Genomic DNA, 51352 nt, shown 5'->3' on the forward strand with positions numbered 1-51352 from the left:
GCCTGAGCTGTTAAATTTATATCCAGATGTGAAATTCTGCCGAGCTTCCTGCAGCAGAGACGGAGGCCATTCCTGTGGCACGGATTTGAGGTTTCGATCTGTGCGTAATCTAAATTGAGTAGGGCTTCCTGAGGGTCGTGTTACTTCACTGGGAGTGTTCTGTTAAGCTTCTTGTTTAAAGTACCTGCCATGTGCTGGTTTAGAAGATGGATATTTCCTGAAAAGTGTCGCTTATTCTACTGTTGCCTGGGCTGAGTGGAATAATTTGCTCCACCTTACGTCCAAGGTGGGTGTTACACCCACTAGCAACCAAAGTTGGTAGCAACGTTCCTAGCGCTGTGCCCGGGGGGAAATGCTCCAGTCACAGAAATCCTCAGACCCTTCCTTTGCTTTTTAGTCTCTGCCTGCCCAACACCCTGCAGAGGTCCTGCCCTCCAAGCTCTGAGCCAGCAAACACATGGATTTTGGAGGTGCTCCAGGGAACGAGAATGGGAGTGCTCTGGAAGAGCAAGTGCAGCATCTTGCTAAGGAAAATGTAAGTATGAGAGTCTGCAGCCCTTCCCTGGTCGGTGAACCAGCACTCTGAGAGGGAATCGTCGTTTTGGGAGGAAGAGGGTAGCTGACAACCCCATCCACAATCTGTTAAAGCTGCGTAAAGTGGCATTTTCTCACTGGGTATGTTGTGCTCTTCCCTTTGGCGTTGTGATGGGAATATAGCAAGGGAAGGAGAGGAGATCTGTGCTTACTGGCACCAGCTGCTGGAGCTGTTCTGTGTTTCTAGGTGCAGTTGCAAGATAGGGGTGAGAGACTGTACGTGAAGCTTGGAGACATGCAGGAGAGGATGGGGAAGCTGGCTGGCTCCAAAACAGATTTGCCAACCAGACTGGTCTTCACTGAAGAGGAGAAACTGAAGGTAAGACCTTCAGCTAAACCTTGGGAGCTGGAGAGAACTGAGCTATGAAGCCTTTGGAGCCCAGTAGCTCTGCAGTGGAAAATCTGGTGAGAAATGACAGTGCTTCTCTCTGAAGGAGATGTGTTCCTTACAGCCAGGCTCTCTTCTTCGATCTCTATATTTTGGCTGCAATAATGTCAGCCTGGCAACTATCTCGACAGCTTCCCGCACTTCTTCCTTCTGAAATAGGCCAAGCCCCCAGGATTGTCTCTCTTTACTATTTCCTGATTGAGGAAAAACTTTTATTTCCTGCATCTGAGGGACAGCATATTGCCTTGTTGGAAGCTGTCCCTGACTCTCTGCTCTGTTTCTCTTTTGCTGTTGCTCAGGTGAAAGGTGCAGCTGGGGATTCATTCAGCACTCGAGTCTCTGGGTTTAAATTCCCTGGTGTGACCTGTTGAAGCAATATGTTGGCCTAAGAAGCAGCATATGGGCTTTATAATGTCCTTTCTCTCTTCTAGATTTCCAAAGAGCTCATTGATCTCCAGATTGAGACAAACAAAATGAGGGAACAATACGAGACAGAGAACTTTGAGCTAAAAAATATGGTATGTAAAAGCTGAGGTGCTCATCTCGTCTCTGCCGTGTACCTTCACTCAGCACAGTAGTTTACCTGCACATCCATCTTTACTTTGTTTATTACTTGTTGCTTGCAGTAATTTTGTAGCTCTAGCTAGAGTGGTGAGTTCCTCCATCGTCCCAGGGTCCATGAAACTCAAGTGAGGTTCATTTCTCTGAGTCTTCTTGAAGAGAAGGTGAAGAGGGGATCTGATCAATAAGTATAGATAGCTGAGGGGAGAATGTAAAGCAGATGGGGCTAGACTCTTCTTGGTGGTGGCTAGTGACAGGACAAGGGGTAATGCGCACAAATTAAAACCCAGGCAGTTCCATCTCCATGTGAGGAAGAACTTCTTTCCTGTGAGGGTGACAGAGCCCTGGCACAGGCTGCCCAGAGAGGCTGTGGAGTCTCCTTCTCTGGAGATATTCAAACCCACCTGGCTGCCACCCTGCGCCACATGCTCTGGGTGTCCCTGCTGGAGCAGGGGGTTGGACCGAATGATCTGTAGAGGTCCCTTCCAACCTCAACCATTCTGTGATTCTGGGAGTTGTCGTCTGCAAGAACCACTTTGACCAAATGAATGCCTAGCAATTGCTGCTGGTCCCTGTAACGTAACTGCCTCCCCGCTGCAGATCCTGGCCCTGGAGAATCGTGTGCTGGAGCTGGAGCTCTCCGGTGAGAAGGTCACCGGGGAGCGGGATGCCCTGCAGGAGCGTCTGCGCGCCCTGGAGTCCAGCCGGCAGGAGCTGGCAGACGAGTACATCATCTTGAAAAGCAATTACCTGGCACTAGGCAAAGAGCTTGACCGAGAGGTGAGATGGCACGTGGTGGCATCTTAGACACTACTTAGTTCTCTTTGGGTTCGTTACCCAGGGGATTTCATGCGGTGTGTGGCACTGGAGCAGGGCTCCAGGGGACAGTGCCAAGTCCATGCTCATAGGAAGGGCCAGGTCCACGCTGACTTGTGCGACAGGCTGCTCGTCAGTGTCTTGCTGTTTTCACGTTATCCCAGACCCCCATCACTGGCAGTAATGAGATGTTCCCTGCAGGTCTGTTGGGAGTGTGTGTATTTCAGGCCCTTCTGACTTACAGTGTGCTTTGTTTTCTTTTTTCTCTAGCGTTGTTTTCAAAGGCCGCCCGTGAATTGATTTGTAGTCGCTCATTTCATGTGGCAAAAAAGGGTTTAAAGTTTTGGAACTGACTAATTTACAGGACATAAGCAACTCACTGATTGTCCCTGAAAATACAGTGAATTTCCTGGTGACTGTTAATCTAGTGATTATTAACTAAGCTGTTTCAGATCTAAGTTTGTGTATTTCTTTGGCATGAATAGCTACTTTACTAGACTTTCCTCTCCTCCCTCCCTCCCCCACCTCCATTCCGAAGTGGATTTGAGGACGGACACGCTCCTCCCTCCTTTCCCTGGTGGATATTTCAGCTGTTCCAGCTTCACAGCCTTGTTTACTGTGCAGTCCCACAGCCTGCTGTGCTGGCCCTGGGCACAGCTGTGACACGAAGATGTGGGGCAGGGACCAGGCATGCTGGTTTAAGCAGTGTTGCCACCGAACGTCACGCCAGGGCTGACAAAGCCACACAGACTGAGTTTCTCCATGCCCCTTCTTGCCTCCCTGCTGTCTGTCCGTCTCTTTTTACAGTGAACATCCTTCTGCAGGGCTCAGGTAAAGAGATATGTGAGGCTGTGATCATCCAGTTGCAAACGAGTGAGTTAGTGACTCTTGCGAGGTTACCCCTCTTAGCACAGCCATGGCAGTGAGTGATGTACGTGCTCTTTGCCTGCTCCAGTTGCAAACTGAGCAGCCAGCTTGAGCTCATCTGTTACACCTTGCAGCTGGAATGCATGAAGAGCGCCCACACACCAACACAGTTGTCTCCTGTAAGCTGAGATGTATCGACCCTTACGAGGAGGCAATCTCAGCTGCTTGCAGGGTGGGAACCCCCCTCCAGGCCCTTCCATATCCTGCAGGAGCACGAGGAGAACTGAGTGAGCCGACTGTGAGCGGCTGAGGCCCAGAGCCGCCAGCCTCGCACGGGGATTTCATGGCCTTTAGTAAGTTTAGTTACTTCTGCTCCCCCAGGGGATGCAGTAGGTTAGTCAAAAATTGGATTTTCAGGTTGCTGACTTGTATAAATGATGGTTTTAAAAGGTGACTGTTAACAGTGTACCAATTTCATATGGGTCCTAGAATGTTTCAAAAAGTTAGGTATCAATGCCCTCATTTTATGCGAAGGAAAAGTGAAGCGCGTGGATTAAGTTATTTGCCTCGATAACATCTGAGAAAGTGGCAAAGCAGAGATCAGAAGCCAAAGCAGAAATCTTTGGCTGTAATTGCTGGGATCGGGGTTTTACCCCAGTTTCTTGGCTCCGACTACTGAATATCCCTGCCTGAAGCGAAAGAGCCTGCGACTTGGCAGGTTAGGACTTGTCGCAGTATGGGCCTCTTGCTCATTATTTTCCCAGTGTGGACTTTCCCAAAGGAAATGGCAGTAGGAGCCTGCGGTTCTGCCCCCTCCCCGTCCCCAGCGCTCTTCTTAGGAGACAATGAACCTTTTACACATTCCCAATTACAAGTGCTACTTGTGACCTTGCCAATATGTTGTCATGGCTGCTTGGCACAGAGGCAGCTCTGCAAACTCATTCATGGTCGCTTGTACGGGAACAGTTAGAGTCTCTGAATTGTTACAACCCCCATTGTACGTCCCGATTCACAAATCGCTCTGTGTCCATCCGAGGCAAATGAGACCGGCTGAGTTGGCCTTTCCTGTCCCTGGGGAAGTGCCTTGCATGAGATGCCAGTCAGTCACTTTGTGCCTGTTTTCTAACTTGCTGTAAATTCTTCCTTTTCAAGACTCTGACCTTTTCTCAACTCTCCATTTCCTCCTCCTCTTTTGTCCAGCCGGCTTACACAGTTTGTGTCGGTGATGCAAAGGGAGGCCGTCGGAGGGACCCGAATGACTATGAACTAGTTCCATGCCGGGGTTTTCCCTGGAGGAGGGCCAGGGTTTGGAGCACATGGGAGGCAGAGAAGCCCATCACAAACCTGGGACTGCTGCTTTTTTTTTGCTAGCCAAAAAAAGCTGGTACTTCTGCGCCTGTGTGACCCCCTCTGATCGAATTGTCAGGACTGACAGCTGCAGATGGATGGTTTTCGGTTGGGGAACAAGCAGCCGGTCTCTGCGTCGCTGTCAGTTTTCACAGCTGTATATCTCACCTCTTTGTCAGTCGCTTTTCTCCTGTTCTCGCTCCTTCAGCCCACCCTGTGCTATCTTTTGATAAGCTATTCTCTACAGGGATGACTCAGATGACCTCTGCCTCCCATCCTCCCGATTCACTGCCATGGTAACAATTACTCAAGCTTGTCCCCAGTCATAAACCCCATCAAAGCTTTGTTATCTACATAGAAACCCTCCCGTGAGACATGAATTCTCCCAGTGTTCTTTCCAGATCACCTGTAACAGAGCCTTTCTCGTTCAGATACTCTTTATCTTTTGGAAACGTGTCACTTCACACCAGCACTGCTTTGAATCTCACTGCCTACGCGTACTGTGGGCTCTCTGCTTCTGGAGGTGTGCATTCCAACAAAGCTGGAATGAGCTGGGTGGCATCAGCCTACGTGGATGGATATTTGGCCGTTCTCTGTTGCACTGTGTAGTCCAGCACTGTTCGAAGCCACTGTCCAGGAAAAGACATGCCCCAAAGTGCTGGAAAGCTGCGTGGGGAGTGCAGAAATAGAGTAATAAAGGAGACAGTAGGTTGGGACAGAGAGGTGTTGGCAGAGCTCTGCCCACAACTGGATTGGCACTGCGGTACCCTGGCACAAGGATCCTTATCTGAATGCAAGTGAGACAGGCCAAGGGAATAGGGTTACATATGAGTGAATGGTCCTGCATTCTACAGCTGATGCCTGGCAATGATACTTGCCCTGAATTTCCATAAGAATTAGAAAATCCACTGGTATCTTTGGACACACGAGAGAGGACTAAAAATAAAACTTGCTTTCAGGAGGGGACGTGAGTGCCAGCTTTGCGTACACACCAAGAGCAGCGGGTAGGTGCTGAACAAACAGCATGCGGGGCTGGAGGGGCAGCATTTCAGAAGCTCTTTCCTTCTGGTTTGACCTGGCAGGTGATGAAGAATGAAGAGCTCAGCCTAGAACTGCTCAACCTGCCCAATGCCAGGAACAGCCTTCCCCCTGCTCAGGACAACCGCAGCCACCCGCAAGCCCGGGGAGACGAAGCCTCTGCTGAGCTGGCAAGAGTGCGTGCAGTCGTGCCCCGTGTCTCCGCTCGGGAGGGAAAGGTAAGGAGCTCCCTGCCCCTGTCACCCGGCTGAGGCCCTTGGAGAATAGGGCTCTAATAGGTGTCGGCTTCGGTCTCTTATTTAAAACAGCCGGGAGATGTAGTTGCTCGGAACATGAGCAGCAAAAGCTGGAGAGAAATGTGAGTGTGTGGGATCTGCTGGATCCTTGGGGAGGCTGAGGAGGATGTTTATTCAGGATGTAGCAGGCTGTGCCTTTTACTAACTTGCATTTTGTGGAGGATCTGTTGCTTTGGTTTTCTAAGTTGTGTAGTGAAGCAAGGAGCCTAAAATAACTGCAGCTCTTGGGCAGCCAAGAGATCCCTCAGTCACTGCTGCTGGTGGGATAGAGGCAGGAGTTTAAAAGGAAGGAGGAGTTTAAAAACACGTCCATGTCTGCAAAGGGAAGGGCCATCTGAGCAAGAGGAGCGTCCTGTGGTGGTGCTCCGCACTGCTTGAAGACTTGTTTATTTTTGCTTCCTACAAGTTAGGAAAACCATAGGATCAGTGGAGATGTTGTCCGAAAGCCCTAATCCTGCAACAGAGATAGGGAAGAGGGCACCGAAAATAGGGAAAGTGAACAGAGCTGCAGTGTCAGGAGACTTCATGGCCAAATGTCTCGAGAGCGACTCCAGTCAGGTATTGGCCAGGGTGCTCCTCGCCGGTTCTTGGAGAGTGGTGCAGAGTGTTGGGAACGTGCCCAGGGAAAACTATGGTGGTGATAAAGCCCCCAAAAGTGAGCACAGAAGTGTTTCCTGCCTCGTTCCCATCGGCATTCTGTGTGATAGTGGCTTGGTTTCCTCTACTAGTTACTCACAGCTTCTCCTGGGAAGAAGTCTTCTTCCTAAGAAGAAGAGAAAATCTTTGAGAAAATCCGTGGTGTGGGAATCTCACTTATTGGAATGACACCTGTACTTCAGATCAAACACGGTGTGTTGATCATCCCAGTGAAACCTGCCTTTTCCCTTGTATTTCTTTTAGGAACTAGATTTTTGCTCAGCTGAAGGATCCTCTTAATTTTCAAGAATCCTTCTGTTTAATTTGGCCATCTATCTCATCTTTCTGTTCATTTGTATCTCAGTTGCTTGGAAACCAAGATCACATAAAAGTGGAGCTTGAAAAAATGAAGAAAACCTACGATTTGCAGCAGCAGAAGCTGGAGGAGAGAGTGTGAGTGTTTGAGAGCATGTCCTTCTGTTGTTTGTCCAGGCATTTATGGGGCTCATTACTGTAGAATCTGATCCCTATGAAAATTGGAGGAATCATCTCCTTTGTGGGTGGGTACAGGGTGGGAAATGACCGTTCATCCTTAGAAGTGAGGCTTGGAAGCAGTCTGATTTTTTCAAGAACCTTAAGAGAGTTAGGGATGTACTTCAAAGTCAGTACTGTTTAGGTACCTGCATGACCTATGCCCCTTTGGAAGATCCACCTTTAATGGCACACGTGGGAAACATGTCCCAGAGATCAGTCCTGCATCTCCCTAGAGCAGTTTGGGGATTTAACATAAACACCCCTTCTTCCCGAGGCTCGCGCTGGGGAAGGAGCTGCGGGAGGCGAAGAGAGCGATCCGCGACACCCAGCACAAACTGGCGGAGCAGTCAGCGGTAAGGGCAGCTGCCTCCCCATCCCCAGCTCCAGCCCAGGCTGCCCCTGCTCATCCGCTCCTCCTGTGGGTGAGACACAAGGGCAGTGCCTGTAATTCGCTGGAGGGAGCAGTGAGGTGGGTGTCTCCTCCTGGCTGTACCCAACAAGCCTCCCCCTCCGCAGGCCTGTCCTACCAAGCTGCTCCTCCCCGTGCAGGTTGCTTCTCCAGAGGCACGAGGTGCGCGGAGGGAAGGTCCTCCTTGCCACAGCTGTTGGGAGGAATTTTTTTTCACTGATGGTGAAAAGAAAGGCTTGGTTAAATCACCTAGGGTCTATTGCAAAGGATGGTATAGCAGAAGAATATGGACTGTAAGCATTTCAGGAAGGGTTCTGTGAAAATCCAGGCCCTTTCCAGCCTGTCTGCCCTGGTGGAATTGAATGCCTGGAAATGATGTCCCCTTCTGTTTCTTTCCGATGCTGTTGGTGAACATGTGCTGTGCCCAGGTGCTGCTCACCTCGCAGAGCCAGCTGCAGGAGGTGGAGGCAGAGAATTCCCGGCTGCAGCTCCGGCTGAAGGAGTTGACCGAGCAGTACCGCTCCCGGCTCGCGCGGTACCTCGGGGACTTGGCGGTGGGTACCCCAGCCCCACGGCCCTCCTTGCCTGGAGGGGCCTGTCCTGTTGGTGCTTGCTGCTGCTTCCCATCCTTTCTGGGCTGCAGAGCAGAGTGGGGCTTGGGAAGCCAGGCTTGCAGCTGGAAGGGGTCTTGGGCCGGCTCTGGGAGGCCTTGTTGTGCCATCAGCTGGGGGAAGAGATGCCAACCCCACTCCTAGCCCAGGTTTCTTGTATGGCCACACCAAACAGTGTGTGGATTTCTGCTGAGTCTTTCTTGGTCAAATTTCTTGAATTGGAAGATCCTCTTATTTACTGTGGCTGCCGTCCAGTTGGCTTCTAATCTGCATTGCCCTGACAACTTCTCTTGGCCGGCCAGGCGCTGCCACCACTGGCTTTGTTAGTGCCTCCGTGTCCTGGCTCCGTGGCGGCTCTGCTGCCGTCCCCAGAGGAGGCTGTGGTAGATTCCAGCGCTGTGCAACCGAGTGCCTGGGCCCCACCGCAGGAACAAGCACCTCTGACATAGAGTAGAGCCCACAGAGCCTGCTGAGGACTCAGCACAGTCAGAATTTCAGACCGGTTCAGGCCCTGATTATATTCAGCAATAACTGAAAAGAGGTGTCTCTCCATCCCCCTGCTCTAGGTAGCAGTTTGCAGGTTTTGGCAAAAGCTGCTGTGCAGTGAGGAGGACAGTACCAGAGAATGCAGCGTAGTGGTGGATCAGGAGACTAAGCAGGGGAATTTTTGCCAGTGAGAATAGCTCCGTTTCTAGCAGAGCAATGTTAAAGTATCCCCTAGCTAACAGAGAGAGAGCAGGGCACATGGGAAAGAGTGCAGGGCGAGAGATGGTAATTCCTAAGGCTGCCTTGTATTTCCCTAGACTAGTCACTGATGTAGCATAGCTGCCTTTTCTGCCTTGAAGGGGCACGATGGAAGTTAATTAGTCTTTCTTGCACTTAGAAAATTAAAGATATACCCTATTCTAAGTGCTGTTATCACAAGTATTCCTGGACCTTCCCTGTGGGAAATGGGTTAAATGTCTTAAGGAATAACTTGGTCATCTCCATTTCCTTCTCTTTATATTTAAAGGAATACGTGGACAGCAAATCCAGCAACCTGAAGGAGCCTAGCAAAGGCCGAGCTAACCATGCTCACATGAAACGCTTCGTGGACAGCATGCTGAAGGATATCAAGGCTTCATACAAGTCTCGGGAAGAGCAGCTAGCTGGAGCAGCACGTGGCTACAAGAAACGGATGAGAAACTTGGTCAAGAAGCATGAAAACCTGCTGATTGCTTACAGGTAGAGCTGAGCCAGGGCCCAGGCTCCCTCTTTCTCTCCAGCTATTGCTAAGGACCATCAGGAAGAGCTCTGCAGCACTTGTGCCCAATCCCAGTGCTGAGAGGGAGGCAGGCAGCCAACTTCCAGGTGGAGCAGCGGATTGGAAGTCTATACTCTTGAAAAGCTGGGAAGGCGATGTGTCTGCTGTGCATTTGTGTGCTCTGTGCACGTTTCTGCCTCATAAAATTTATGGGGAGAGAGTGTTTCCATGCTGGATGGTATGCAAATGGCAGCAATATCCCAGGTAACTCCTATCTCACAACCCTTCTCAGCCCTGCTCCACAGTTCTCTCATCAGCTTGTGCTGTGGGAATCAGCAGCAATGCTTGTGGCATAAAAGCCACAAGTATCTCTAGGACAAACTTCCCTCAGGAATATTCCCAGGAATGTTGTGCATGCTACTGGGCTCTCCCGCTTATCCTTTGCTGGCTCTTCCTGGCCAGAAGCCAGGAAATGCGAAGTGAATGGTAACTGCTGCAGCAGCAGCTCTTGATGCTGTTATTTAGACAAAGCTACTGGAGACTAACCCCTTTGGCGTGTTACAGGATGCAGCGGGAGCAGATCCAGGCCCTGGGCAGCAGTGATATGGACTCTGGCCCTGCTGAATTCCACTTTTCCATCACTGATCCGGAGCTGCTGACAAACACAACCCAAGAGTTAAACCGGCTGCGGGAAGATAAAGCGAAACTGGAGGTGCAATTGCATGAATTGCAAGAGAAGGTAGTGGCTGGTCTGCTGGCTTTACATGGCAATGAAACTGCAGCGGTGGTGGGGGAACATCTCCCAAGCAGATGGATTCAGTCTGATCTCCCCTCTTTCTTACTCGTTCCCTAAGCGTTTGCTGAGTCCCTGTGGCACACGTGGGTAGTTCTCACTTTTTAAGTCTTGGAAGGGCTAAATTGCTATCAGTGCTGCACCTCTGCCACACAGGGGTGAGTTAAAGTTAGATCCAGGAAGCTGGGCAGGCCCGTGGCATCCCTGAGCTCTGGGAGGGTTGAGGAGTAGCAGATGTTAAGGGAGAGCTGCCAAACCAGTAAACAAAGATATTAAAGACCAGGAGGATAGGGCAAGGCTTCTGGAAGGCTTTTGGCTTGGCAGGCATCAATAATTGGTGGGGAGACCACACTCAGAAATGTGTCAGTCACATCCATGATCTTCCACTGATTCTGCCCAGAGAGAGATGTGGTTTTTTGATTTGCACAAGATACATTTATTTAAAAACAAACAAGGTGAGAGACAATAAACCTTAAACTTGTCCTGCAGATCACTTCCTTGTCAGGAAACCAGTGACTATAGGAGTGCTAAGTTATTTTGTATTGCTCTCTTCAAAATGACAGGAACTATAGCAAGATTGCACTGTTTTGATGCTTATAGGAAATAATGTTTTCCCTTTACCTTCAGAAAAGACTGAGAGAAACCTCTGGCCTTGGGCTGTCCCCGGAGCAGTAAGTCCTTCCTGTTTCTTGGCATATTTGTAATTCTGAATGTTTCTTGCTCTGTGGATTGAGAAGTCTTCTACATTACTTGGAAAAGGTAATAACTAGGGCAACTAGGGCGAAGGAGAGCTGATATGAACTCATCGGAGAAGAAAAGCCAGCTGTCACCTCAATACAGCATTTCCTGGTGAAATGAGTTGGTCATTTGGGCCTTGATCCAAGAAAGCTCTTAGGCACATGTTTGATTTAATCATGTTTTTAGTCCTACTGATCCCCTTAGAAGCTGAAACTAAGCATATGCCTGAGTGCTTTGGTGGATCACGACCTGAGAAAGGCAAGTGAAACAACACTGAGTTGGGAAGGTCTTGTTTTTCCTCCCTCCCAATACAGAAGCTGGGGCTCTAACGCTTACATGACTCTGTACTGATACCTCCTTGATTTCCTGACATGCCATTTATTTGCTAATTTTGAGTAGTCCCTTCTGCCTCCTCCATTATTCTGTCGAAACTTTACCCACCACAGTTGTGGAGAGAGAGAACAAAGTATCAGAGAAATCTGAGCTGAGATCTTTCTGCCTTTTAAAATGTCATAACCTAGCAAAACAACCTGAGATATTTTGGTAACTGGATTCCAACTCTGAGGAGTTAAGTGCCTGAGCCACTGGGCTCTGGAGTATCTCAGAGAAAAGCTTGAGCTCTAACCAGCCCCTGCCACATTTCCATGTTAAACAATAATTGCAGTCTTTGAGCAGATGCATTAATTTTGATAGACCCACTACAGGAGCAAGGCAGAGAAGTATCAGAACATGGATTTTAGTGTTGTATCTTGTTATGGTTTTATAGCCGTCAGGAGACTCTACACACGTTTGTTTTCTGTATCCTGATGTTTTTTTACCCTTGCTGTTACTTTGTTGCTTTAACTGCAGAGATGAAGGCTGGTATTAACACAGTACTTCACCTGCAATGCCTGCTGTGTTTCTCTTTTTTATCAGATGTGTGCTTTTTATTGTTTATTGTAATTTTTAACCTCAGTTTCCATTAAGTTCCAGCCATGATTTTCCGGGTACTTGGCTTGGGTGATTGCAGCCACCAGAGGGAACTCTCGCAGTCCCAGCAAAGCTGTTCTCCAGTCTGTAAGCTGGGGTTTGAACACAATGCATTCCTCAGTTCATACAATCAAAATTCCCTGAACATCAGATGTGACCTGTATTTTGCTTATTCAAACTAGGACAGAATAGGAAGAACTTTCCCACGGTTGGACTGCACAGACAGCTCACCTATCACACTCTGCACTCAGAATGAGTGGGTTTGTGCTGAGAAACAGAAAAAAAAAATGCCAGTGCTTGGCATTGATCATACTCTGTTCTCTGTTTCCATAAAGTTCAGTCCTGCAGTGTCAGGTTAATGACACTTTCTGCATGGAGTCCTCTCTGATGTATGAATGTTGATGTGAACTTGGAATAAATCCAGCCATCACAGTGGGAATTCCAGGTTGGCAGAAGGGCTATGGCTCTCATTTCTGGGCATAGGGACAACACTGCGTGCCCTGAAGAAGTTTGGGGCATCAGGATAGAAAAGGCTCTGAGCTCTGAGCTTTATGGTCTGGTGGACAAGAGTGTGTCCGGCCCCCGTGCAGAGCGGCGTGACGTGCAGATGAGGTTGCTTTGAGTGGCTGTGCAAGATTAAAATCTCCTTTTCTGTCCTAGGAAGCTGGATGAAGAGAGCTGGGTGGAGGTCAAGAAGCAGCTCCAGGAGTTTGCACATACCACCCAGGTATGGTACAGAACTTCTTTTCCAGCTCATCTAAAACCAGCTTGACTTTTTTTTTTTTTCACATTTTGAAGATGTGCTGCCCCAGCCAGGTGCTCTGTGTCCAAAATGCTGCTCTAGGGGCTTTGGGGCTTTCCACAGTGTCTTGTTGTGACTTGGACTCAGTGCAGCAGGTGACTCTAGCAGGTCTATGGCCAGCGGTGTGTTGAGGCTGTAGTTTGACTGCTGCTGGAAGTAGACCAGCCATTTTAGCTGCTCAATCCTGGACTTTATTGCCTCCTTACTGATTTAGGCACAAGCATTAGGGGTCTGTGTAATGAACTAGATCTGTTTGAAACTTGGTTGAAACAGTAGAAGTCCAGTTTGAATCCAGATCTACTTCCCTGTCTGGTTTTCCCTAGGTGAAAGGATGTTTGCACTGCTGGTACATGCAGAGGTGTAGCTACAAGCAAGGCCAGATGTGCTAGCATCACACTTCCATGCCATGGCCTCCTGTGTCCACAGTGACTAGAGGAAAAGTTCTAATCTCTTCTGCTTGAATAAAGTTGAACACAGTTGGGATAAAGTCAAAAGCTGGGAGACAGTGTGGCTGAGTGGCAGGAGTGCTGCAGTGGGAACAAGTCCTACTTCTGGCTCGGTTGTGGCTCTTGGGGGTAACCTCTGCCAAGCTTCTCCACCTGCTCCTCAGATCATTAGTGAAACAGGGACTGTGCAATTAGGTAAGATGGTAATTTGCTGCCCAGAGACACTGTGTGAAAACGAAACAGTTTTTTATCTAAAGGAGAAGGTCACTTCCCTTTTGCAGCAAGCTGCTGGCTGAAAGGTGTGAAAGTTTTCTGTGTCCAAGTGCCAAATCTGCAGTGTCCAAGTGCCAAAACCAGTGCACTGATGGCTGCGAGGTCTCCAGGGGGATGAATAGCAGCTTGGCAGCCAGGGGTGACCGTGTGTCCTGGGGTGGCCTTAGGCCTCATGCCCACACTCTGGTCAGGGGGTGGTTACCTGCTCTGCTGGTAACGACGTGACCATTCCTACAAAAAGCTGGACTGTCACCAGCAGCCTTCCTTCTCTAAGCACATCAGTTTTCTGGCTGCTTCAGTAGCTTAATGCCAGGCAGTGTCAGGGCTGGGTGATGAGGTAGCCTCCTTTTGAGCGTCGCCTGGCAGGGGAGGAGCCACCCCATTCCCATTTCACAGAGCTCCTGTTTTCCTCACGTTTTTCTCACACCTCCAGGAGGATTTGGAGAGAGAGAGAAGCCAGCTGCTGACTCGGGCAATTGTGGCAGAGCAGCAGGTGTCGGAGCTGCAGGAATACATCGATAAGCATCTTGCAAGGTGAGACAGAAGGATCCCCATTCATAGATTCCCAGCTTTGTGCTCCAAGTTTATCTCTAGGGCTAATTGCCAGAGACACCACCGTGCCCACTGCTGTGCCAGCACCTGACGCTGCTGCTGCCTTCCCACAGCGCTGCCCAGCACAACTAGTGTCCCATAGTGCATCCAGCTGTGCGGGCAGCTGGTGCCATCCATCCTTCCGCGTGGCAGAGGGGGCGTCACCTGGCCTGCCGAGGGACACGTCTCCTTTGCCGTTAGCCCATCCTTTGAAGGAAGCTGAGGAGAGGGAGAGGTTGCCTAAAATCCCAAGCCTTCTAGCAGACCCTGATTTAAGGTCCTCTCTTGCTCGCGTATCCTGCCCACAGAGGGGATCAGCTGCAAGGGCCAGAAAGGGTGAGTGGCATCGGAGCCAGCCTGTCAAAGCAGGGGTTCAGCGCACTGCCTGGCATGACTCGGTAGTCACGGCAGCTGTACGTTTGGTCCAGAGTCCTGAGCACATTACTGATGCTGTTGCCTGGCAGAGTTTCTAAATACCTCTTCCTAGGAAAACCAGGGAGAAATCCAGCTTGTCCCAAAGTTTTTTGGTGTGTTTCCTTTTCTGCTGGGCACTGCGTGAACATTAGCGGGGGTTTTGTATCTGTCGGGACTCAGACCTCCATGTGGCTCAGTGCCTGTGTGTTGTCTGGTGTGCGTTAACTGACAGTCCCTGTGTTTCAGTTGATTGCATCTGTGAGTGAGTAGGGTCACAATGACACAGGGAATCATGTTGCTGCTTCCCTGTTGCAGGTACAAGCAGGAGATCCTTCGGCTGAGAAAAGTCGTTGGTAACGAGGCACCACGCGCGCTCAATGCTGACGCTGCTGACGCTCACTTACAACAGAGATCCCAAAGGACCATCAGCCAGGAACTATAGCTCTTCCCCCTGCCTCCAAGAAACATCAGAATCAGAAGAAAAAGCAGATTTTAAAGCTTTCTGTCTGTGGACTGGCTGAGGCAAGTATTCATCCCCTGACTAAGGGCTGAAACACAGAGAAGGGAACCACGTGGGTGTTCTCGGCTCAAATTAACAGTACTAAAATAGGATAAGACAAGTGTGTCTCGTCTGTGCTCTGACCCCTTAGCTGTAGGAATGGTTCTGGTGTTCCCTGAGCACATCACAACCGGGGACATGAGGTCAGTTTCCCAGGCAGCTTTTTACTGTGTGACTGCAGTGACAGGTCCCCACTCTTGCCTTCCGCTAGGACGGTGTGACAACATCTCTACCAGGTCAGACCCAGAGCAAAGTACTCTTGAGTCCAAGAGCTAACTCTGCTTCTGCTCCTTCTGAGCTTGTGAGGGATGAGGCCAGGGATGGTTCAGGCTATGCTTTGGCTCTAAGAGGTTAGACCAAGGGGATCAGTTGCTATTTTGTGGTGGGAAAACATTATTTCTCTGTGTTTGGTGGAGAGCTGGACACATGCCATACTGAGTCCTCTTCCAAAGGTCTTTGGAAGCAGGGGGCACACTGGCTCTGGAAGCACCTTGCAACTCAAAAGCAGAGCAAATATCTCAAAGAAAGAACCGTCCAAATATTTATTATGTAAAGCTTACCACAAATAAACTAACACACATACAGAGAGAGGCACTGAAGATTTAGCCCTTAAAGCCTGTGGTTACTCCAGGATTTCTAGATTTGATTCCCTCCTTCGTTTTCCCAAACTGTCCAGACTTTGGAAAACAAGGAGGGGCTGTGATCCTGTGAGTCTCCATGAGAGTCTGACAAAACATCGCTCTGCACCCCCACCATTCACTGCTATCCTGGACCACTGAGCTGAGACTGGTTAGGAGAGGTTGGAATGGTGACGCTGATCTCTACCCCTTCTTAGCTGGTGACCCTTAAAATCCACGCTCTGGAGGAGCTGCCTGTTAGACCGGGCTTCCCTGTGCGCCGCTCTGTGCTGCCTCCCGCACCTCCTTCATGTCGTAGGCCCAGGCTTGCTCCAGCCCCTGGCCAATGGTGCTGCTTGCGGTCCAGGATGGGAAGGGGAAGCGTCCAGCCACCACTCGGGCCTCATCCGGGAGTTCTGCAAGGAGCTTGGCAGCCAGGGGAGATTTCTGGGGAGACAGAGAGACAGCCAGAGCCAGAAGGTCTTAGAAAATAATCACATAGTTCTAGTGACTGCACAGCACTGCACCACATGCTCTGTCTTAGGCCGTTTAGCCACTACTGGGGATTAATTTGATACAGGAAAATGATTTTGGTGATGGGGTCAGCCTGAAACAGTGCTTGTAGTTCATTCAGAGATGGGCTCTCTCTGAACGGCAACGTGGGGCCAGCAGGGGATATGAAACAGCCTTTGTAGCCCCATCCCAGCATAGTTAGTGGGTCCCAAGCAGACAGCGTTCACTAAAACTTGTTCCAATATGCATGGCTGGTTCTAGCCCTACATGTAGTCGAAACTTGGAACAAATTCAAGTGATGCTGAGCCACTGAAGTGAAGTCCATGTGCATAGTGCTAGTTCTCAGCACTAGAGAAAACTCAGTCCTTTGCTTTGCTTGCATTTTGTGGCACCAAGAGTGATTTTGTAATCCTGGCTGTAACAGGCCCTCACAGTGATCAATGAGAGTGCCAGATAACGAGCACCGCAGGGGACGTGGGCACAGTGCTCCCACAAGGATCCCTCAGGAAGATGTGTGAAGGGGGGTCCTGGAACAGCATTATGTCCATTACGCTCAGTGAGAACAAACTGCATTTTTAAAAACACATCCCAGTTTGGCTTTTTGTTCCAATGTGTGTAATTCTGTGTTCTTCTTTACCTCTGGTTTCTTTATTTTTGGACTTATATGGAACACACGCAAACTCTCTTAAAATATACTGTCTTTTCTAAGAAAGAAAGATGTTTGTTCAGAACAAGACAGTAGCGTTCTCACTGTAAGCATCTCATAGCAGGCCCCACAGAGACCTACTTACCACGCTGGGAGCCAGGAACATGGTGACATTGTAGCAATCAGAAAGATTCACCTTAAAAGAGAAGAAAGGGGAATGAAAGGAGCAACAGACAGAGTGTGGGCTGGGCTAGTCCAGGGGCTAGTCCAAGGGACTCAGAGTCCCTTGAGCGTCCTATTTGACTGCGCAGACAATCTGCAGGTGATGTTTGAAACCTCAAAGGAATCAAAGATCTAAAGGACACCCGAGAAGGGCGTCTGTGCTGGTACACTCGGGTAGTAGACACAAAAGGAGTATGTCATTCAAAAAACTTGCATTCAACTTTGTCTCAAGATCCTAGAAACGCTTTTCCTGGCAGCACTTCATCAACTCCATTAATCTGATCTGAAGAAATTAGTTTTTTAACAGCCTATCTGTGGCAGTTCAGTGACCGTCAGCAGCAGGAGTCAATAATTAAGACATTTAGACATAAGACAACTAAGACTCTTCAAAGCTGCCCCTTGCTGCTCTGAGAGAGAGGAATGTGTGAGCTACCTGCACAAACCACAGCCCTGTGTGGCCATCTGAGGACGCCCTGTGTGACTTTTCCCTTTCTGCTGCTCTTGCAGCGGAGCCTGGAGGCTGCCGTGTGCCTCTGCCAGGAGCAGAAGAGGAGCCAGCAGCCTTCGGCTAATCCTGTTTGGAGCTGCAGCCCAAGCTCCTGGTGCTGCCCTAGGTAAAGCAGCAGCGCGTGCGCTCAGCGCGCTGGGACGGATCACAGAGCTGAGCTGAGTCCTGCCTTCAGCCCGGCAGCCTGTTACCTTCCACAGGTCTTGCTTCAGGAAGGAAACCTTCCCGTCATAGCCAGCCTTCCAGGCCCGGTATTTGGAGAGGCGCAGCAGCCAAGGGTTGAGCTCATAGCCCACAGCCGGTCTCAGGCCTTGCTTATAGGCCTCTATTACCTAGAGGAAGAGAGTTGCAGCTAGAATGAGCTTTCTTGTTCACTTGGGGATGCCGGGGCTGCTGGCCAGCTGCCGTGTGCTCCCTCACGCGCAGTGACTGCGCTGCCCATCCCACGGCAGCGTGGCGGGCTGGCAGGCGAGGACACAGCGGCCAGCGAGCTCAGGCCAGCATAGCTGGCTACCAGGCTCAGCGCAGAGCGCGGTTTGCCCAACTACGAGGCTGGGGAGGAGCAGGATTGCTCCTGATAGAGCAGAGGCCGGTGCCTCCCTGGTGGGTGCAGCTCTGTTGCACCCAGCTCTGCTGCTACAGGGCACAGCAGCGTTTGTGCAAGGATCCCCGGTGTCCCCGCGCGCTCAGCATCCTCACTTACGAGCCTGCCGTCGCCCGAGCCCAGGTCCACCATCTTCCCTGAGCGCCCCTTGAGCAGCGCCATCACGTTCGCAACCTGCTGGGCACTCGACGGTACGTATGGCACCTGGGGGGACGAGAGGGGTCCCCATCAGCATCAGGGTGCCGATAAGGACAGGGGATGGGGGTCCCTGTCAGTGCCCCGGGGATGAGGAGGACAGGGGAACGGGGTGCCCACAGGTACCGAGGGGACGAGGGGACAGGGGATGGGGATCTCCACCAGCACCTGTGGGGAGGGGTCCTGTCAGCACCTGGGGTATAAGGGGACCAGGGGATAGGGGCATTGAGTGACAGGGGATCTCCATCAGCACATGGGGGTCAGGAGCCGAGGCAGGGGACCAGGAGTCCCCATGAGCCCCCCGGGCCAAGAGGCTGAGGTGACAGCCCTGGCACTGCCAGCACCCAGGGCCTCATGTCCCATCCGCCCTGGGCAGGGGGCTGAGGAGTCTGGGAGAGGGGACAAGAGGGGGCCTGGAGGCCCCCGGGGAGAGGCGGGAACGGCAGGGGCCGGGCGGTACCTGCAGGTGCAGCGGCACCCGGCGGAAGCCGGGCATGAGCACGGCGGCCCACACGGCGTAGGCGGCGAGGCCGGTGCCGGCCGCGAGCTGCAGCAGCCCCCAGCCGCCCAGCGCGCGGCCCTGCAGCCGCTGCGCCAGCTCGTCCAGCTCCTCGGCGTCCATGGCGCCGCGCGGGGCGGGCCGGGCCGGGCGCTGCGCGCAGGGGGCGGCCCCGCGCCGGCCTGGCACCGGCCCAGGCCCCGGCACAGCCCGCGGCCTAGGCCCGAGCGGGACACGGGGCAGCCGCGCGGGGCGGCGGGAGGAGGCTGCGGCTGTGGGAAACGGGCGGGAGGGAGGGCGGCAGGAGGTCTGCCCTGGCGAGGGCGCATGCGGCCGCTGCCCGCCCGCAATTAAAACCGAGGCGAGGAGCTGCGGGAGGCGCGAACAATAATGGCTCAATTAGGGAGCGCGCACAAAGGCGCTGCACAGCGGCTCCCGCACCCGGCTCCCGCTCGCGCCTTTGTGTCCCTGCCTGCGCCGCGTCCCCGGCTCCCGGCCCCGCTCCGGGAGCCCTTGTGTCCTTGTCACATTCCCGGGCTCGGGGGAACCATGGTGGGACAAGAGCACCATGGTCCCCACGCGCCTGCGTGGATCCCGCCAGGGGTTGGCATCCACCAGCAGCCCCCGGCCTGGGAACTGCTGGGAAACCGGAGTCCAGGAAGGAGGATTTCCACCTCCTCCAGGCCGCCCCCGGCGCTCTTGGGATCGACTTTGGTGTTGGGAAGAGGCCGTCTGCAGCAAAGGATGAGCTGCCAAAGCCAAGCGTGTGTTTCTGCTCTGATCTTGCTCTCGCTGGTGGGAACTGAATACTCTGCCCTGTCCTGAGGGGGATGCGCACACCCACGCGGAAACCTAAAACCCGGGCGGCTTTCCAGGCCCCGACCCCTCAGCCGAGAAAGGGGCCGGAAAGAAAGGGATGTGGGAGCAGCGGGGCGAGCGGCCGCCGCCGCTCCTGGCTCTCCTGGCTGGATCTGCTCCTGCACCAAGCAGTTCCCGCCCTGGTGAGGTGGGCTGGGGGCAAATAGGAAAGGAAGGTAAAAAATAATAATAGGAAAGGGAGGTAAATAGGAAAGGCCGTGCGGAGGGAGCACGGCCTGGCTTTACCCTGCCAGCGGCCCGCACAGATGCCCACTCTGCCTGCTCCGGCTCCCAGCAGATCCCACTGCTCCATGCGGGCTTTGGAGCTGCAGGGAGACCGTGCACTCTCTGCGGGAGGAAGAGCCGCCCGCAAACACTGCCTGGCTACAGGGAACACCGGCTACGGATCTTCCTCCTCCCAGCGCCCGGCCGGCCCCATGGGAGCGCCCGGCCGAGCCAGGGGCCGTGGGCCCGGCTCCGATTTTCTGGTGCTCACTGGCAGGTGGAGCCAATTAGGCTGGGAGCGAGCAGAAAATCCAGGGAAATCGGAGCAGGGAGAGGGGGAAAGCGGTGGGGGAGGGCAGCGAGGGGGAAGGGCGAGCAGGGAGGGAGATGCTGAAGAGTGGGTGAGGAGGAGAAGGAGGAGGAAGAAAGCCAGGCCCGGCTGCAGGCACCGGGATGCTCCTGGGGAAAGCCCATTAATTAAGCGGTGATCCCCGCGGAGGCTGGAGCGTTGCGGGCCGGCAGCGCGCTGGGCACCGCAGGGTGCTGCGCCCCGGCCGCGCGTGGCAGGTGGCCACGCGAGGGGACCCCTTGGGAGCCCGGGCGCCTTTCATCTGCCTCCACAGGGCCGGCTCCTCCCTCGCGGCGGCTGCAAAGCAGCCCTGAATGTCAGGAATTTGTCGCTATGCGCTGGGAAATCTCGCTCCCCGCCAGCTGTCGGCGGCGCGAGCGGGGCCGCACGGGGGATGCCCGGCTCTGCGGTCCCCCCCGGTGGTGGCCGGGTCCCTCCGCGGCTCCCCAGCTCGGTGCTCAGGGCTGGGGGCAGCGCGAGGGCCGGGCATGGACGGCCGCCTTTGTGCCGGCCGCCTTTGTGCCCCGCTGTTCCCACATGGCTGCTTTTATCCAGCGGCGGAGGGGCCGGAGGAAGGAAGAGGGGGGCAGCAAGAGGGAAGAAAAGGGCTCGGGGGGAAGAGGAGGGGGGAATGGCGGGAAGCGGCTCCCGGTGGCCCTTTGTGCGCGGGGCACGCGGCCGGGACGCACGCGGTGCCCTCCAGCATCCGCACGCGGGGCTCTGCAGCCCGCGCGCCCGCTGCATCCGTCCTGGCCGCTGGCCGAGCGGGGAACATGAGCTGGCTCCCGCCTCGCGCTCAGCAAGGGAAACTGAGGCACGGCCCTGGGATGCCTCCATGGGCTCCTCTCCCTCAAGGGAGCCGGTTTTGGGGTGCTCGGCACAGCCAGGCCAATGCTTGGCTGTGCCAGGCCATGCGGCTTCATCCACAAGAAAAGGGCTCCATGGCAAAGGGCACTGGGCTCATTTATCCCAAACCAGCCCCTTCTCCGCTCTGCTCCCTGTGGATGCTGCACCCGTGGGCTCCGTCCCTGCGTCTCGCTCGCCCTGGTTCCTCGCGCTGGCTCCCGCGTGAAGGCGTTCGGCACCGCCACTGCCTTGGCCGTGTCCCAGCCGCCGGAGCAGGCGAGCGGACCGCGGGAAGCGGGGGCGGGAGACCAAATCTGACAAAGGGCAGAGGGCACCGAAAACAACACGAAAAAATCCGCGTCGGAGAAAGAGCAGAGTAACAGCCCTTTCCGCCGCGCCGCAATGATTTGATTTGACCAAATAAACATATTCGAAGAAAAACATTTTACTCTCCGCCTGGCCCCAAACCCACCGGATGTTCTGTGCATTAAATGCAATAACTTAGCCAAGAGGAATGCACGGGATTGAGGTGGGGTCAGCGAAACCATCATTTAGCTGCAGTTTAGCAGGGAGGTTGTGCGGGCGGTGTAATTCCCTTTGTGTGCGCCTCATTTATTGGCTTTCCCTTGTCATTTTGGCCCCCTCCCCGCTTTTCCCCATTCTTTCCCTTCTTTCTGCTTGGCTTGCTCTTTTTCCGCCCCCGAGGCTCCCAGCGCCGGCATCCCGCGCGTTCGCGCCAGCTCTCCGGGACGCTCCGGAGGCACCGCGGCCCCCGCGCGCCATCGCCTCGGCCCCGGCGCCGCAGAGCGCCCGCTCGCCGGCTCTCCCCGCGCTCCCTCGCGCCGACCCAAAATAAATATTGGCCCCGTGTCAGCGGTGCGTAAAACGAGCATGGAGCCGTTCTCAGGGAAAAAAACACGTGCCCTGGATAAAGCGCAGTGAGCAGGCTCGCTGCTGCAAGCCAACAGGCGTGATCTTATCTGAAACAGATAATTTTAGGCTTTTTTTTTAATCAAACCCCCAAACCAGCAGCTTGCTTTGCAAAATGAATGTCTTTACCAGGAGAAACAAATGATGGTCAGAGGGTGCATGAAGTACCTGGTCATCCAGGCTGATTAGGGCAATGCCCTTAGAAGTGCTTTAATAGCAGAAACATAGGAATACAGCAAAGAAAAAAACCTGCAACAGGCCAGCAGCTCTTGTGCAGAGCTCGAGGGGAGTCAGGGAACCCTGAATCTTCCCCCCCGCTTCATAGGATCGATGCCCTTTCCCATTTTCCGGGCAGCGTGTGGGTCACCCCCATCTGCTCGGTGACGGCCGCGATCCGCAGCCTGACCCGCTTCCCCAAACCGCTGCCTCTGCCGGGTGAAACGCGGGGCCCTTCCCCACTGGACTGTGAGGGTTCCCGACTCCGCAGCCGTTTCGGCCAAAGGGATCCCGCAGGGATGTTGGGCCGGAGAGAAAAGCAGGAATTCGTTAAATAAGAGTGGGGGGCTGAGGGATGGGAACCGGCCGCGCGCAGTGCCAAGGGCCGAGTGCCGGGCTGGGAAAATCGCCTTGAGCAGCCCGGCACAATGAGGCCTTGTGGCTCGCGGGTGGTGACGGGAATTAGGCCTGACAGCCCCTCCGATGGCAGCGTCACCCTCCACGGCGCTGCGGCCCCATCGCCGCGACCCCTCCGGGCTGCATCCAAGGAACATCGAACCCAGCGGGAACCCGGGGCACGAAGCGGGGACGCGGGGAGCACTAGACACACTGCTTTCCCATCTTGAATACGTCATTTCGACACCCTCAGAAGGCAAAGACAAGGGTTTCTTTTAACTCATGGAAAAAGGCCCCCGGCACCATGCAGAGGGCAGCAAGAGTTTGTGCCCGTCCCATGGGAATGGCCACGGGATGCACAAACGGCCCGCAGCCGGCAGCCGGGTCACGGGGCTGTGTAGCTCCCGAAAGCTCCTTTCCAGTAGTGTCTCATTTAGGTTCGGCTTATTTTCTTAAAAAATAGTGAAACACGTGCCTTACAAATACAGTTTAGTTTATATATATATAAAAAAAGCAAGTCACAAATTTGGTATCGTTATAACTTTAGTGCACATGTGATGCCCCCACGGTCAGCAACCCCCCCAGCCACCGACTGACACCCGCGGGCACAGCCACGACGTGCCGAGCTCTGCACGTGGCTGGTGGCCACCGCTCGCGCGTCCCCTTCCCCACGACGGGCACCCACCGTCCCCCCTCGCATCCCGGGCACCGCTGCTTCCCCACCGCCAGCCCCTCCGCACCTCGCGCTTCCCCTCTCGCTCCTTCGGCCTCGCTCCTCCTCCTCAGCCTGTCTGCCCCGCTCCTACTTCCCGGGCGGGCTCCTTCTCCGCTCTCTCCTCGTCCCCCTTCCACCGACATGGCCCGTCCTCCCCCGGCCCCGCCGCGCCGAGGCTGAGCCCTCTTCCCAGCCACCTTCCCAGCTTTCCCGCCGCAGACGCGCCGCCGGCCCCTTCCCTTCTCCGCTCCGCCGCGTCCCCCCTCCGCCCTGGGAAAACCCTCTCCCGCCAGACAAGGTTTTCGCAGGGCAGCCCCTGCGCCCCGCGGGCACCTTCCCGGCAGCGCTCCGGGGCGCCGGCTTTCCCGCCGGCCCCGCTCAGTCCGAGGGGAACTCGCAGGGGTTCTGGCGCGCGTGCCGGGCGCCCGCGTAGATGCGCTGGAAGTCCTTGTAGCGGGGCGCGCAGCTGAGCCAGGCCTCGCCGAAGTGCAGCCACCCCGTGAAGAGGAAGGTGCCGGGGCCTGGCTTGACGCCGCAGCGCAGCGGCGTGCGGATGCTGCCCGCCCAGCGGCCCGACTTGCCCAGCGGCTGGAACAGCGGGAACTTCTGCCGGTGGATGCGCGTGGCGCTCACGCTGATCACCGACTCCTGCAGCTCGGCGTCGTTGGAGACGCTGCGGATGCTGCCGTGCACCACTGCGGGCAAAGGGCTGCGGCTCAGCCACGGGGAGGGATGGGGGTGCCGCAACCCCAGCCTGGCAGCAGCTTTGGTGCCCCTGTTGTTCTGGCTGCTGGGGCCAGGGCAGCCGCCACTCCCCAATCCTCCCTGTGCCACTTGGTGATCGGGGCTAACGGAGCATGCAGGGACAACGGGCAACCACCCAACGGAACTCAGCCATATGCCTGGTTACACGGAGGGGCCGGGGCTCTGTTTGTCCCTTGTGGCATGGGGCAGGTGAGGGGCTGGGGATTGCTGCGATGGGCGCGAGCTCCGCTGGGCACCGCGGGTCTCCAGGGGGCCAGGGCATGAAGGAGGGTGCTCGGCCTCTCGGAGCGGCCAGGGAGGTGCCACCCTGGGGCACTGCAGCCCCCCGTGCTCTGAGCTCCCTGCCCTGCAGGCAAGGAGACAGGGGCTCCATCTCTCCCCACTGGAGCTGCTGGAGAGGGAAGAGGGAGAAAGGGCCTCCGAGGAAGCTGGACTCACCAAAGTCACTAGTGCAAATGGCCATCAGGATCTCGGTGTCGTTGCATGGCCGGCACGTCCCTGCAGAGGCCAAGCAGAGTGCGGTCACGGGCAGCCAGTCCCAAAGTGGAGCTGATCCCACTCCCATCACCTCCTCCAAGGGGCCCATTCCTCTCCCCCACTGCAGGGAACGGCCCAGAGGGGGAGACAGGGACCAAGGTGCCTCACCACTCCCATCTCTCCAGAAGAGAGGAAATTTAACCTCATGTTAGAGGTCGGCACCAAGGGTTTCTGGTTGGCCAGTTAAATTTAGGGGCCGAAGCTCCTGTGTCCCCAGGTGGCTTGTCCCTGGCCATCGCCCCCGCACTCACCTTCGCCGCTGGCGCTGCTGGCGGGCAGGGCGCCGCCGCGCAGCTCATAGCGGAAGGCGGCGATGCGGCGGCTGATGTCGCGGTGCGGGGTGGCCTGCAGGAAGAGGGCCACCTTCTCGCGGGGCAGCCAGCTGAAGCAGCGCGCGCGGGGCCGCGGTGGCGCGTCCGCCTCGGCCAGCAGCAGCTCCAGGACGCCGTCTCGCTCCAGGTAGACCTGCGCGCCCCGGAAGGAGCCGGCGGGCTTGATGCAGGCGGTGAGGCGCTTGGCGCTGTCCGGGCCGGTGGGCACCACGGGCAGCCGGGGCGAGAGGCTGAGGCGCAGTGCCCCGGTGGGGTAGAGCCATTCGAGCGAGCCCTCGGCGCAGCGCAGGGACAGCTGCTCCACACTGCCCGCCTCCTGCGACAGGCCGCTGCGGGGACAAGGAGGCCGCGTCAGCCCAGGATGCCCAGCAGGACACCAATCTCCCGGGTACCACACGGAGCAGATGACCAAGCCCAGACGCTGGCTCTGTGTCTGCTGCATGGATGCCAGTCCACCCGGGGACGGGGCCCATGCGTGGGGCCCCTGCATGGGCACCTTTCCCACAGGACTGCCCACGAGGGGTCCCCTCTGCTCCTCTCTCACGAATGCTGAGCACCTGCATTTCCTTGTGGTCACTGTGCCCCTAACTAGTGGGACCTTCACCTGCATGAGAGCTGGGACCCACCTGGCCACAACTCGGAGCCTCAGGGGTGCCCAAAAGAGGGAGAGGGAGACTCAGAGGAATGGGTCGCACTTGCGCAGCACTGCTCTGGGGGGGAGCAGCTTTGTGAGTCCAGGGACAATTCTCATGTCCAGAGCCAGGGCCCCTTCCAGGCACCTTCCCCAGCCAGGGGGCTGCCACCTTCCCTGCAGCCAGGGCACCCAGTGTGACTCTCACTCCCAGCCCCCTCCCTTTGACTGGCTGGAAAAGGGAACTGTGGAAGCAGATCCTGCTGGATGCAGGGAAGATGCGTGCGGTTGATGTCGATTGTGCTAAACACTCCCGTGGCCAGAGTCGGCCTTGGCCGGCTTCTTACTTGCATTGCAAGGGTATTGGCGAGGGGGAAGCACCGAGTTTGGGCCGCTCCGGCCCTTCCCTCCTCAGCACGGGCCAGCGGAGGCAGCGCGGCGGCTGCGCTACCTGTTGCGCGGGACGGAAGCGAGGCCCGGGGTGACCCGCCGTGCTCGGCCCGGCCGCTTTGTCCCGGGATGTCGTGGCCCGACCCGGGCCTGGCCAGGGCGCCCTCCCGACGGGCCCAGCTCTTTGTTCCGGGCGCTGCCGCGGGCGCGGGAGGGTCCGGGCCGCCCCCATCCCCGCCGAGCCCCCATCCCCGCCGCCTCGGGGCGGCCGCGCGGCGGCTCGGGACGCGCGGAGGACGATGCAGGAGGCGGCTCCGCAGAAGGGCGGCGGGCGACCCTAGCGGGGGAGCTCCAGGACCCCCGAAGCGAGGGCAGTTACCGGAGCAGGAGGCGCGGGCGCAGCCGCGGGAGGCGGCGGGCGCGGAGCGCGGCGCTGCTCGGGCACGCGGCGGCTCCGCGCGCACCGGGGGCGCCCGGCGGACGCCGAGCGGGAGCGGGGCCCGGCGAGGCGCACCTGCCGTCGGGCCGCGACGGGTCGGAGGGGAGCGGGGCCCCGGGCGCCTACCTGCCCCTCCAGCTGCACTGATCCGCGGAGTAGCTGCCGAGCGCCGCGCACAGCGCCGCCGCCGCGCTCAGCGCCCACAGCGCCCACATCCCGCCGCTCCGCTGCCTCCCGCCGCACCGGGCGCTCACGCGGCGGCGGCGCAGGGCGGGCCGGGCGCCCCGCGGAGGCGGCGGCGGCGGCGCCCGGGGGCGCGGGGGGCGGCGGCGGCCCCGGCCATCCCCGCAGCTCCGCGCACCGGTCCCGCGCCGCCGCCGCCGCCCCGGGGGGGCGGGACCGGCCCCGCCAATCCGCGCCGCGCCCCGAAACTTTCCGCCAATGGCGGCGGCGCGGGGCGGGACCGGCGGCGTCGCGGGGGCTGCGCGCGGCGCGGCCCCGGGGCCCCCCAGGGGACATGGGGGTCCTGGATGTGGGGCGAGGGCGCCGGGCACCCCAAGGCCGCGGACAATCCGAGGCCACGGGCACCCCTGGGCACGCGTGGGGCCGCATCCCGGTCCGAGCGCTGCCGTCGGCGGCGGGCGCGCTGGAGATCCCCAACCACCCGGGAAAGGCCGCCTTATGCGCCAGTAATGCAGCCTCCGACGGGCACCCAGCCGCGGATTAACCTCCGGGAACGGGCTGTCCTGGACCTGCCGCTCTCGAGTCCATCCCGGTCCATCCGCATCCCTGGAAAGGAGCAGGCGCGGAGCCTGTGCTTCCAGGGCGCGTTCGGAAGCAGCGCCAGCTCCCCTGGCCGATTTCTGCGGGCTGTCGGCAGTGTTTGTCCCATTGGCGCATCCCGGGTGTCCCGCGGGGGCGCTCGGTCTCGGGGATCACCCCAGAGCGCATCCACCTCTGCCCCGCAGCAGAGCTCCCCGCTGCCCCCTCCTTCCCGAGATGCTCCCAGTTATTTCATTTATTTTTTTTCCCCGCAGACACCATTGGGCACGGACCACAGACCCTGCAATTAATTAAGTTTCATCGGGTGACAGCCCGCCAAAATGTTTGAAATAAACAGCACACAATCGGGATGCCACGATACCGGCGGGGGAACAAAGTGCCCGCGCGAGGGTGGAGCAGAATGGGAATGAGGGATTGTAAATCCTGACGAGGAGAGAAAGCAGGAGGGAGGGGGCTGGGGCCGCCCAGGCAGAGGCAAAGCAGGATTCAGAGCCCTCCGGCCATGAAATGACATTGAAAGAAGTCAATCCGCTGGAATCCATGGAAAATGAGGGCCCCGGCGCCTGGCGGAGCCCTGCTCCAGGCCTGGTTTAAGGTGGAGCGGCCAGGGGCGCCTCGGGCAGTCCTGTGTGTGCAGCGAGAACTTGGATGGCAGCGGGAGCAGCTGGAGACGCTGGGAGCCTCCAGCAAGAGAGAGTCCAGGAGGTCCCTGTGTGAGTGGGACGTTCCCAGGTGTGCAGCACAGGGTCGAGCGGAAGCCCATGCAGAGCTACACAGGTGGCTGAGGCCAGCAGGATGCTTCAGGCAGCCATGGCCCAAGCTGTTGCCTCCAGCTCGGGTGCCGTGTCCTCGCAGTGATGCACAAATCCTGCCCTGCTGGCCCATGCCCCGACGAGTCAGCTCTGCTCCTTGATTCACCTGGAAAATCAAGCAGCAAAGGAGAAAATGTCAGTGCCACTGCCACCCGGGGTGGCACGAGACTGTGGAGCCAGCGGGGCTGTGCAGCCCATGCAGCCCAGCTCCCCATGCCCCGCTCTGGGGCTGCCCACGGGAACCCCCCGCTCCACCTTAATGGGCTGCATGTGCAGAGCCTCAGCAGCGCCTCGCAACCCCGCCGGCTGGGGGGCCTGCGGGAGCCGAGGGGGCGCTGGGGCTGCCGGGCTCCTACACCGGCCTCTGCACGCGCCGCCCACGCTGAAACGCTGCCCGCCTGGGACTGCTCGCTGGGCGCTGCTCCCCGAGCTCCATCTTTTTCCCAGCAGACCTGGGCAGCAGCCTCGGCCGGGTTGTTTGGCCAGCAGGGAGCAGGGCTGGAGGGGGTTGCAGGGTGGCCAGGCGCCTGCCCACTCCCTCCCGCGGGTACTCGGCCTGCCCGGGACCTGGGCTCTCCAGTGATACTGGCAACTCTTTTTGCCTCCTGCAGTGCAGGGATGCTCCGGTGCTCCCTCAAGCGGGTCCAAACCGCCAGATTGGCCCAGGGGAGCCCCTCTCCAGATGCATGGCCAAGTGGGATCTTGGCAGGTGGAAACACAGTGGGTACCCTGGATATCAGCACTGCTTGTGCTTCCAGCGCAGCTGGCAACGACTCATGGCATGCCCAGGTGCTCCCTGGATGCAGATGGGGCAGAGCAGGGGTCGATCCCACCTCTCTGTCCTTCTCTGGCCAGGCCAGGACTTCCCATCTGCCTCAGTTTCCCGAAAGTGCTGCCAGGGGCTGGCACGTGCTCCATATGGGAGCCAGGACAGGCACGCACTGGCCGGCGTGGGGGTGAGCGCAGGACTGCGGGGTCACATCAGTGTCTGTGTCACCCTCCGCCAGCCCCGGCATCCATCTGGCAGGTGTCTCCGTGCTTCATCCATCACCTCATCCATCACCGCTGTTGCCACTTTCACCTCGCCCTGACCGGGCTGCGAGCTCAGCCGGGCCACCCCAGCACAAGGAGGGGGGTGGTGGGGGGTGGCCTTGGTGCTGAGTGAGGGGCACTGGGGTGCGAGTGGGGGGCACAGGGGGCGCATGGCACCGAGCCCGGGGCCGCGGCGCCGCCGCTCCATCCCCCTGCCTCGGGCTGGCCGCTGGCAGGGGGGACAGGGGGGTCCAGCCGGGTTCTGCCCGCCCCGCGGCCGCAGCCCCAGCTCGGCGCCCGCCGCGGGCTCGCAGTGCCCCCTTGTGACCGCGGCCCCGGCTGCCTCCGGCCGGGCCGTCCCCTCCCGGTGACCCTCCCGGCTCAGCTCGGCTGCAGCCGGGTGCTCCGGGCTGCCTGGGCCTCTGGCGAGCGCAGCGATGGCGTTGGCCCACGCGTGGTGCCGGCTGGCTCGGCCCGTTCTCCCCGCCAGGCTGCAAATCCTCGGCGGGACTTCGCCTCTCCTGGGAAACCCCACTGGGCTTCTCTTCCCAAGCCCCCATCTCTCTGCTCTAGGCTGGGGTCAGGGAGGTGACACTGCCATGGCCCCCACCCTGGAGGAGGGAAAACCTTACAAGGCCCTGGGATGGGGTAGGGCTCCTCATCTCCCAGATGAGGGAAGCAGAAACCTTCCGGGAAAGGCAAACAGGACTGTCTGCTTTGGAGGGGGCTGGATGTGGGTGTCCTGCAAAGCGGCATCACAGGACTGGAGTCTGACCCCATGGGACAGCCTCAGAGGGGCTGGGAACCTTTTCCCCCAGGGTCCAGTATCCTGGGCCCTCTCCAGCACTCATCCTGCTGGGCTGCATGGGAAGGTTTTCCTGCTGTGCTGAGCATGCCTGCCAAGTGCAGGCTGCATCAGGCACCCACATCATGCTTAAAATATAGCTCTGAAAGCCTCGCTTCACCTCCCAGTCGAACCTCACTCCCAAGCCTGTTTGAGCGGCATCCTGGCCTCCCGCTGCAGTGAGGGTTGCTGGGCTGAGGTGCTTTTCCTGCCCCACTTGCAGGGCTCACACAGAACAGAAGCACTTTAGAGCCTCCTTACTCAAGAACCCCAAAAGTCCAAGAGCCTCCTGTATTGCTTCACCCCCTTCTCATAATCCTGAGCACACGGCCCCTGTGGACAGACACAACCCTGGTAGACACTGGAGAATCTCTCATTCTCCTTCCAAGCGGCTGCCGGGGGGAGCTGACCTCCTCCTAGCAGTGAGAGTGGCCACATGGCTGCATGAGTGGCCTCATGTAGCTGTGTTGAGGTTTCCATGGTGGGGTGAGGAGTTCTGCAGCCGGTCCTGCAGCCAGGGCCTCCATGGTCAAGAGAGATCCCAGCTGGCCAGAGGAGGAGCATCACAGTCAGGGTCCCCTCTGCCCCACAGATCCTGGGGGATTTGAGCCCTGGGAGAGGCCCGAGCCCTGGGGTCATCTGATCATTTGGAGAGTGGATCCAGACAGCTCAGCCCCGAGGGAGTCACAGGAGGGGGCTGAGCCCCGGGTGGGGGGCACAGAGTGATGGAGTCCTGGGTGGGGATCCAAGGGGGCTGAGCCCTAGGGTGGGAACTGAGCCCTGGCTGGGGGATCCTGGGGGCTCAGTCTTGGCTGAGGTTCAAGCCCAGCAGGGTGACTGAGCCCTGGGGAGGTGTCTGAGCCCTATGTGGGGATCATGGCATGGGGCTGTGCCCCAGGGGAGGCCGGGCACCCTCCTCCCGCCAGCACCGGCTGCCACCAAAACAGCGCGCGGCGGCCCCGCGCGTGCATCCTCCCCGGCGGCGCATGGAGCTGCCTATTGATTTGCAGCCCGGCTAAAAATAACTCGCGGCTCCTCATCCCGCGCACTGCAAATCCCCCATCGCTAGGCGACGCGTTGCCCGGAGACGGCCATCACTAGGCGACCGCGGTTGCCGCGGCGACGCTGCTGCCTGCACTGCAGTCCAGCTCCGGCACCACGGTCCAGCTGGACCGGCCCGCGCCACTCCGGTCTGGCGCCTGGTGCCCATGATGGAGCCGGTGGGAGGAGGAGAAGGTGGAGGAGGAGGAGGAGGGAGGCCTTCTCTGCAGCGAGTCCCTTCCTTGTTTCCCCAGTCAGGCATGTGACTGCGAGGCCGGGGTCCTAGCAGAGGCCAATGAGATGCTGGCAGTTTGCATAAAGATGAGCCTCCGAAGGAGCCGCTTCCACAGCCCTCGCTGCTTGCTGGGCTGGACCAGCTCCCTCAGCCTGGAGCCTCCATCAGTGCTGGGCTCTGCACCCTGGGCACTGCCTTCCCGCTCTTGGGGCACCCAGGGAACCACGAGGCCCTGTGCACTGGTGGGATGCAGTGGTCCTGGTCCGGCTGCAGTGCAGCCGGGGAGCAGGGTCTCCTGCAGCTCCAGGCAGAGCTGTGGTGGCTGTAGGCCCCAGGTGGTCAGACCCTCCACGTGTTAGACATGCCAGGATGGTTGCACAGCCCAGGGTGGATGTGCTGGGACAACCAGACACCTTGGAATTGTCAGATACTCCAGGATAGTCACATACACCAGCACCACTCGACATCCCAGGGCAGATAAACATCCCAGGCTGGCTGGGTACCACAGGACAGCCTGGGACAGCTGGACACCACCAGGACAGTAGGGCATCCCAGGGCTGCATCCACCCAGCGCAGAGCTGAGCTGGGGCTGGTAAGAGCTGGGACCAGGCACAAGGGGCAGGCAGTGGAGAGCATTTCTGCACTGGAGCCAGCACCCCTGTGCCACAGGCGCGGGCTGCCCAGGCTGGATGGGGCACCTATGTCCATGCAGGTGCCCTGGGGGGCCCAGCTCAGTGCCCCCTCACAGGGACTGGTGGGGCAGCTTCCCAGCTCCGCACAGGACCGGCTCCAGGTCTGGCTACTCTGACAGCTGCCTCATTTCGGGTGCTCTCCAAGCTTGGCTCTGAGTGCTCATGGCGGAGCTGGTGTCTGCTCCTCAGTGCACCTCCAGGGCTGTGCATAAAGATGACTCATCACTGTATGGTGTCTGATGGGGTCCTGCAACCTGCCCTTGCATGTGGGACACCCTGCCATCTCTCCCAGAACAGGTGTTCTTTCCCCAGCTCCCAGGTGCTCCTTGGCCTCATGTTTCTTGGCTTTCTCTATTTCCATCAGGTGAGCAGAGGCCAAAGCAGAGGCTGCTCCAGAGCATGCAGTCCTGGAGCCTCTTTCCATGCATCTTTGGACCCGGTGCTCTTCTTCCTGCTGGTTCTACTTATCACTTGTCCCCACTCTCATCCCAGGAGGACTTCCTTGGGAGCTATGTGCCATCTCTCAAGGGTTTCACACCAGGCCACATGAGTCAGGCACCCAAGAGGGTCCCGGAGCAGTGGGGTGGTACAAGGGCAGGTCTGCAGGGATGGAGCCTCTGTGGTGGCATTGGGGCATGAGGCCAAGGCTGTCCATGGTGCCCAGGGGTGGGGATACGTGCGATGAGGTGGGTGGCCCTGCCTGCTCAGCCATCTCCTCCCCCCGAACCACCCCACGGGCTGGCAGCAAGAAACCTGACCTGCCTTGTAAATAATGGAGCAGGGAGCGTGGCCGGATCCGGGCAGTTACATCAGCCTCCCCTGGGTCCGGGGAGCAGCCGGGGGGAGCTGGTCTCCACTGGCTCATATAGGACTGTGCAAGGGGAGGGGAGAGGGGCTGGAGGTGTCCACTAACCAGTTCCCTCCAGTTTGCAGAGCAGTGGTAGAGCAGAGCTCCTCACTAGGGGTGTTGAGCATCTGTGAGAGATGCTTACAGATCTGAGAGGAAATAAATGGGGAGAGGGACCTATGGGTGGCAGTGGCAGGGATGGTGCAACTTCCAGCCAGGGGTCCTGCCACCAGCTAAGGCTACCTGGGTGGGAGCTGGCGAATAGCTGGGCACAGCTCCCTTTTCTTGGCAAAGGCAGCCGACCCACACGCCAGCAGCACCTCGTAGTGTTGGGAGCCCCAGGCCCCACTGCGCCTTGCAGCTGGAGGGCTACATGCCCATCATCCATCCATCTATCCATCTATCCATCCACGCATCCATCCATCCATGCATCCATTCATCCCCCTCCTCAGTCCTCCCCACCCCAGCTGGTGCCCCTGTCTGTCCATCCACTCCTCAGGCTCTCCCCGTGCCCCCCGTCCCCTCGCTCCAGCAGCTCGGACACTCTACTCGGAGGCCTTCCCGGCGTGTCCGTCCCCTCGGCGCTCCCGCCGGGCCGCACCCCGCGGTGCTTCCCCATCGCTCCCGGGGCCGTGTCTCTTTAACGGGGCCGGGTGCTGACACCGTGTGCGCGTGTGTGTGTGTGTGTCTGTGCATACGTGTGCGCGCGTGTGCGAGCCCAGCTCGCATCCTCCATCCCGGCTCCTCGGGCTGGCAGGAGGGGGCCCGGCTCGGCCCCCACCTCGGCGCCTGCGGCTCCTGCTGCGCGCGGGGCTCGGCGGCGGCTGCCGCGGGCCCGGCTCGGCCGCGCGGGCTGGGCAGGCGCGGGGCGCTGCTCTGCCTTCGCCTTCACCGGGGCTTTTTCCTCCTCCTCTCCTCCCCCTTTCCTGTTTCTCGCGCTGCCGCCGCTCCGCACATGAAAGGACGGGCTGCCCGCGCCAGGCATGGCATGAGCTAGGGACGCGGAGGAGGTAAGAGCCGCTCGTCCCGCTGCGCGGATCCTTCGCGGCACAAAGCGCCCATCGCCGCGCGCTCCGGCCGGGCCCGCCCCGGCTGCGGCCGTTCCGGCGGCGGGGGGAACGGGCTGGAATTACATCCCTCCCTGATGGAGCTGGCGGCATCATGGAGCTGCGGTTATATAACGGCGGCGGGGCCAGGTGCCCGTGGGTACCGCGCGGCGCGGCGGCTGCAGGTGCCTCGCGGCGCCCTGCGCGGAGCCGCAGCGGCCGGGGGGGGCTACGACCCCCTCCCCAGGCTCCGGGCGGGGGGGGAAGGGGGGATCGAAGCGCCTGAACGTGACGGGGCCGAGGGGGCTGGGGGCGGCCTGTTGCCCCCCCCATCTCTGGCCGCCCCCATCGATGCCTTTTGTGCGGCTGCCGGGGCTGGCATTGGGGCTGCGGGGGTGCAAGGGTGGGCAGCGCTGGACCCCTCTCTCTGGCCTCGAAACTTGCCTTGTCAGGTGCCACGGGGTGGGAGGAGGAGGCTGGGAGGTGCAGGCGGGGGCAGCAGGGCCGGGGGCCAGGGCCCCGCTGTGGGGATGGGGCAGCCCCAGTGCTGGGCTGCCGCCTGCTCCCCCGCCAAGCCCCAAAACACCCCAGGCCTCACAGCTGCCCCAGAGGCACCGGGCAGGCAAGTGGGACTGCAGTGCAGGCTGCAACCCAGCACCCTACACCCCAGCTCGGCTCTCCTCCACTCAGAGGCGACACAAGGTGGGGTGGCCAGGGGGGACCCCCTGGGAGGGACCTGTCCCCATCACTGGCCTGGTGACCACAGTGATTTCCAGGGTCACCACAGGGCCAAAGGGAAGGGAGGAGGGGAAGGCCCGGGATGGGACAGACAGGGACCATCACTGCCACGAGGGTCCCGTGCAGCCTGGCTCTGCACGAGTGACGCTATGACCATTTGGGGAGAGACCCTGCAGGCAGCTGAGGAGGGTGCTGAGGGCTAGTGAGGTGCCAAGGGTGGCTGTGTTTTGGGTGGGTGGTAGCGAGCGCTGTCAGCAGGGCATAATCAGAGATGCAAGAGCAACAAGAACATCTTTCTGCAAGGCCATGGGACAGGACAGGACAAGACTTGGGTGCTCACTGGCACCCCTGGACCTCCACTGGGGGAGGTTGGGCCAGGCCCTGCTGCTGCTCCCCCTTGGCCGGGGGAAACCGAGGTGGGGGATGCTGGGTTCAGCAGCTCTCACCGGAGCCCTGCAGCCTCAGCACGTTGATGGGCACTGGGCTTCACCCGGCGACTCCATAGCACTTGGCCCAAGCCACGTGTGGGTACACAGACTCACTGGAACCAAAGGGCTGCCCAGTGCCCCCCATCTGGATGGCACGTGGGTCTGTGGGGCTCCAAGTTGTGATGTCCCCTGGCAGCGCAGCACAGGCAGCGGCAGCGGGAGCTGTGTCGTGCTGGCATTTCCCCTCCTCGGGAAGCTCGGTGCTGATTTCACTCCGGCTACCAGGAAGAGAGAGGGAGGTGGCTTTGGAGCGAGGAGGACTCACTTTAGCATCCATTTTTAATGAGATAGATATCTATTTTTCCCCGAGCTGGCTTCCCCCACATCGATCCCTTTTCCATCCTCCGGGCCTGTTTTTCTCTCCCTGCCAGCAGCTCCATCGCAGCAGGGATGCAGTAGGCCAGAGTGTCTCCCTAGTGCTCAGAAATCTCATTTCTCATCAAAATCCTGTTTGCAGTGGCAGAAGGGGTCCTTGTACAGGCCTGGGGCTGGGGCATGGCAGAATAGGATGGGGACGGACCTTGTCCCCTTGCTCCCCATGCTGGGAGCTGCTCTGGGCCCTTGATCCCCCCAGAGCTGACCAGGAAGGACAAGGCAGCCGTTCTTTGCTGAGCTGTGGTGCTTTTTGACCTCTTGCATGAGCAGAGGTGGCTCTGGCAGGCCTGGCCAGCCAGGCTGGAGAGGTCTCCGTGTCCCCTGGCACTGCTCTTCACTTGTGCTGTGTGTCACATCCCAGCCCACATCCTTGCAGTATCCTGCTGTGGCAAGGAGGCCCCTGTGCCCCATGGGCACCGCAGCCCAGCGAGCCTGGGGCAGGATGCTCCCCCGGCTGCCCACGGATGAAAGCGAAGGGATCTGGCCTCAGCCCCAACCCTTTGGGCTCAGGGACCCTGGGGAAGGGGACCCTGCTGCCTCTGGGCCTCAGTGCTGAGCCGGCCAGGGCCACCCATACTTGGGGTTCCCGGGGTTCCAGGGCCTCTGGCTCACAGTGCTGCTGCCTTTGGTCTTGAGGGATGGCAGCAGCGTTAATACTCCAGAGGTTTAAAATATTTCTGGCAGCCCAGGATAGCACCCTCCTCCCTGCTGTTGGTCAGGGGACACCACTCACTGCCGGCGCCTCCCCAAGCAGAGCAGCCTCCAGCAGAGTATGGACAGGGGGAAGGGGGTTGGCAGCTCTGTTGGCAACTCCTGAGAGTGTGACCAAAACACCTGCAGCTCCCCAGAATTGGAGGAACAACCGCAAGAGCCAGGCAAGGGGCCTGGGCTCTCCCGGCATCCCCCTCACTGTGAGCCCGTGTACAGCACCCCCATCTTCGTCCCCATCCCTGCCAGCAGGATGTCCCACAGCTGCTCACCCCGGGTCAGGCTGAGCCCCAGCCTGCCGGCACCGCGGGGGCTGCCGCACAGCCTGGCACGAGCAGAGCTGGGAGAGAAGCTGAGCACTGAGGGCTGCGGATGGGTGCACGGCGCGTCCCCTGGCTCCGTGTCAGGGCCAGGACCTGAGGAGCCCCAGGGAGCTGCCGGCACACAGGGACAGGCTGTGGCACCAGGGATGGTCTGTGGGACAGGAGCTCCCAGCCAGCAGAGCGGGCGCGCAAGGGAGCCGGCTCCTTCAGCAGCATCCCACCTCTGCTGAATCCTGCACCAGCCCTGCACAAGGCACCGAGGAGCTGGAGCCGGTTAAGGGGGGAGCAGGGTAACGTTTGGGGAAGGCGGCAGGAGAAAGGGGCTGTTTTGCCAGAGTTGCTCCCTGATAGAGATGTAACCCTTGCTCCTTCTGCTCGGGGCACTGGGCTGCTGGCAGCTGCCCCGCAGAGCCTGAGCGGTCGCAGAGCTCTCCCACGAGCAGTTTAAGTGAGCAGCTGGTGCGACTTAGCCAGCACAGTGCCAGCCCGCACTGTGTTCACCCGCGATAGTGGCTGCACAGGGGCGAGCGCCAGCGCTGGCCTGCGCTGCTCCAGCCCCGACGCCGCTCAGGCCCCAGCCCTCGGCGGCTCACGTGCTGCCGAGCCAGAAACACCTCTGTGCAGTTAATAACTTCCAGTGCATTTGCCTTCCAGGAATGTATCTAGCAGCTTTTTGATCCCATGTCAGCATTTAGCAACCACAACATCCTGCAGCAAGAAGTGCCACAGCTGATGCCCTCTGTGAGCACCACTTCCCTGTCCTGGAGTCCTGCTCACTAGCACCGCTTCCTGGTGCCAGGGCAGCTCCTACTCGCCCTTTCCAGGCCCCTGTGCTGTATATTTTATCCAGCTTGTCCTCAGCCTGGTTTCCAGGCTGGCCCAGTACCCCCGACTGCTGCTTGCTCATATGGCCAGCCCGATGCTTCTGGCTGCAGGTGCCTGTGGGGTCACAGAGGACCGAGGTAGCTGCTGCTGGTGCAAGGCAGGGACTACCTGAGCCCAAAGGAGATGCTTGGCCACAGTGCCCTTCCCAGTGGTTCTGCACTGACAGTCCCCAGTCTCTGCGAGGGTGGGCTCAGGCCAGGCCTGTGACCACTCCAAGCTGGTGTTGTTGCTCTGCCATCCTGGAAAGCGGCTGGTTTCCCCTGTCAGGCAACCCTGTCCCTGAAGCTGGTCTCTCGTGACATCTGACCCTGTGGAGAGATGCCCCAGGTGGGGCCAACGCAGGACCCACTTGAGGAGTCAGCCCGAGTCTGTGCCATGGGACAGAGACCTGTAGGACTTAGCTGTCGTGCTGGCCTGAGGCTGAGGTGGGGCCCTCTGTGTCTGTGTGCAGCCGTTGCAGTGTGTGGAGGGAGGACACTGTTAGAATCAGAGGGTGAAGGCGCTGGGAGCCCCAGCTGCACCTGGGGAGCACCTCAATGTCCTGCAGAATGGAGTACGTGGGAGCAGCCATGGGAAGGGCTGGAGATCCCAGGCAGCACAGCCCTGTGGGGACGGGTAGACCCTCACCATGGTCATTCCTCCTTCCAGGCCACAGGATGGGCTTGTTGTTTTGTTTACCTGTTCCTGGGAGTGAGACAGGCAAAGGTGAGAGGCTGTAATGTGCCAGGCTACACCAGTGCCTGCTCCCTGCCTGGACGTGCTGCGGCTGCGCTTGCAGCAGAGGCAGGTCAGGCCACGGGGAGGCTGCACAAGGGGAACTGCCCTCTTTTGTTTTGCTTTGGTGGTAGGGAGCAGGGTGAAGCTTGGCTGAGAAACACCAAAGCAAGAGCAGGTACCACCAGAAGAGGCTACAGAATGTGGTCTCAGGTTAACCACAAATCTGTTGCATTTGGCTCCTTTCTGGGTCTGTGCATGGCTCCGTCAGCTCTCATGGCCATCTCAGAAGCTCCTCTTCGTTGGAGAATCCCCTATTGCTGAGACTCCCTGCAGGACTGAGAGGGCCAGGGGTCATGGTGCTGTTGAGAATTGAAGGGCTCCTACAGGATTGATACTTTGCAAGATCTGCATCCCCTTTTCTTTCAGTAGTAATGTGTCAGTCTCAGGCTTCTAGGCCATGCTCAGCTCCCTGGGTCTGACCAGGTCTATTTCCCCTCCTGGGGAAAAAATCACCATTTTGAGAACTACTCCAGCAGGTGCAGGCCCTAGCTGGTACCCTAGCTGGCACCACTCTTAGATGGGCAGCATCACCTCCTGTCTCAGGCTGGGCTAATGTTGAACTGACAAGTGCTGCTGCTAAAGGATGGCTTGTGGCAGCCAGGGGTGACCACACAGACTGTTGCAGTTTGTCTTCCCCTGGCCTGGGGTGCTGGAACTCACCCTTTTCCCTTGCTCTAGGGGGACCCTGCCCTACCATTTCTCTGCTGCACTACGGACTGGCAGGGGCTGTTTCCCTGCTTGCCTCAGGGCATAGGCTGTCTTTAAGCTAAGCAGAAATCTCAGCTGGTGGGTACTTGAGCAGAGTTTTCCTTTTTCACCTGTCTCTCAGGATTTATTTATTTATTTATTTATTTATTTATTTATTTATTTGCTTCTTGAGTGCAGAGCTTCAGCCAGGGCTGTCTGGACATGCCCCACATACCTCTGGCTGTGGGATCCATATTCTGTGGGGCCCACTGTCCAGAAAGGCTGTGACCTAGTGCTGGGAATGGTGCTGGGGAGTCACTGTCCCCAACTGCTTTGCTGCTCGTCCTCTGGGCAAACTGAATCCCAGAGATGGATTCACCATCCAGTCCAGGGCAACACTGGTAACTGCAGGCAATAGGAAGTTGATAGGAAATCAATCATTTCTCCTGCCTGCCCCATCCCACCCGAGTTTCTTTGTCTGGGCCAAGCAGAGTGGATGGGAGGAGAGGCTCTTTCCCACCACAGATCACAGGCTTGTGCAGCAGGGAAATATGTGGTGTTGAGTTTGGAGCTGTGCTCTGAGCCTCTCTCCCACCTGCTGTGTGTGAGTACTGAGCCTGGGAGCGCTGATCCACGTGTACACATATACATATGCACGTGTACAGGCAGCCTCTCTCCCTAAACACACCCACTGCCCCTCCATCTGCAGGGGAGCAGGCAGCTCCCCTGGGGCCTCCTGCAGCTCCTCTGCATTGCTGGGGTGATCTGAGTGCTCAGGGTGAGCCTTGCCTCAGGGCCTGGCATTTGTACGCATCTGACTACACATGGCACAGGCAGTGGTCTGACCTGATGCAATCAGAGCAGGAGGCAGCTTGCACACCACTGAGCACCGCATGGGGAAGGCGATCTCCTTCCTTATAGTAGGATATCTTTATTACTACAATATACCTCAGCTGACAGGTTCAGTACCCAAAGCAAGTGCTTGTGTGGCAGTGCTGCTAGTTTGATCAGTAGCATACAGATGAAGGAGTCCAGGGGAGCTGTTACCCTTGAGACTGCTGGACAAGAGCTTCGGTTGTGTGTTCTGCCACAGTATTACATCTCCGATGTGTTTTCCTTGCCTGTAGAGCAACTTGATTTGCTGCATTAGTAAAAATAGATGGGCTAATGAATTCAGCTGATGCAACCCTGTGTGTATGAGCATGTGTGCATGCGCATAGCTCTGTGTTTGTGTGTATATGTGCATATAGATAAACATCTGAATGCCAAGGCTCGTATAAGGTGCATCCACCAGCCTCTAGGGCCCTGATGAGGCATGTGTTTGTGTGTGTATGTGTCTGTCCATGCGTGTCTGTGCGTGCATGTCTGTGTGTGTGTGCAGGAAGCCATGAGGAATGGCTGCTTGCTGCCTAGCAGCTCCGTGTCACTGAAGCAGTGGCTCAACAGAAATAATTTTGTATCAGTCCTGGCTCTTAGCGGTGTGATAGCAGGCTTCACAGGAGGACTGGGGGCAGCTCCAGGGCCCCGCAGGGGGGCAGTGGGGCAGTAGGACAGCCTCTCAGGGGTGATTTTCAGGCGTGTGTCTGCAGGGTGCTCCTTCCCCGAGGCCTTTCTAGGGCCTCCCAAGGACGAGCCCCCGGCCCCGGGCGGGCTCGGTGACCAGGCCCGGCCTCCGGGCGATGAGAGCCGGGGCCGCTGTCCGCGGTGCTGAGCGGGGCCGCCGCTGTCCGCGGTGCCGAGAGGGGCCCGACCGGTGTCCGCGGTGCCGAATGGGGCCCGACCGGTGTCCGCGGTGCCGAGGGGGGCTCGACCGGTGTCCGCGGTGCCGAATGGGGCCCGACCGGTGTCCGTGGTGCCGAGAGGGGCCCGACCGGTGTCCGCGGTGCCGAGGGGGGCCCGACCGGTGTCCGCGGTGCCGAGGGGGGCCCGCCGGGTGTCCGCGGCGCTGAGCGGGGCCCGCCGTTCCCCCCTGTGCTAAACCGGGCCCGCCGCTGTCCACGGTGCTGAGCGGACCGGTGGCGTCCCCGCCTGGCAGCGGAGCATGTCCGGAGTCCCCGGGAACCCCCCGAGCGCTGCCGGTCCGAAGTCCCGGTACCCCCGAGTCCGGCTGCAGCAGGACAGCGCTCTGTCCCGGCACATCTCACTTGCTGCAGCCAGGGGTCCCCCCAGCAAACACGCAGTACAGGGGTGGCACTAATAGGGTGACTGATGCTGCTGCTCATCCCTAGAGACTCTCATCTCTCCTTGCTGCCACATGGAGTCAGTACAATTCTCCAATGGCCTGGACCAAGTCTGTCTTTCTGGCGGCTTTCATCTTGTTTTTCCTGGCGTTCTCACTGTGTGATGTTTGTAGTGACAGGCTCTTTGACCCTCTTCCTCCTCCTCACTTCTTGAGTCAAGAGCCACCCCCACCTCCACCCCCACTGACAGTCACTGTAGATGAGCGCAACCTCATGAATGGAGTGATTTCTTTGGCAATGACATTTTCCATAAAGTGTGCACCCTGGAATGAATTTAGGAGATTGAAAGGCTTTGCCCTTTGTTCTTGTAAGGCTTCCTCCCACTGTAGACTGGGAGCTGCCACTCCACTGCTGGCAGACACCAAACCCTGAGAGATGTGACCTACAGAGAGCAAAGGGGGGATTGCTATAAAGACGGATGTGCAAAGTGCTGAACGCTCTTTCTGATGGTGTTGTGATTGGTCCAGCCATAGAATCTGCAAGCAGTGAAATGATAAGGACAGGGTGGAATGCTGGATCTTTGCTCTTCTGTTGTTCTGGGGAGACCAAAAAGAGCGTGGAGTATGGAATTTCTGATGCATCATAAGGAATATGTAGAGATGAGGCACCAAAATGAGGCATGAGAGTCCAGAACTCAGTACTGACATCTCTGAGACAAAGGGCTTCACACCTTCCTATCACACCATTGTCCCAGCAACTTAGAAGAAGAGTTGGAACCAGAGGTTTTGTGTTTTCTGGGTGTCCAGCTCACAACAGCTGTATTCTCTGTAGGATACACTACTTGAATACTTACCCTGGGCCATAAGCCTGTAGGATTTCTGCAGTGCCGGTTTGCAGATGAGAGGTTCTTGTAGCAGTGGGGGCAGGTCCCAGTGCTGACTGACCCAGCCTGCCAGAGAGAGAGGAGAGAGTAGTGATCCAATCAGGATACCTCCACAGCCTGTGGTCCTGTTATTCAGGCTAGGGTCCACCCAGTGTCTTGTCCTGGTCCCCCCAGGAGCAGTGTCTTGCTCCTTTCAGAATGGTAGGAGAACCCCAAATCCCCAGATGGTCATTTTCCTGGACAGATGTGACTATGTGTATGCAGACTGGCTGGATATAGCAGTTTTTCTACCTGTCCATCATCCTGCAGCTGATTCTTGGAGCACGGCTTTGCTCCCAAAGCCCGGGGTCTCTGTTTGTATTTCTATTTGAAGTGACTTCCCAGCTCATTCATTTTTTTCCCTTTCTTTCTTTCCATGAGCCAGACAGTCAGTCTCAGCCTAGGACAGAGGGATCCACCTTAGCTTTCCAAGACAGGACCGTCAAAGCGTCTCATCCTCTGAGCCCCACCTTGAGGGTGAACCCAGGTGTGTGCAGGATGCACCTGCTGCCAGGACTTCCCAATGGCTGAATTTTAGTTTGAGAACTTGTTAGCATCTTTTCTTCCTGCAACTGTCCCCTCCCCAGAAGCCTCCATGCTCCTTACTTGCTCTCCCATGTCCTGAGGCCCTGGGCTGCCCCTCTCCCAACACCTGGTCTCTCCGCAGTAGGCAGCCAGGACAGTGAATTGTGCTTGCCATGGGCTCTGTGCTGGAGCGACAGCCTTTCTGTGCTGTGTAGTAATTATCTGTTTTAATTTGTGTTGTATGCCTGTGTTAGACAACCTGGTGCATGTTCTGTTTGCTTCCCTAATTGCTGCCAAGCTCTGAGCTACTGGTTTTAAGTTCCTTCCTTTTCTCCCCTCCTCTTCTTATGCTTTCGAACAAATTTAACACATGTGCAAGCATCAGAGCCCCAGATACTGTGTAGGGCTCTGTAAGTATAGGCAGGGTCTGAGTGAGAACTGGTGCCAGCCTGTCTGCCCATCCCTGGAGGATGGTGTCTCACGGTGCTGATGCCACCGATGTGATGCCATCGGGTTGCTGGCACAACTACATCAGTGCTGCTTGCAGTGTGGCAGAGGAGAGCAGGTTTATCAGCTCAGTGCTGCTGTGGCCCTGCTTCCCCCTCCTCCCCGTTGCTGCCGCCTGCACAGCGTTGCCTCCTCCCTTGCACTTCTCTGGCTGCTGGCTCCGGGGAGGCAGTTCTGCTCACTAAATGGTCATAAAACTACTCCACAAACCTGGAAGGAGGCCAGAGCTCTGTGTAGATTGCCTTAGCACCAGCTCCCATCCCGCATCCCTGGTATGCTGGGTAAGGAGTTCCTGGGATATACTACATGTGTGCACCCTGTGGTGTTTATATTCGTAGATTGGACAGTACAGCTCAGCTGTCTGTGCTCTTGTTCTCTTCTACCACTCATTTCAGCTGGCTTCTCTCCTCCCTAATTGATCCAGAAGGGTTAGTCATGGCATCGTACCCTGGGAGGGTAAAAACAATGGTTAGGTATGTGAGACAAGGGACAGGAAGGGAGATTCCTGCTTTCCAACCACAGCCCAGGACCTACATGGAGGAATGTGGAGGTCCAGCCCTGGAAGAAAAGCTCAGCAGGGCATCGTCCCCATACCCGCAATCCTTCTCGTAAGCCACCGTTCACAAACCATGCCCATCACATTTGAAGGTCCCTGGCTCACCAGTCATAATACTGCTCCCTTTTTTACCCTCAGTCACCAGTGTAATAAGGACACTTCATTAAGAGCAGGCACCCAGGGCAGGGAGAGGGTCCAGGCCAGGAAGTCCAGCTCCCAGAGAGGAACACGGCTAGAGCCATGTCCCTGCCAGGCTTCCTACATCAGGGCCCTGCGTTCTCAGTCTCAAATCAAGCGCCTAATATACTCGCCTGGCTTCAGTCCTGGCTTTTAGCTTGGGTCCATAGGGAGTTGGCAGCAGAGAGTGTCCTCAGACCCCATTAGCCACCACCAAATGGATGTGCCAGCCAGACATGGTTACTCACTGAACAGTCTTCATCCCTTGGGTGTTGGGGGACTCTCTCCCACCAGTCTCTGAGCTGAGCTGGGCTGCTTGGACCCTCTGCCCTTTCCCTTCCTCGAGCTGCCCACAGCCACTTCATCTCAGCCCCATTGCCTCCCTCAAGCAGGCAGAAAGGGGATGGAGCGGGACTCCAGGTGGCACTTGTCCTCAGGGCCCGCCTGAACGAGCAGGGTCCTTGCTCCCGAGGAGAGGACCCAGGTCCTCTTCAGTGAGAGTCGCCTTCCCGAGCAGCTGAGTGCTTCCCGCCAGCCACCAGCCCGCGCGGGGACAGTGCCGTGCTGAGCAGCCGTGGGGCTGCTGGCAGGGCAGAGCCGCCCCTGCCAGGCAGGCGGTGCTTCCCGGGGAGCCAGCTGGCACCGCGGAGCTGGCATCTGCGCGGGACACGGCTCTGCGCCAGCCGGCTGCTCGCGGGGCACAGCGCCCTGGAGCGGCACCGCCAGGCAGACCGGCCATGGGTGCCGGGAGAACTTGGCCTGGCACCAGCAGCCCCCCAGAACAGGCACCAGCCTGGATGGGAGGGGACCGAGACCCCATCAATTATTTACATCTGTATTTATAGAGGGAAATGTGTTTAATAATGCATTGTGGGGTGCGGTGGGGCTGTTTTAAAGCTTGCCTGGCTGCAGCTGAAATATTTATTGGCCTGGTTTGCTGTGGTGCCGCCTGGCTCGCGGGCTGCAGGAGACTCAGCTCCCAGTCGACACCAGCTCTGCCATCCACTGCACGGCTGGCACACGGCACCCTCTGCCTGCCTGCACCAGCTCTGCCTCTTCCTTTCTTCCTCTCCCTCTCTCCTGCCCACCCAGCCCTTCCCACGCACCCTGTTGTGAGGGCACCCACCTCCTTGCCTCCTCTTCTCCCTCCTCCATCCCTCCTTTGCACAGGCCTTTCCTGCTCCCTCCCTGCCCAGGCTGGACTGGCTGGGGTAGCAGAACGGTCCCACGCCGCTGTCCAGGCCTTTGCAGCGGGGTACTCCTCTGCCATGAGGACAATGCACATTTGCTGGTTTTCCTCAGATTTGCCCTGAGGGGGGTCCCCAGTCTTTCCAGGGTGTCACTACAGGACCTGCACCGCCTAGGCAGGCCAGGGCTGCTGTGGGAAGTATCTGGGGGTGCTTCTTGAGGTGGGATGTCCTAGGGCAGCTGGAGTGGGTTCCTCTCTCCTCTATCATAGCCCCCAAATGCTCCGGCTCCTGGGGGGAAGTGGGTGAGGGGTGGATCTGTGGTTCAGTCCTGGCACCTTGCACTTTGCAATGAAGTGATGCAAAACCCAGAAGAGGTTTCATGGACAAATGTGCCTGCAGGGAACATTTGGGGACAGAACTCTGCCACTACTGGGGCACTGCAGACGCCAGGGCCACACAAGCCCTCTGAGGACACTGCTCTGCTCCCTGGGCAGTGCCCAGCCCAGCACTGGCCTCGTGCAGCACCCACCCTACTCGTGGTTCTCTGTTGCCCTAGTGCTCCCAGCACTGCCCTGCTCCCCACCATCCCCTAGGGATGCTGAGCTATCAGGCAGAGTTCCCAGAGCTCAGCAAAAGCAGCTGGCTCTGCCCGGGTCTTGCTGCCTAGGATGGCCCATTCACCCAGCCTGGCAGCAACCAGCTATGCTCTGAGCACTGCGGGCTGCCTTTGGGGAGATCTGGCTGAATCTGCTGGCTGTGACACATCCGTCACAGCGGCTCACAGGACAAGGCCTATGTGCCTGCAGAGGAGCACTCAGTACCCACGGGACTGCAGGGTGGCTGTGGTGGCAGAGGGAGGTGGGAAGGTTGCTGTGTCCCAGCCGTGGTTCAGAGGTGCTGTGGGAGATGACAGAGAAAAAGGACCTCCCTCAATTCCCTTCTCCCTTGTACCGACTCTCCCTTTTGTCGGGATGAGCCAGGTGCCCCTTCTCCCAGCTCCTGTCGGTGACCCAAGACCCTCCTCTCCTGAACCCCTCTGCAGTTCCTGGCAGTCAGGGAGCCCAGTGCCCACGGCAGCTCCTCACCCCTCATGCCTGTGTTGCAGAGAGACCCGTGGAAGATGTCGAACCAGAGAAACGGCGACACCAAGCCCCCATGTTTGCCCCGCAATGGACTGGTGAAGATCCCCACACAGCCCAACGGACTCGGCTCCGCCAGCATCACCAAAGGGACCCCCGCCGTGAAAAACCGCCTGTGCCAGCCTTCCTCCGTGCCTGCCATCCTCAGCCCGGCCTTAGCCAACCACAGCGACCTGCCCATACCCAGCCTGGCATCGCCCCTGTCCTTGGCCGCTCTGGCCGGAGTGTCGTCCCCTCCCAGCGCCTCCCTGGTGGGACTGAACTCGAGCGAGGCCTCCCCCAGCAAGGAGCAGCCCTCCCCGGAGCGGCTGCCCGGCTCTCCCTCGGAGAGGCAGCTGGCGGTGGACGAGAAGATCCTCAACCGCCTGTTCTGGTACTTTTCAGCCTGCGAGAAGTGTGTGCTGGCCCAGGTGTGCAAGGTGTGGAGGAGGGTCCTGTACCAGCCCAAGTTCTGGGTGGGCCTCACGCCCGTCCTGCACACCAAAGAGCTCTACAACGTCCTGCCCAGTGGTGAGAAGGAGTTCGTCAGCCTCCAGGGCTTCGCTGTCCGGGGCTTTGACGGCTTCTGCCTTGTGGGTGTCTCCGACCTGGACATTTGTGAGTTCATTGACAACTATCCCCTGTCCAAGAAGGGGGTGAAGTCCATGAGCCTAAAGAGGTCAACCATCACAGACGCTGGGCTGGAGGTAGGTGTCCCCGGTGCTGCCAGGAGGGGAGTGTGCCAGGCACCAGCCTCTCCATGGCATGGGAAGGGGTAGCCATTGGCCTAGCAGCACCTCCATCCCCCTCAGCCCCCATAATCACCCTGATGGGACACTGGCATCACTGCTGGGGCCTAGCACAAACCCATCAGCCTGCGAAGTGCTCCTCATCCCTGTCCTCGTCCCTAGGAGCACCACTTGCACTGGCTGCACCCTCCAGGCCAAATCTCTCCTCCTCAGCCATTGAGCCCTTTTGAGCACTTGTCCCAGTGTCCCATCCAAGCCCTGCTCAACCTTCTCTAACAAGGAGTGATTCCTCTGTCCTCGGCAGGGAAGTGACTCCTTCAGGCCTGGGGCAAGACCTACAGTGGGGCTTTATTTTGCCTCTGCTTTGCCTGCCCTGTGGCAATGTTTCTGCAGGGCTGGGGGGGCTGACAGCCTTGCTGGTGCGGTGCCGCCGCAGCCGTGTCCAGCTCCCGCGCTTGCCATAGCAGGGAGCTCCCACTGCCACCGGAGCTAGCGAGAGCTCTTAGTGGAAGCAGATGGGGAAGACTCGTAAAAGCCAAGGCCTGCTAACCGGGAGAGGTGAACCCCTGACCACACGTGGTCACATTGCTCTAGTGCAATGAGGTAGCACTCATCAGCTGCTTGCAGTGCCTAACCCCACATTCCCACCTTCTCTGCTCCTTTGCCCATGAGATAAAGTAGGCAGGAGCCTCCATGCTGCAGTGCATGGGCTGTGCTGGGAGCCCCAGCGCTCAGCCACACGCTGTGGGAGCTCTGCCAGGCCAGGCTCACAGTCCGGGCGTCCCCTCTCCTGGGCGCTGCGGTGGGAAGGACATCTTCTCTCCTCTCCTGCATGTCCCCTTCTGGAGGGGATGTTTTACTCTGACACGTGGGCTGTGCTCTCTCCACATGGAGCTGCAGTGCGGGCTGCTCCCCTGGGCTTCCTGGCCTCTGGGGCTGCCCCCTCTCTTCACCCTGCTGAAGCTGACATGTCCCGTCAGCTCGGGGACAGCTCCAGAGATACAGAGGCAAAACAGGGCTCCAGGAGGAGGTGGAAAAGGATGAACCTCTGCAGTCTGGGTCCATCGCTCGGGAGGTCATGGGGATCCATAAGCTACTGAGAGTGGGGGACGGTTGGAAGGGCAAAGGGCGGGTGGCAGTTGCAAGAGCCCAGGGGGAACGTGGGGGCTAATTCAGCACCTGATGGAGCCAGGCAGGGCTGTGAAGGGCCTCACTGAGTCTCGCTGGCATGGCAGTGGGTGGCACTGGCATGGGAGGCTCTGCGGGAAGGCCGGGCCGAGGGGGTGCTGTCTGCGTTGACCACAAGCCTCTCGCCAGGTGATGCTGGAGCAGATGCAGGGCGTAGTGAGGCTGGAGCTGTCGGGCTGCAACGACTTCACGGAGGCCGGGCTGTGGTCGAGCCTCAACGCCCGCATCACCGCGCTGAGCGTCAGCGACTGCATCAACGTGGCCGACGACGCCATCGCGGCCATCTCGCAGCTCCTGCCCAACCTCACCGAGCTCAACCTGCAGGCCTACCACGTCACGGACACAGCGCTGGCCTACTTCACCGCCAAGCAGGGCTACACCACCCACACCCTGCGCCTCAACTCCTGCTGGGAGATCACCAACCACGGCGTGGTCAACATGGTGCACAGCCTGCCCAACCTGAGCGTCCTCAGCCTCTCGGGCTGCTCCAAGGTGACAGACGACGGCGTGGAGCTGGTGGCCGAGAACCTGCGGAAGCTGCGCAGCCTCGACCTGTCCTGGTGCCCTCGCATCACCGACATGGCCCTCGAGTACATCGCCTGCGACCTGCACAAGCTGGAGGAGCTGGTGCTGGATCGGTGAGGGGCTGCAGCAGGCTGGGAGCGGGGCCGTGGCGGTGAGGTCTTGCCTTGTCCCTCGGCACCGTGCCCTGGGGATGGCAGCGAGATGGCCATGGCCTGAGCGGGACTCCACGGCTCCTTCCCTGGGCCGTGGGCCTGTGTCGGACCAGCCTGATGCCCGCTTTCCCCGGCAGGTGTGTGCGGATCACCGACACCGGCCTCAGCTACCTGTCCACCATGTCGTCCCTGCGGAGTCTGTACCTGCGCTGGTGCTGCCAGGTAGGCAGGGGGTGCGGGAGAGGAGCCCTCCCTTCCCGCAGCGCGGCTTGGCCCCCTGCTTCACCTGGAAAGCCAGAGAGCCGGCCTGGCATGTGGAGCCGTGTGGTGCTGGGAAAGGGAGGAGAGACCAGGGGTCTCATCCTGCCACCAACCCCAGCTTGGTCCCCACAAGGCTCAGCTGCCTCAGAGGTGCCAGTGGGAGTCGCGCCGCTCCTGGTGGGTGCTGTTCCAGGAGCCGGGATCCCAGCCCTTTTTCTTTCCTAGGTGCAAGACTTCGGCCTGAAGCATCTCCTGAGCATGGGCAGTTTGCGCCTCTTGTCTCTTGCAGGTGAGACCCCTGCACCCCTTCACCCTCGGCCTGGGCACCCTCACCCCTGTGCAGGGAGTGGGAGGATGGGGAGAGCCTCCACATGGGAACAGGGACAGGCCCCTGGGGACAGGCTCAAGGTGGAGCTCTGATGTCCTGTGCCACAGGTCCTGGTGGCACTCCCCGTCCCGGTGGGCTCCCGAGGGACACCGGGGCAGATACCCAGGCCACGGGGATGGGCACCCGCAGCACGGCCACCCTGCTGACGTGCTGCGGTCTCTGCTTGCAGGCTGCCCCTTGCTGACCACGACGGGGCTCTCGGGGCTCGTGCAGCTGCAGGAGCTGGAGGAGCTGGAGCTGACCAACTGCCCCGGCGCCACCCCGGAGCTCTTCAAGTACTTCTCCCAGCACCTGCCGTGCTGCATGGTCATCGAGTAGCCGCTTCACCGCGCGCATCGGCCTGTCCGCGGAGCCGTCTTCTCCAGCCCCAGCCCAGCACTGACCCAGCCGAGGCGCACCATCGTCTGACATCACCCACCTGATTTCTTTCTGTCTGGGGGGAGAGAGACGCAAGAGACAACGTCGATTTAAGCAACCGTGTGTAAAGCCAAATCCCTCACATCGACACATCGGACGCTGACACCGTAGAGACTCGTCGCTCCAGGAGGAGGAGGGGGACGGGACGGCCGGTGCCTGCGCCCCCTCACTGCAGCCTGATGGGGTGCCGGACATTCCCCACGTCTCCATCGTCGTCTTCGTCGTGCGCTGCCCTGCAACCCCCTCACAAACAAACAGACAAACGGACGAGCAAACTGCCAAAACCGCAAGCGGACAGAGCCGAGCAAGGGAGGAGGCGAACGCAGGGCGGGCCGGCAGCGGTGCCATCCACCGGGTCCCTGCGCTCCCGCTGCCCTAGGCGAGCTGGGCGCTGTCTGCTCAGGCAGGGAGAGGAAGAGGAGGAGGAGGAAGGATGCGTCCCAGCGGGCAGCACTTTTCAGCCCTCCGGTGGGACGAACCTCGGTGCCCTCGAATGCAGACTGCGTCAAGCCGCCCCTCACCCCCCTTGTGCTGTACAGCCCCGGCGCGTGCCCTGCGCCCCGTCTCTCCTGCTGCTCCTAGATGTCCCCCGGCTGCCTGCCGCCCTCGCATGCTCGCTTGCTTCCGTCTCGTGCCAAGGGAGGCCCCGCGCTGCCGTCGGCAGCCACGGCGGCTCCTTCCGTGCGCCTTCGCCCTGCCGGGCCGCGGCGTCCTGCCCATCCCGCCGCGCGGCCCCGCTCCCTCCCCGCTACCCACTGGGGACATCGCTGCTCCGTCTACCTGGGGAGGGCGGGAGGGGGGCACCAGCTCCGGGCTACGTCTCCGCCGGCCCCGCAGGCACCTGGAGCAGCCCATGCGGCTGGGCCGGGCCAGCGCCGAGGAGATGTCACCTCAGGACACCAAGCACTGCAGCTCTTCCAGCCTCTAAAGCCATTGGCGCAGCGGCCCCTCCGTTCCCTGCTGCCTCCTGGAGCAGCCCGGGCCACCGGAGCGGGCACACGGAGCGGGACGGCTCGGGGCGAGGAGGAGCGCGGCCGCCCGGCGCCCGTCGTACGGACACGCGCTTTCCGTGCTCCCTTTGGGTTTGTTTTGCCTTTGTAACGACCGGGAAGGAACTGCTGTCCCGAGCGCCGTCGCCTCCGGCTCTGCTTGGCTCGCGGCCGCGGGAGGAGGCCACGTGCCCCGTGGGGACAGCCCGGACCCCCAGGAGGGGACGTGACACTGGGGAGAGATCCCCAGAGCTTGGGGCGGGGAGGGCGTCCTGGCCACACGCTCTGCACTTCGGCCACCCTAGAGCCGCACCAGGAGTAGGGGAAGACAACGATGCGCCCCCAGCGCCCCACGGCACCCGGGCACCCTCATGCCCTTGCCCACATGAGGGCACCCCACAAGCCCCAGGGCCCCCCCCAGCCCCATGGCGCCTCCATCTCCCCCAGGGCTGCCCTCCCCAGGGCACCCCCTTATCCCACACGCGCTCCCCCCCCATCCCAATGCACCGTGTTCCCCTCAGGGCCCCCCAGGGCACCCCATGTGCTTAGGGCACCCCCACATCCCAGCACACATCCCGTTGCCCCTGTGCGTCCTGACCCCCAGGCCTGCCCCATGCCCTGTCCTGCGCCCCGCCCAGAGCCCTGGTGTCCCTAGCAGTGTCCCTAGAGCCCCCTGCCCCGTGTCCCCCATGGGGGCAGCCCCGCATGTCCCGGCGGGGCGCTCAGGGCACCCCCGCCCCGCATCCCGTGCCCCCTTGCAACAACCCCCATCCCTGGAGGGGCGTGTCAGGGGCGGGGCTTGTTCAGGTAGGCGGGACTTGCTCCGGTGGGCGGGGC

General features: G+C 58.9%; 4 protein-coding genes across 4 annotated transcripts; 2 read left to right on the forward strand and 2 right to left on the reverse strand.

Annotated features, from left to right (window-relative positions):
• The first annotated feature begins 457 nt into the window (after nt 1–457).
• CCDC78 (coiled-coil domain containing 78) lies at nt 458–14816 on the forward strand. Its single transcript, XM_088523228.1, has 15 exons — nt 458–535; nt 782–913; nt 1414–1500; nt 2144–2323; nt 5656–5849; nt 5933–5969; nt 6908–6996; nt 7352–7430; nt 7915–8040; nt 9110–9321; nt 9905–10079; nt 10761–10804; nt 12501–12567; nt 13795–13895; nt 14682–14816. The coding sequence occupies exons 1-15, from the start codon at nt 458–460 to the stop codon at nt 14806–14808; spliced, it is 1728 nt and encodes a 575-aa protein (XP_088379354.1). The 3' UTR covers nt 14809–14816.
• A 641-nt stretch (nt 14817–15457) lies between these two features.
• ANTKMT (adenine nucleotide translocase lysine methyltransferase) lies at nt 15458–18852 on the reverse strand. The gene is made up of 5 exons (XM_088523071.1): nt 18691–18852; nt 18135–18239; nt 17623–17763; nt 16847–16897; nt 15458–15989 (listed from the first exon to the last, which is right to left on the reverse strand). The coding sequence occupies exons 1-5, from the start codon at nt 18850–18852 to the stop codon at nt 15801–15803; spliced, it is 648 nt and encodes a 215-aa protein (XP_088379197.1). The 3' UTR covers nt 15458–15800.
• A 4745-nt stretch (nt 18853–23597) lies between these two features.
• Nucleotides 23598–26639, reverse strand: METRN (meteorin, glial cell differentiation regulator). The gene is made up of 4 exons (XM_088523248.1): nt 26485–26639; nt 24818–25227; nt 24468–24527; nt 23598–23959 (listed from the first exon to the last, which is right to left on the reverse strand). Exons 1-4 carry the CDS (start codon nt 26571–26573, stop codon nt 23643–23645), a joined length of 876 nt encoding a protein of 291 aa, XP_088379374.1. The 5' UTR covers nt 26574–26639; the 3' UTR covers nt 23598–23642.
• Nucleotides 26640–33535: 6896 nt separating this feature from the next.
• Nucleotides 33536–49552, forward strand: FBXL16 (F-box and leucine rich repeat protein 16). The gene is made up of 6 exons (XM_088523072.1): nt 33536–33654; nt 45834–46553; nt 47913–48421; nt 48598–48682; nt 48947–49010; nt 49279–49552. Exons 2-6 carry the CDS (start codon nt 45849–45851, stop codon nt 49425–49427), a joined length of 1512 nt encoding a protein of 503 aa, XP_088379198.1. The 5' UTR covers nt 33536–33654; nt 45834–45848; the 3' UTR covers nt 49428–49552.
• The last annotated feature ends 1800 nt before the right edge of the window (nt 49553–51352 follow it).

This window comes from Tinamus guttatus, unplaced genomic scaffold (genome assembly GCF_059628265.1).
Source record: "Tinamus guttatus ecotype Peru unplaced genomic scaffold, ASM5962826v1 Tinamus_guttatus_pri_ptg000172l, whole genome shotgun sequence".
NCBI classification, from domain to species: Eukaryota; Metazoa; Chordata; class Aves; order Tinamiformes; family Tinamidae; genus Tinamus; species Tinamus guttatus.

What these genes read in the sequence shown, in the direction of transcription:
- FBXL16 (XM_088523072.1), top strand. Translation starts at nt 45,849, where the DNA reads ATGTCGAACCAGAGAAACGGCGACACCAAGCCCCCATGTTTGCCCCGC. An exon ending in GAGGAGCTGGTGCTGGATCG is followed by an intron (nt 48,422 to 48,597) that starts GTGAGGGGCTGC and finishes TTTCCCCGGCAG; the next exon opens with GTGTGTGCGGATCACCGACA. An exon ending in GCGCCTCTTGTCTCTTGCAG is followed by an intron (nt 49,011 to 49,278) that starts GTGAGACCCCTG and finishes CTCTGCTTGCAG; the next exon opens with GCTGCCCCTTGCTGACCACG.
- METRN (XM_088523248.1), bottom strand. Translation starts at nt 26,573, where the DNA reads ATGTGGGCGCTGTGGGCGCTGAGCGCGGCGGCGGCGCTGTGCGCGGCG. An exon ending in CAGTGCAGCTGGAGGGGCAG is followed by an intron (nt 25,228 to 26,484) that starts GTAGGCGCCCGG and finishes TTGTCCCCGCAG; the next exon opens with CGGCCTGTCGCAGGAGGCGG. An exon ending in CATTTGCACTAGTGACTTTG is followed by an intron (nt 23,960 to 24,467) that starts GTGAGTCCAGCT and finishes CTTTGCCCGCAG; the next exon opens with TGGTGCACGGCAGCATCCGC.
- ANTKMT (XM_088523071.1), bottom strand. Translation starts at nt 18,852, where the DNA reads ATGGACGCCGAGGAGCTGGACGAGCTGGCGCAGCGGCTGCAGGGCCGC. An exon ending in TGAAGCAAGACCTGTGGAAG is followed by an intron (nt 16,898 to 17,622) that starts GTAACAGGCTGC and finishes TTCTCTTTTAAG; the next exon opens with GTGAATCTTTCTGATTGCTA. An exon ending in TGTTCCTGGCTCCCAGCGTG is followed by an intron (nt 15,990 to 16,846) that starts GTAAGTAGGTCT and finishes CTGTCTCCCCAG; the next exon opens with AAATCTCCCCTGGCTGCCAA.
- CCDC78 (XM_088523228.1), top strand. Translation starts at nt 458, where the DNA reads ATGGATTTTGGAGGTGCTCCAGGGAACGAGAATGGGAGTGCTCTGGAA. An exon ending in AACTGGCGGAGCAGTCAGCG is followed by an intron (nt 7,431 to 7,914) that starts GTAAGGGCAGCT and finishes TGCTGTGCCCAG; the next exon opens with GTGCTGCTCACCTCGCAGAG. An exon ending in TGCATGAATTGCAAGAGAAG is followed by an intron (nt 10,080 to 10,760) that starts GTAGTGGCTGGT and finishes CTTTACCTTCAG; the next exon opens with AAAAGACTGAGAGAAACCTC.